The following is a 72,089-nucleotide window of genomic DNA, read 5'->3' on the forward strand; positions in this document are numbered from 1 at the left end:
GTGGATCCAAATCAGCCCCTTACGAAGCAACGCATAAACTAGGGTTTAAGCTTCTGTCACTCTAGCAACCCATCATCTACTTGTTACTTCCCAATGCCTTCCTCTAGGCCCAAATAATGGTGAAGTGTTATGTAGTCGACGTTCACATAACACCACTAGAGGCTAGACAACATACATCTTATCAAAATATCAAACAAATACCAAATTCACATGACTACTAATAGCAAGACTTCTCCCTTGTCCTCAGGAACAAACTTAATTACTCACAAAGCATATTCATGTTCATAATCAGAGGGGTAATAATATGCATATAGGATCTGAACATATGATCTTCCACCAAATAAACCAACTAGCATCAACTACAAGGAGTAATCAACACTACTAGCAACCTACTAGCACCAATCCCGGACTTTGGGACAAGAATTGGATACAAGAGATGAACTAGGGTTTGGAGATGAGATGGTGCTAGTGAAGATGTTGATGGAGATTGCCCTCTCCCGATAAGAGGAGCGTTGGTGATGACGATGGTGATGATTTTCCCCCTCCCGGAGGGAAGTATCCCCGGCAGAACAGCTCTGCCGAAACTCTAGATTGGTTCCGCCAAGGTTCCGCCTCGTGGCGGCGGAGTCTCGTCCCGAAAAGTTCCTTCTCGTTTTTTTCTCATTGAAAGACTTCATATAGGAGAAGATGGACGTCGAAGAGCCACCAGGGGGCCCACGAGGTAGGGGGCGCGCCCTAGGAGGGGGGGCGCGCCCCCCACCCTCGTGAGCAGGGTGTGGGCCCCCTGGCCTTCATCTTTGGCGAGGATTTTTCTTTATTTATTTTAAGATGTTCCGTGGAGTTTCAGGACTTTTGGAGTTGCGCAGAATAGGTCTCTAATATTTGCTCCTTTTCCAGCCCAGAATTCCAGTTGCCAGCATTCTCCCTTCTTATGTAAACCTTGTAAAATAAGATAGAATAGCCATAAGTATTGTGACATAAAGTGAAATAACAGTCCATAATGCAATAAATATCGATATAAAAGCATGATGCAAAATGGACGTATCACTGTTATTCCGTTGAATTTTAATGCTTTCCTTGAGAAAGCAAAGTTGAGAGATGATGGTAGCAATTACACGGACTGGGTCCGTAACTTGAGGATTATCCTCATTGCTGCACAAAAAAATTACGTCCTGGAAGCACCGCTAAGTGCCAAGCCTGCTGCACGAGCAACACCAGATGTTATGAACGTCTGGCAGAGCAAAGCTGATGACTACTTTATAGTTCAGTGTGCCATGCTTTACGGCTTAGAACCGGGTCTTCAACGACGTTTTGAACGTCATGGAGCATATGAGACGTTCCAGGAGTTGAAGTTAATATTTCAAGCAAATGCCCGGATTGAGAGATATGAAGTCTCCAATAAGTTCTATAGCTGCAAGATGGAGGAGAATAGTTCTGTCAGTGAACATATACTCAAAATGTCTGGGTATCATAATCACTTGACTCAACTGGGAGTTAATCTTCCTGTTGATAGTGTCATTGACAGAGTTCTTCAATCACTGCCACCAAGCTACAAAAGCTTCGTGATGAACTATAATATGCAAGGGATGAATAAGACAATTCCCGAGCTCTTCGCGATGCTAAAGGCCGCGGAGGTAGAAATCAAGAAGGAGCATCCAGTGTTGATGGCCAATAAGACCACCAGTTTCAAGAAAAAGGGCAAAGGGAAAACGAAGGGGGACTTCAAGAAGAACAGCAAACAAGTTGCTGCTCAGGAGAAGAAACCCAAGTCTGGACCTAAGCCTGAGACTGAGTGCTTCTACTGCAAGCAGACTGGTCACTGGAAGCGGAACTGCCCCAAGTATTTGGCGGATAAGAAGGATGGCAAAGTGAACAAAGGTATATGTGATATACATGTTATTGACGTGTACCTTACTAATGCTCGCAGTAGCACCTGGGTATTTGATACTGGTTCTGTTGCTAATATTTGCAACTCGAAACAGGGACTACGGATTAAGCGAACACTGGCAAAGGACGAGGTGACGATGCGCGTGGGAAATGGTTCCAAAGTCGATGTGATCGCGGTCGGCATGCTACCTCTACATCTACCTTCGGGATTAGTATTAGACCTAAATAATTGTTATTTGGTGCCAGCGTTGAGCATGAACATTATATCTGGATCTTGTTTAATGCGAGACGGTTATTCATTTAAATCAGAGAATAATGGTTGTTCTATTTATATGAGTAATATCTTTTATGGTCATGCACCCTTGAAGAGTGGTCTATTTTTGATGAATCTCGATAGTAGTGATACACATATTCATAATGTTGAAGCCAAAAGATGCAGAGTTGATAATGATAGTGCAACTTATTTGTGGCACTGTCGTTTAGGTCATATCGGTGTAAAGCGCATGAAGAAACTCCATACTGATGGACTTTTGGAACCACTTGATTATGAATCACCTGGTACTTGCGAACCGTGCCTCATGGGCAAGATGACTAAAATGCCGTTCTCCGGTACTATGGAGAGAGCAATAGATTTGTTGGAAATCATACATACAGATGTATGTGGTCCGATGAATGTTGAGGCTCATGGCGGATATCATTATTTTCTCACCTTCACAGATGATTTAAGCAGATATGGGTATATATACTTAATGAAGCATAAGTCTGAAACATTTGAAAAGTTCAAAGAATTACAGAGTGAAGTTGAAAATCATCGTAACAAGAAAATAAAGTTTCTACGATCTGATCGTGGAGGAGAATATTTGAGTTACGAGTTTGGTCTACATTTGAAACAATGCGGAATAGTTTCGCAGCTCACACCACCCGGAACACCACAGCGTAATGGTGTGTCTGAACGCCATAATCGTACTTCACTTGATATGGTGTGATCTATGATGTCTCTTACAGATTTACCGCTATCGTTTTGGGGTCATGCTTTAGAGACGGCTGCATTCACGTTAAATAGGGCACCATCAAAATCTGTTGAGACGACGCCTTATGAACTGTGGTTTGGCAAGAAACCAAAGTTGTCGTTTCTTAAAGTTTGGGGCTGTGATGCTTACGTGAAAAAGCTTCAACCTGATAAGCTCGAACCCAAATCGGAGAAATGTGTCTTCATAGGATACCCAAAGGAGACTGTTGGGTACACCTTCTATCACAGATCCGAAGGCAAGACATTCGTTGCTAAAACTGGATCCTTTCTAGAGAAGGAGTTTCTCTCGAAAGAAGTGAGTGGGAGGAAAGTAGAACTTGATGAGGTAACTGTACCTGCTCCCTTATTGGAAAGTAGTACATCACAGAAACCGGTTTATGTGACACCTAAACCAATTAGTGAGGAAGTTAATGATGATGATCATAGAACTTCAGATCAAATTGATACTGAACCTCCTAGATCAAACAGAGTAAGATCCGCACCAGAGTGGTATGGTAATCCTGTTCTGGAAGTCATGCTACTAGATCATGATGAACCTACGAACTATGAAGAAGCGATGGTGAGCCCAGATTCCGCGAAATGGCTTGAAGCCATGAAATCTGAGATGGGATCCATGTATGAGAACAAAGTGTGGACTTTGGTTGACTTGCCCGATGATCGGCAAGCAATTGAGAATAAATGGATCTTCAAGAAGAAGACTGACGCTGACGGTAATGTTACTGTCTACAAAGCTCGACTTGTTGCAAAAAGTTTTCGACAAGTTCAACGGGTTGACTACGATGAGACCTTCTCACCCGTAGCGATGCTTAAGTCTGTCCGAATCATGTTAGCAATTGCCGCATTTTATGATTCTGAAATTTGGCAAATGGATGTCAAAACTGCATTCCTGAATGGATTTCTGGAAGAAGAGTTGTATATGATGCAACCAGAAGGTTTTGTCGATCCAAAGGGAGCTAACAAAGTGTGCAAGCTCCAGCGATCCATTTATGGACTGGTGCAAGCCTCTCGGAGTTGGAATAAACGCTTTGATAGTGTGATCAAAGCATTTGGTTTTATACAGACTTTTGGAGAAGCCTGTATTTACAAGAAAGTGAGTGGGAGCTCTGTAGCATTTCTGATATTATATGTGGATGACATATTGCTGATTGGAATTGATATAGAATTTGTGGATAGCATAAAGGGATACTTGAATAAGAGTTTTTCTATGAAAGACCTCGGTGAAGCTGCTTACATATTGGGCATCAAGATCTATAGAGATAGATCAAGACGCTTAATTGGACTTTCACAAAGCACATACCTTGACAAAGTTTTGAAAAAGTTCAAAATGGATCAAGCAAAGAAAGGGTTCTTGCCTGTGTTACAAGGTGTGAAGTTGAGTAAGACTCAATGCCCGACCACTGCAGAAGATAGAGAGAAGATGAAAGATGTTCCCTATGCTTCAGCCATAGGCTCTATCATGTATGCAATGCTGTGTACCAGACCTGATGTGTGCCTTGCTATAAGTCTAGCAGGGAGGTACCAAAGTAATCCAGGAGTGGATCACTGGACAGCGGTCAAGAACATCCTGAAATACCTGAAAAGGACTAAGGATATGTTTCTCGTTTATGGAGATGACAAAGAGCTCATCGTAAATGGTTACGTTGACACAAGCTTTGACACTGATCCGGACGATTCTAAATCGCAAACCGGATACGTGTTTATATTAAACGGTGGAGCTGTCAATTGGTGCAGTTCTAAACAAAGCGTCGTGGCGGGATCTACGTGTGAAGCGGAGTACATAGCTGCTTCGAAAGCAGCAAATGAAGGAGTCTGGATGAAGGAGTTCATATCCGAACTAGGTGTCATACCTAGTGCATCGGGTCCAATGAAAATCTTTTGTGACAATACTGGTGCAATTGCCTTGGCGAAGGAATCCAGATTTCACAAGAGAACCAAGCACATCAAGAGACGCTTCAATTCCATCCGGGATTTAGTCCAGGTGGGAGACATAGAAATTTGCAAGATACATACGGATCTGAATGTTGCAGACCCGTTGACTAAGCCTCTTCCACGAGCAAAACATGATCAGCACCAAGACTCCATGGGTGTTAGAATCATTACTGTGTAATCTAGATTATTGACTCTAGTGCAAGTGGGAGACTGAAGGAAATATACCCTAGAGGCAATAATAAAGTTATTATTTATTTCCTTATATCATGATAAATGTTTATTATTCATGCTAGAATTGTATTAACCGGAAACATAATTCATGTGTGAATACATAGACAAACAGTGTGTCACTAGTATGCCTCTACTTGACTAGCTCGTTGATCAAAGATGGTTAAGTTTCCTAACAATTGACATGGGTTGTCATTTGATTAACGGGATCACATCATTAGGAGAATGATGTGATTGACTTGACCCATTCTGTTAGCTTAGCACTTGATCGTTTAGTTTGTTGCTATTGCTTTCTTCATGACTTATACATGTTCCTATGACTATGGGATTATGCAACTCCCGTTTACCAGAGGAACACTTTCTGTGCTACCAAACGTCACAACATAACTGGGTGATTATAAAGGTGCTCTACAGGTATCTCCAAAGGTACTTGTTGGGTTGGCGTATTTCGAGATTAGGATTTGTCACTCCGATTGTCGGGGAGTTATCTCTGGGCCCTCTCGGTAATGCACATCACTTAAGCCTTGCAAGCATTGCAACTAATGAGTTAGTTGTGGGATGATGTATTACGGAACGAGTAAAGAGACTTGCCAGTAACGAGATTGAACTAGGTATTGAGATACCGACGATCGAATCTTGGTCAAGTAACATACCGATGACAAAGGGAACAACGTATGTTGTTATGCGGTTTGACCGATAAAGATCTCCGTAGAATTGTAGGAGCCAATATGAGCATCCAGGTTCCGCTATTGGTTATTGACCGGAGACGTGTCTCGGTCATGTTTACATAGTTCTCGAACCCGTAGGGTCCGCACGCTTAACGTTTCGATGGCAGTTATATTATGAGTTTATGAGTTTTGATGTACTGAAGGTTGTTCGGAGTCCCGGATGTGATTACGGACATGACGAGGAGTCTCGAAATGATCGAGACATGAAGATTGATATATTGGACGACTATATTCAGACACCAGAATGGTTCCGGGGGTTATCGGATAAATACCGGGGGGGGGGGGGGTTATTGGGCCTCATGGGCCCAAAGTGGTGGAAGAGGAGAGGCAGCAGGAGGTGGCGCGCGGCCCCCTTGCCCCAATCCGAATTGGGAAAGGGGAGGGGGCGCGGCCCCCCTTCTCCTTCCTTCTCTCCACCTCCTCCTTCCCCCTTCTCCTAGTTGGAATAGGAAAGTGGGGCAAAACCTACTTGGAGTAGGATTGCCCCCCCCCCTGGGCGCGCCTCCTCCTCTTGGCCGGCCCCCTCCTCCTCCCCCCCTTTATATACGGAGGGGGGGGCACCCCATAGACACAACAATTGATCAAGTTGATCTTTTAGCCGTGTGCGGTGCCCCCCTCCACCATAGTCCACCTCGACAATACTATGGCAGTGCTTAGGCGAAGCCCTGCGTTGGTAGAACATCAACATCGTCATCACGCCGTCGTGCTGACGAAACTCTCCCTCAACACTTGGCTGGATCGGATTTCGAGGGACGTCATTGGGCTGAACGTGTGCTGAACTCGGAGGTGCCGTGCGTTCGGTATTTGATCGGTCGGGTCGTGAAGACGTACGACTACATCAACCGCGTTGTGCTAACGCTTCCGCTTTCAGTCTACGAGGGTACGTAGACAACACTCTCCCCTCTCGTTGCTATGCATCACCATGATCTTGCGTGTGCGTAGGAAATTTTTTGAAATTACTATGTTCCCCAACAGTGGCCGCCTCGAGGCTCCTCTGACTTGCACTCCAAGTCTCCTGGGTGTCTTCTGGTCCAAGAAAAATCATAGCGAAAGTTTTATTCCATTTGGACTCCGTTTGGTATTCCTTTTCTGTGAAACTCTAAAACAAGGGAAAAACAAAAACTAACACTGGGCTCTAGGTTAATAGGTTAGTCTCAAAAAACATATAAAATAGCATATTAATGCATATAAAACATCCAAAACAGATAATATAATAGCATGGAACAATCAAAAATTATAGATACGTTGGAGACGTATCAGAGACTCCTGACCTGAGTGACCGGAATACCCCGGGCGGAACCCCTAGAGCTGCCTACGCAGCTCGTCCTCGCGCCGTTGCACCGTCGGAGAGGGGACTCGGGTGTCCCGGCAGCGTCGAGGTTGTGCTTGGGCCGGCTGTCGTCGTCGCCCCATTCCCGAGGCATGGCCGGGGCGGGCGCCGAGGGGAGGCGGGCAGGTGGCGCGAGGTCTGGATAAGGACGCGGTCGTGCGAAAGGAGGGATTGTAGGAGGGGTGTGAGCGGAGGCGGCTCAGCCGAATCGAGGGAGTGGGAAACCCTTAGGCAGCCAGATGCTCCTGATCCTGAGGTGAGTGGTGGACCAATTGGGCCCCTCCAATGCCGATGCGAAGGCCACCGAGGGCCCATATGGTAGGCTAGGGGCCCGAGACATGGCCCAGCTAGAGGATGGCCGGAGCGGCCCCGGAGCAGTTATGTGGCCCGTTAGGGAGTGCCGAAGCCCATCCGAGCCACCCCGGTAACGACGGGGCCTAGGGTTGCAGGTGCTCCCTAGGATGGCGGTGTCGCAGCCGTCGTGTGGCGCCTATCAACGCGAGGGAAGGGAGTCGGAGGGGGCACGACGGCCGCACCGGGCAACGGGATGGGGCTAGGGCTTCGATGAACGGCCGGAACGGGGATCAATCCCAGGAACGACAGGCCGGGAGTCGAATCAGGGGCAAACAGATGGACGGAGGAAGTCGACGCGGGCGAGGAATCCGCGTGCCAGGAGATACGTGCAAGCTACATTATATACGCTTTCACCCTAAATGATACTTATTTGGAACTCAAGTACATTAGAGATAGGAAGCTAAGAAAATACAGTATATAACAACTTTAGACATACTACAATACATTCGTAAATAAATTCATCTTGTTTATCTTTCACTAATAATAATAATATAATAATAATAATTTAAAACGATTATCGCTTCTGCCCGCTCACCATCGCGGCGCTTTAGACTATCGCATCTGCTCGCTCACCATCGCGGCGCTTTTGCTAAAAAAAACCCTGTGTTTTTAGTTAGTAATACAACCCACGGTTCCTCTTTTACTGAGAACGGTTCGTTTTTTTTAAAAAACCTGCGTCTTATCACGCTCTCGCTTCCTTTCCGGACGCAGCAGAAAGGAGAAGGTGAGGTGCGGACGGCGGAGCAGCAGAAGTTCAGGGGCGGCGCGGCGGAGAGAAGTTGAGTGGCCGAGCCCTTGCCGCCGGACGGCTACAGCCGTCTCCTGCTTCCTTTCCAGCCGCGGCAGAGCAGGAGAAGTTGAGGGGCGGGCGGAGCAGGAGAGGTTCAGGCGCGGCGCGGCAGGCGGAGCAAGAGAGGTTCAGGCGCGGCGCGGCGGAGCAGGAGAGGTTCAGGGGCGGTGCCGACGGAGCAGCAGTGGTTCAGGGGCGGTGCCCTTGTCGACGGACGGCTACAGCCGTGGCGGAGCACAAGGCGGGAGAGGTTCAGGGGCGGGTCGGCACTGGCCTGGCCGGGAACGCGGGCTGCCTGGAGGTGCTCATCGCCTCGCCGTGGTCCTGAAGCCCCTCAAGCATCTCCTGCCCGCGTGGCCGCCATAGCACTGTTGTTGGATGTGAGTCTGCATCAAAATCGGAATCAGCATGCACGCTAATGTGGCATTTTCTCCCCTTTGCTATACTGTGATTCGACTGATGGTTGATGTTGCATTCTCATGATGTCTCAGGGGTGTGGCTTCTGCTGAATTTTCGTCACCCTGAGCTTCTGGCGAGTTTGCTCCCCTGAGCCATAACAGAGGGAGTGAGAAGGGAGAAGAGGAAAAAAGACCTTGCTGATCGAGACGATATTGACACCATTTTTTGTGTGTTGGAGCGATTTGAACCATGGCAACCAGAGTGATTTGTTAGGTGTGTATCTATATTGCATTCTGTACAACAAGAGATTTGGTTACTTCTCTTTTACAAAACTAGATTATGTGGGACGTTGCCATTTGCTGAAACAATTACGGTAGAGTATTACTGTACATCACTATCACTTTTAGTAACTTCATTCATGACACCTTTGAACCATTCAAATGAGCCTTGTTCCCTGGCTAATCCAATTGAAGTTTGGTCGGCTTGGCCCGTTGCTCTTGAAGGTGTTGCCAAACTCCTCTTCATGCATGCTTTACTGCTCCTGTTGAATCCAATTCATTTTGGACATTGTGCATCTATACTCATGTATGAGAAAGAGCTTTCAATGATTTAGTTACTTTATTGGACTTTATGTTGTTCAGGAGATCCTTCACTATGCTGATGAAAGAGTTGCACCAATTCCAAAGCTGATAAGCAAAAGGATGACATATTTTTTGCAATTTTGAGATGGTGCACTGAAAGGGCCATCAATAAAAATCTAGCAAATCTAAATGAAGACAGCCAAGTCACTTAGGTTAGTGAGGAGGTGCAACAGCATGAGTTCGGATTTTCTCCACTTGCATATGTTTTTCTATTGATTTATTGTATCAAAATTGTCAAGTAGTCAATTAGTGATGGCACATGTTTTCTGATTCTTGCATATTTGAGAGAGGCAAACTGCACGTGGGATTGATGATCAGGCATTAATTCAATGCCAGCCTCATTGCCATTAGTTTTGGGTAGAATTTTTATTAGCTGAACATTCCTTCTGATTAGGACCTGATGATGATCCAAGACGGTGTAACAAGATAATGTAGTACGAGAGTATTTCACAAATCACAATCTCTGAAGAAGACTATGCACTACTACACAGAATTATATAGACTGGCACTTGATCTATACAGTACTGAATAATTCATTCAGTTCAAGCTATGTATCTACGGAACAAGAATTATCTCGTAACAAAAAATAGTTGGTACAAAGTTGTCATCTTGGTTATTATTACCCTTAATGGCATTAACGATGTTAGTAGCTACAGCCTACATATGTGTGCCATAAGAGAGTGTAAGCCTCGTGGTGCGTTGATACTGTAGCTGCCACTCCAAAAGGTTCCATTGACCTTATACATCACTTCCATCTGTTTGATTCATTTTGGTTCATGACAACTGGCCTCTAAAGCTTGTGTCATGTAGTCCATCAACTAAATGTGCTGTATTAGGATGTCTAATTCTTAAGTGTAACCAGGGATCAGTTTTATTTGATTTGAATTAACAAGATGGCTTGTACATTATTTATAATGATTATAGATATTATGATCTCAGTCGCTTGATTTGAAGGCCGCAAATTTATTATCCCGTTGCAACGTACGGGCCATTTTGCTACTGTTTGCCGACGAGAATATGCCAGTCACAAGTTACATGTTGCTGCCGTCGGCTGGTGATTCTTTTGCTACTTCAGGGGCCACCAGCGGCACCTGCTGCGAACTATTGCATTGCTGGTTTGTGTCTCTGGGACTGTTTCGCAAATCATGTCAATGAGACTAGCAATTTGAAGAGACATGGTCTGAAGATATTTGCATATACAGTGCTGTAGATTCTCCCACTGAACATATCAAAATAGCAGGTTCCCTGATCTTATAAATAAACAATATTAGTTAATTGTTGATAATGTACTAATAACCTCATTTGCATGTGCCTAACGCCCTAATCTTTGATCCAGCAGCATTTTGGTAAGCATATCTTTGGCCCAAGTAAAAAAGAAGAGTTGAGCTTTCACTCTCTCTGGTTGGCTGAAGGTATCTGGAGTTTAGCCCTGCTGCAGTGTAAGGAAAGCCATGACCTCCAAATAGACTGTGCATATGAACCAAGGATAACAGAAACAAGCTATGCTTGCAACTCAGTTTTCAGGTATCTTCCCCAACGAATATTGCCCTGGTACTGACAGGTTGTCAGTACATATCTTGGTGTGGACTTCACCAGCCGTTCAACTTTTCACTCCATTATATATTCAGGTATGTTTTTTTCCTCCTGATTAATTACCTAGCGATTATAAAATTAAAATCCTCAAGGTATTGAATCCTCAAACTGGTCGCTCTACGCGCTGACGCTTCTTGCTTCGGTTATGGATTGCCTGAAGCTTCTGAACAATTTTCAGTTATTTCTCTCTTATATATTTCACTTTCAGCACTAATTCATTGCCTGAAGCTTGCAGAGTATTACTAATTACTTGCTATTCATTATTGCCTGAAGCTTCTGAATAATTTAGTTATTTCTCTGGTAATGGAAAGTTGTTATATATGTTCTTGTGTTTTCTTTACTGCAGAGACCACTGATTACTCACCCCAGCCAATATATGGTTCACTGGATCATTGATAGGTCACGATTGACAAAGATCAAACATTTTGTGGAGAACTAGGGAAGAGAGAAATGTTGCACTGTAGTTTGATTGACACAGGTTCGCACATATACAACTTCGCTTATAGCTTTGATACTACTCAAATATTCATGAATGATTTGCTTTCATTTATTTCTGTCGGGTTGAATGTGAGGAACTTGATTTATTGATAATTTGATGTATGTGTGTTTACATTGCAATGAAGGCCATGATAGGCATGTCATATGTTCAGGTATGCGTAATGAAAACTATTTTTGTAGCAAGTTTCTATGGATGATTACGAGCAATCTTATTCAAAATCAAATGTTCTCATGTATCATTTTTGTTGTTATGCATGTATATTGCAGAGTATGGCGGCCCCTATTTTCAAGAATTCATACCTGAGAGCAGATGTGTTAGTTACTACTGTAGTATTTAAATTCTTCAAATTTAAAGGTGGATATCTAGCGGAAGGACGAGACATTGCCGGTGGAGAGTATTGTCAGGCCAAAGACCCATATATCGTGGCATTAGTTGTCGATTAGGAAGTTTAGTATGCAGGTGGAGATGACATGATTTTTTTTCTTCTTTATATTGAAATCGTCTAGCGGCATTTTACATGTTAACCATGTTTTTTTGCTGAATCTGTTCAAATCTTCGATCAGAATTTTGTGGAAAGAAAAGGTGAACCATTATTCCATCTATATAGGATTGTAGAATGTTGTTCAGTTAATAATATTTCATTGTTGTTGTAGCAAGGCTGGTTAAACCTTCACTGATTTAGTTTCAAATTCTTCATATATTTTACATTTGGCATATGTGGTTGAGGATGGTAACTATAGCTGCACTGCATATACAGATGAAGATCATAATGCCAAGGTAATGTACATGTGTAATTTGACGTATCCCTCTTGCCTACGATAGATAGAATGTATATTCTTAGAGCCTGTTCGGTAATCCACCGGCTCCCCAAAATCCTACGCTTCGGCTCCTCCATCAATCGTGAGAGCGAGGAAACTGTTCGGCTTGATCACTCCACTCTGGTTCATGAGATGGGCCAAAAGCTCAATCTGGCCCGGGGCCCATACGGAGGGGAGGTGGTAGGATAGAAAAGGCACCAGAGACAGAATGCGACCGAATCAGTATGCCACTTATCGGTGGCAGTCTGCCATAAATTTGATGAACTCCTTCATTTTTAGGATATGCGGAGCACCTCATTCCTCGCTCTATGATTTTCATCCGCAGATCGCTCTGCTCCGCTCTCTTGACTCCACGGAGTTGCAGCGTTCGGGTCGGCTCCGCCCACTCCCGGAGCAGAGTTGTGGAGTGGAGTGGATCCGAACAGGCCCTTAGTTTGATTAAGAGCACATATAGAGGTGTCTTTTCCCATAATTTACTTGTGTGTAGAGTGCCTTTGAAGCTTACATGTAATTTTATTTTTTTTTGCTTACACGGTTCCCTTTCAGAAACTAAGCAACCACATTACATGTATCAAAAAGCATTGACAAATTCCCTCAGAAAAATAATCACTGACAAATTGCCTTTGGATCATTCCAAATTTTAGTGGCCATATCGCTTTTCACACTCTGGCTTTATTTCTTGGTATATTTTCATATTTCTCTTGCTTTGTCAGTGTCTTACATAAATTCATACAAATCATTGATCGTGATTTGCACCACTTATGTATGACATTCTCTATACGTCCTTTTCATTATATATTATAGTATTTCTGCATAAGAAAAGCTTACTTTATATTACTCAATATGTTTGACCCGGTCTTGATTGTTTGCATGAATAGAAATGAACATATCTATTAGTAATATTTTTGAAGACTACCCATTATAGATAGCTAGGAGTGACATTGATTGACGGGAAATTGTTAAAACTTGATATATTTGGAAATTAAAGACTATAGTTTCTTGATATTTCAGAATATAATAATGAAAATTATTGTGTCAATGTAAAGCCTCATGTTAAGAATATATATTTATTCTGTATAGTTCATGTTTCATGCTCCATGTTTGAAAGCAAAGTGACAACAGAGTTCTCAAAATACTTAATTTGGATATTTATTTTTAAAATTATTGAAACGCCTGCCCCATGTGGCATGTCGAGTTGGTCAACACAGGTCTATATAGTTTGTTTTTTAGGAAAAAACGTGAAGAAAAAAGCTGAATAGTACTAAATGGCTGCTTTGGTGATGTTATGCTTCACATCAGCAAAGAGAAGTGATACGACAGCACGTAAGCATTTGTTTCTTCCGTAGTAACGCAGGGGCACATTTGCTAGTTACATTAACTAACATAGGACAATCATGTGTCAACTACATTTGACACTTTTCAGATTCCTAATGACAAATAAAACCGATGCCCTTTTCCTAGGTATACCCACACCGGTTTCCAGATCTTGCTTCCACACACTTAATGATAACGACTGAATTAGAAAACCCAGCACACTGCACACACACGACACGCACACTTGTATTACAAGCACCACGAAATCTACAGTAAAGCAGTGTTGCAGAAATGGGAAAACTTCCACAGCAGCTGAGGCTCTCATCAGGGCAATGCCACCCGAGAGGCCTTGCAGTTCTCCACTATGGCCTTGGATTTGGTGTGCAGGGACGTCAGATGACCCTGCCTCTGTGAGAAGGCCTGGCTAAAGAGCCTGATATCCTGCTTGAGCTCCTCCATCTTGGACCTCTCGGTCTCCAGCTCCTTAATCAGTCCCTCTTTCTCATGATCTGTGTCGTGCTTCGACTTGGAGAGCTCTTGTCGCAAGGATGAGTTTTCCTCCTTGAGCAGCTCAAGCTCCTTCTCGAGAGTTGTGCATCTTGCTTTTGAATCCTCGAGCTGTTGCCTATCGGAGCTGCATGCAGTTTCTAGCCTAAGGCATCTCACGTCAATAGGCTCCTCTAATGGCACAACCTGTGCGGACAAGACAAGTGTTGGCAGCAACAAAAGTGTTACTCTGGTGGCCAAATTTAGCAGCTCAATGAAAAATTATCATTTGCAATCAAAAAACAAAAACTAGCAAAGGCCAATGGAGTTCATCAGTCTTCAGTTTGGACACTAGGGAAACCTGAGTCAATTTGATACTTGAGGATGATTTTAACACTTTTTTTGGAGAATTCAGAATATACCACCTGCTAGATGGAGAAATTACACCTTCTATAAATCAGGCACCTGCATTAGTACAATCAAATCTTTAAATGGCATCACCGAGTAACTTGCTCTGGAGTTGAACCTGTGCCTTGATTCAAACCTGTGGTTGGATGGTTAGGAAGGTGGTTGTACCCCAGCCCACCATGGATAAAACCCCAAGTTTGACACTTGTGTCTCATAAATGCAGAATATTCTTTGTGCGAGGCAACATTCCTGTCTATAGCAAGGTGCATGTGGTGACTTCGTCAATGTCAAGACCCGCCGGCTAAGTCTCTTGAAGGTGCTCATAGGGGAAGGGTGTCGGTGTGTGCCCTTCATAAGGGTGAATGTATGTGCGTGCATGTAAGCGTCTGCCTCTCTGTTGTGTTTCTCAAAGAAAAAAGGCAGTCTTTGGTTGTGTGAGTGCTACACATGTTGAGTAAGAAATTCTTAGAGCATGGAAAAAAATGGGCCCCGACCACTTTTTTATCGCCAGCTCAAAGAAAAATGGCCCAGTTAAGGCCGAAATTGGCGCCGGTGGACCTAGCGCGCTGGGGGCCGACCGGGGGCGCCGGGGGAAAGAAAAATGGTGCCAAAACTTCCCGCGCCAGATTCCCACCCCGTGGGCCCGCCGAGTCAGCGACTAGGCATCATCGTCCTCATCTCATTGCCTCGGCTCCCGTGCGAATCAATGCCAAGGCTGCCGCCGGTCGGCCTTCCATTGATCACAGGCGGCGTAGTGAAGGCGAGCCGTCGCGTGTCCTGCCCTTTCCCGCCACGCGTCCGCACTGCTGCCGCCCCCTCGCCGCTATAAAAGTCGCCTTCGTCGCCACTGGCCGCACACTCGCCACGCCACATCCATCTCCCTCTCTCGCTGCCGACCACCTTCTCTCCTTCGCCGTCCTTGCTCTCGCCCTCTCTCCTTCACCGTCAAGCCCGAGCCCATGGCGAAGAGGTTCCTCGGTGACGGAGCGGCGGCCAATGACTTCGGCTGCCGTCATCTGCAAGAGTGGGAGGCACGCGTTCTCCAGGAGGTCAACTACCCGGCGCCACCCAACATGCGCGTGTTGGACGCTTGGAGGCTCAGCGCCGGAGGCGTCCCCATGCCCCCACTGCCCTCCAACGCGGAACGCGCGGCGAGATCGCGCAGATCCGGGCGTCCTTGCCGGAGGAAGCGCGGCAGCATCCGAGTATGCTGCTGACAACCACCCTATGCGGACGGTGTATTTCCAGCGCCGCCACGCCGACCAGCTCGCTTCCACCAACGGCGCTCCGGCGCCAAGGGGGCGCCACAACTCCGACGGCCATCGTCAGTGGTGGGGCGTCCCCGGGCACACGCTCCGCGCCATCCTCGAGCACATCGAGGGCAGCAACGAGCCGCCGTTGAAGTACCCGGCGCGGTCGTTCTCGCACCGGAGCGGGAGCTCGTGGCTGTCGAGGTGCATCATGGGGTCGTCCTCCGACTCCCGCTCCCCCCGCACGACGCCGCTCGCCGCCGTCAAGCCCGAGCCCCAGGAGACGCCGGAGCGCCAACGCAGCCGCGGCGGCAACCTCGTCATAAACGAGGGCCGCCGCCAACCTTCACCTCCCCGCGGCCATCTTCGCTTGGTCAGGCCGAAGGAGCCGGTGACGCCCGTGGTCGTCAAACAAGAACACGTGGAGATGGCCGCCGACCTCGACACCAACCTGAAATGGTCACGCAACGACTATGTGCGGGAGAAGATGGAGCGATAGCGCCGCGCTTTGGAGGAGACCGCCGAGCGACGCCGCGGCCACGACGAGGATGGCGTCATCGTCCTCTACAGCGACGACGAGGCGCCGACACCGACCAACCCCGTCCGCAGCGGTGATCCAGGGCAGGGTTGTGGCAAGGATGGCAGCATGCAGGACGATGACGGCGGCGACTACACTGCCTTCTACAAACTCATCGGCATGAACTAGGCTCGGGGCGGCGGCGTAGTTTTTTTAAGTTTTTATGTATGTCTTTAAATTTGTACAAATATGAATGAAACCGCCTAAATTTTGTCCAAAATCGAGTCATTTTCTTTGAATTTGAGCCCAGTTTGCATTTGAAAAACGGTGTTTGGGTGCCAACTTGGGGCGGTGGTTGGGAATCTGAGCGCCCCCATGGCGAAAATATCGCCGGTTAGCCCCGATGAGGCGCTATTTCAGTGTCCCTTGGGGGACTGAACGGCTGGAGATGCGCAAACATCAAACAGCCAGTCCAATCAAGTATGTGTGCTAATAGTTCCCTAAAAAAAGTGTGTCAACAGCTGTAACTTACTTTACTATTGTTTCCCTTTTACTGTTTTCTGCAACAAAATCCAGAACATTTCTTTGTTAAGGAGTATCAGTATTGGTCTAAAAGTCAGTATTAGTCTATAATTCCTTTCTTGTACCTCATGTCTTGTGTAATATGCTCCTTGGGCTATATAATAGAGATATGTTGCACATTCCTAACATGGTATCATGAGCCCTTTGAAGTTGAGGAGGTGGGGACTAGCTACCCAGGATACTCCGCTGTGAGAGCAGAGGCTCAACGCGGTGATAGCGGTGATGCGTGCGGCAACCACAGGGCACGACGACAGACACACTTATGATTAGACATGTGGGGTCATGCAAAGTGCGAAGAAGGTGCTAAAGCAGTGCTGGCGAGTATTAGATTCATGTTAGTGTGGCGCATCAAATAGATTAGTGATGGAAAGTCTGAAATGTCAAAAAGCTAGAAGAGTACATGGTCGTATATTCTATGGTATTCGGTGCACATGGCAAAGTGTGGATGACAAGTACAGAAGGAGGTGGAGTGCTATAGCTATGGGGCATGTAAAAAGACTATCAGGTAAAGAAGGTGAGACAACTACGAGGTTGACCTACGGTGACAATGAAATTCCTTCCAGTGTCCGACAACAATAAAGAAAGAGCAACTATAGTGAGTTTAGGTAACTCTTAAATGTGGCGTCAAATATTGAGTTGTTCATTTTTACGCATATCAGGGAATAAGCTGCCAAGATGATAACAATACAACAATACTGTCAGATATGATGACTCAATGATCAACGAGTAATGGCATTAAAAGGATACTCCACAAATTGGGAGCACAACTAAAGTGAAGAACTTTATTTCGCTAGAGCATTGACTATGAAGAAGCAAGTACACTTGCAAGTGGACTCACGTGGAGTATGGTAGTAGTAGCGGTACTCCTAGTATAACCTCAAGTCCAAGGTAGGGTTTGTTATGTGTCGAATATTTCATACAAGGTAGGTTACAATTGCACTTGGAGTCACATGATGTGTAGACAGGTACGAAGTAGTGTTTGAGTAGGATACTTGTATCTCGGGCCTCCATATAGTGGGAGTTGACACATGATGTAATATATGCCAACATAATAGCACATGCACACAGGGAGAGCTGGCGACATGTTCCGATGCCCGAGTGGCCGGTGTGCAGTATTGTAGCGGTATCAAGGGGGGGGAGCGTCCGCAGTCATGTCTCCGGGATTAGCCAATGTTCGTTGAACATTGCTAGCAAATCTCGGTGCCATGCCTCGTGTGTTGCTTGGTCCTCCATAGATCGACTATGCGCCTTGGATTATTCTAACACCGACTATCAGATTTGATTCCGGTTTATGTCGCCATCGGCTTGGGTCCGCAACGCCAGCAGCAGTTCCCCACCCGCCACCAGTCCCAGCAACAGCCTATTACTATAGCTGTCTGCTCCCACGCAAGCTTGCAGGCCTGCTCATTGTGGCAGTTTGTGCGGCTTGCTTCCCCCCTTGCATGATGCCCCTGCTCTGTTGTTGCCTGCGGTTGCTGCTTACTCGCCCACGTTATTGTTGTTGTGCCACTACTCTACCTGGGTCTCGGTGTTGCGCGGGTGCTCCTGTTAACTTTTAACATGATGTGTGATGAATATCTACTAGCATGATGCTTGCCTCCTGCTGTTGCTAGTGCGCTACTCTCGGAGGTTCGCTTCTCTGGTTGCTGCTGTGAGCCACACAGTTCAGGGCCCTGTCAGCGCCTCATCTATCCATGTCATTGACTGTCTGTGTGTTCGGTTTATCGAGAGAAAAACAAATCAAAAAATACAGTGTCATCCGGTATCATTTCTCTTGTTGTCCGGTGATTTTGACGGGGTTCCCTCCGCCGACTCTGTCTTGCACATGCGCTTTCCATCAGTGTTGTCGATCAGCCGTTAGTTCCTATTCCTCGTTGCTCCTCGCTGGCATTCCACCTGCATGGCCTCCTCTGTGCTTCTCATGCGTACATGATGGCTCTTGCATCTTTGTCTTGTGTGCTTCTAGCATTATATTTTCCGTTGTGTCCACCAAATCTGTTGCTCTTTCATGTTTCTCATGCCATGTGAGTCCACCAAACCTTTATCCGCAGCATTGATAATTTCTATGCAGCTTTTGTGGCCTTTCTGGACCGTGTTGTTTTCTACAGGATATTGGTGACCTCCTTTTGCATTATCGTTCATCTACGTCCATTCTCTTATTCCCGAGCTTCTTTCACCTTTGTTTTCTTGGGCTACAATCTTTTGGGCAATGTCTCGTTCTCTTGATATGCCATCTTCTTTTGACAACCAATCTTCTCTACTTATCTTGTATCTTCTACTAATGTGGTGTCTTCCTCTGACGCGTCACAAGTTTTGAAGATTGTCCATGCTACGACGACACTCTCAAGATGCAGATTTTTTATCATTATTTTTTTCTCTAGTGTTACACTTCTTGAAATGCAATGTTATTGCATACACTTAGCATTTGAGGGGGCTGTTGAGGAGTATTATTATTGGTCTAGGAATCTGTATTAGTCTGTATTTCCTTTCTTATACCCCCAAGGCTTGTGTAAAATTCCCTTGGGCTATTCAATATAAAAATGTCACACATACCTAACATTCTAATCTTACAAGTTTTTAAGCTCCCTAAGGATAGAACCCCATGGCAGCTTTGATGTATTTTAAGCCTTATAATTGTTGGTTATTCCACACCAGTTCCAAAAAATCATATGGATCTTCACAAATTTACAAGAAAAATGATTTGGCGCAGCAAAGCGCACGTTTGCTTCTAGTCTATAAACATATACCACCTAAAATACCTGTAGACAAACATGTTTGCTGAATCATCAAAGAAAAATAATTGAAACTGGACTTACCGCTGTCGTATCTTCTGGGAACGGAGGACATTTAAAATCAGATGTCATTTCAAGCATATCAAGATCAGTGATGCATCCTTTATTCAATTGCATCCAGAGATCCTCATCAGCTACAGAACCTAAATTTTCAGGTATTGGGCTGAACTCTGCATCCTTCAAATAGCGTGAGCGGCTAGCAACAAATCCATCTGGTGTCCGCTTAGAATCTGGAGTTTTTAATACGTCTAGCTGCAAAAGGTCAACCGATAGTTGTGAATTTCACCAACATCTGGTCTTGAGTATTAACAAGCAGGTTGAAAGGAAGAATGTGATGTGGTTCCAGAGGACCAGGACGAAGATGTGCAAAAATTGAAAATATGAAACTTGAATTGACTACACGTTGAACTAACAAAAGTTTTACATGTTGCTGCCTCACCAAGCATACCTGGCTAGAATCAGCAAATTGCTCTACTGATATGTCAGTATCGTTGTGGTTCTGTGACATCTTTTGCTCAGCCAACCGGTGCTCTAATGTCTCCCTTAACCTCCTTTCCTCTTCAAGTTCCATTGCTAGACGATCACGCTCGAGTTCAGACTGCAAGAGATAATCAGCATAACTTTATATGTTAAAAACAGTTGTACAATGCATCCATAAGAGGAAGTTCATAATGAATAGGAAACACCTGTTCTACTGGAAATGTTAGTCTTTACATACCTTATGCATGTCATTGCGTTGCTTTAGGATAAGCTGCTCCAAGACTTCAGAATGGGAACCCTGAAATTTAAACAAAAAACTTGAAGTAACAGTAACACACGTCACATACGGAGAGCAACATCAAACAAGCAGGACAAACCTGCAGCTTTTTGCGAAGTTCCTCTATTTCCAGTTTTTGCCTCTTCAGCAGAGCAGCATCTGTTAGAATCTGAAATACCAACATTCATAATTAGGTTCTCAGATTGTCGCTACTTATAGACAAACTGAGCTCAAATAAATGATACTTATGCTGAAGATGCAAGTACATATAAACACCAGACCATTGTCATAGACATATTCTAGCAATTTGTGCCAAATATTTTCATGCATAAAGAAATAACAGAACATGAATGTTGTTGCCATAAAAACAATGAATCATTAAGGAGTGTCATTAGTAACGTGGTCAAGACAAAGCTTAGCGGGGGTGTGTGCCTTGTCCGACAAAAGTGACACAAAGATATATTTGTGAATAGGTCCAGTCACCTTAAGGAGCGCGACCCAGTCCTATGTTAGGAACGCATCAAAAGGGAGGTTTGGTCGCAGGCCCGAGTCGTTCACGTTTCCTGGGAACCCTCTCCAAACCTCTCCTTCTCGATACATGAGAGCCATCCGTAACTCCTCAGACTCAACACTAGAGCTCCTCGGTCTTTACCTAGGAGAGCAAGTGCCCTTCCTTTGAGTTTATTCAAATGAGAGCTAACGGAGTACATGGCCATGGGGGACTTATATAGGTGAGAGTCCTTACAAATGAGCAAGGTTAACCATGGTGGTGGTAGGTAGGTAGGAGGGGTAGGATGGTAAAACTTGGTCCAAGGGTCCATGGTCCATACTCGATAGCCACCATTCCTTCTCTGTTGGAATTATTGGCCTTTAGCCCATTTATTTTATCCAATAATTCCTAGGAAAATCACAGAGGTCCATATAGCCAATCCATGCATGACAAGGGATGTGGAAAGTTTAGTCCCACCATGCTAGTGGAGGGTGTGGGAGACCAACTTATAAGGTGAGTTGTTCCACACACCACTAAGAGCATCTCCAGCAGTTGGCCCCTCCAGGAGGCTTAAAAATCGCCGCCTGGGGGCGAGCCGGCGCTAGAATTGGCTCTGGGGGCGATTGGGTTCCCAGCCGCCGCCCCCAGGTCACCCCGAGGCACCGATATCGGCCCATTTTTGGCGCAAATGTGCCCGCTTTTCGGCCCACTTTCGGCCAAAAATCGGCCCGATATCGGCGCAAATCGGCCCATATTCGCCGTGGTTCGGCGCAAATTCAACAAAAGTAAAAAAAATTATCACATAGTTCATCACAGAAAATCAATAGAAATCAAAAGTTCAACAAATAGGTCAACAACAAATAGTTCAATACAAATTATATAGTTCAACAAATAAAAACTCATATTTCATCACACGTCAAGCTAGGCGTTGCCCTTGAGCCTCCATAGGTGCTCCACCAGATCCTGCTGCAGTTGTTGATGCACCTGTAGGTCTCAGATCTCCTGACGCATATTGAGAAAGGCAGTCCAGGTTGCCGGTAGCTGATGATCAACTTGCGCAAGAGGACCCTGCCTGTAATATGGTTCAGTGTCAAACACTGGCTCTTTTTGCTCGCTCTCAATGATCATGTTGTGCAAGATGACACAACAAGTCATGATCACCCACATTTGATCTTTCGACCAGGTCTGAGCAGGGTACCGGACAACATCAAATCGAGATTGGAGCACACCAAATGCCCGCTCGACATCCTTCCTGCAAGCCTCCTGAACCTTCGCAAAGTGGGAGTTCTTGCCTCCTGGCACAGGGTTTGAGATAGTCTTCACAAATGTAGACCATCTTAAATAGATGCCATCAGCTAGGTAGTACCCCTTGTTGTAGTGCCGCCCATTGACCTCAAAGTTCACCGGAGAATGACCTTCAACAAGCTTGGCAAAGACAGGGAGCATTGCAGCACGTTGATGTCATTGTGAGTTCCTGGCATACCAAAGGAGTGCCAAATCCAGAGGTCCTGTGTGGCCACTGCCTCAAGTACCACACTGCAACCGCCTTTGGCGCCTTTGTACATCCCCTGCCAAACAAATGGACAGTTCTTCCATTTCCAATGCATGCAGTCGATGCTTCCAAGCATCCCAGGAAATCCTCTTGCTGCATTTTGTGCTAGGATCCGAGCAGTGTCTTCAGCATTGGGTGATCGCAAGTATTGCGGTCCAAACACTGCCACCACTGCCCTGCAGAACTTATAGAAACACTCAATGGTCGTGGACTCGACCACGCGCCCATAGTCGTCGAGTGAATCACCGGGAGCTCCGTATGCAAGCATCCTTATAGCTGCCGTGCACTTCTGGATTGAGGTGAATCCAAGTTTGTCGGTGCAATCCTTCTTGCACTTGAAGTAGCTGTCGAACTCCCGGATGGAATTCACAATCCTGAGGAAAAGCTTTCGGCTCATCCGATAACGGCACCAAAATAATGTCGCCGTGCAATGGAGCGTCGGCGAAGTAGTCAGAGTAGAGCATGCAATAGCCTTCCAGACGATGCCGGTTCTTTGCTTTCAGCCGCCCCGGCGCCGAGCCACCTCGCCGCGGCTTTTCATTGCTCGCGAGCAAGCCGGCGAGGGCGGCGAGGACCATGAGATGCTCCTCGTCCTGGACGTAGACATCGGCTTCCTCCTCCAGCAACGCCCGAGCACCTCCTCGTCGTCCGAATCCATCGCCGCACAGACAAATCGCCGAACACCTGGCGGGCGCGGTGGGCGCAGAGCCATCGGTATACCGCCCTACACGGCGCCGGAAAACTTGCTCAGAAGGTGGTGGAGAGGTTGCCGCGGCGAAACCTTCTCTCTTTTCCGACGGGGAATGGCCTATCTAGCGGTGTTGGGCGGTGGGATCGGCCGGGTGGTGGCCGAGCGCGCGGGGGTGGGGGCGAATCTGGACGATTGCCTTGACTTTTCGCCTGACAATGTGGCCCAGGCATGTTTTCCCCTTCCGCCGGAGCCCCCGAGCGCCCCCCAGTGCGCTGGGTTCGGCCTGGGATCACCGGGCCCAAAAACAGGCCGAGCCGGCGGATTTTGGTGTCTTGGGGGTGCGACTGGGGGGGGGGGGGGGGGGGTTCGGTGCCGGCGCGAAAAAAGTCACCCTGGGGGGCCTGTTGGGGGCACGGCTGGAGATGCTCTAAGAGTTTGAGAAGAGAGCACTTCTCCCCGCCTCGCCACGCCTCACACGCGTGTCGTGTTTCGTGATCGAGCCAATCCAAGCCATGCTAGGACCTTTGAAACGTGTCTGCTCTACCTTAACTTTTTATTCCTCTCCCTAGTGGGTCAGTTCGAGACTTATATAAGAGGTCGCTCCTCTTCCACCAAACAAAATACACAACTCCCTCACCTTGTTCCAAAACCTTGCACCTCCTACTGCTGCCTCTTGCGATCCTATATGGAGAGAGGCAATCAGGTTTTTGGGGAGCACTCTAGCACGACTGTTGGATCTTCATCGTGGCTGACAACGACAACTTCTTCCCCGACGTTGACCACCTCCTCAATGACATGACAAACTTCGCACATGCATCTTCTTCCAGAGCACCGCACGTCTTCTCTCTTCTGTTAGGGTTTGCGTCCAGTCTACTGCTTTTACCTATCGATGTGGATATGATGTTTGTCTGTTATGTACCCAATTGCATGACAATTACATCACTTTGCTACTTGATTCATTATCATCTCTATTATGATTATCACGTTTTATCTACCATCTTTCTAGAATAAACTTAATGGAAAATTGCTCAAATATTCAACAGACCAAAAACCTGATATGTGTAGGCAATTTTCTCTAATTGCTTTTGGTACGACCCTCAAGCCTCCTCCGTTTGAGGATGTGTACTATAAGACGTGGCATGCAAGTTCTTTTGGTTGTGTCATGCTAAGGGCCAGTTCTTTTGGTTGCATGACGCGGCCAACAAATTTGAGTTTAATCCTGAAATTCACAATTGTCAAAGGTTCTAAGTGTGTGTGCAAGCAAAGCAACCTCGCAAGTCTCATACGACAGTTGAGTCGAGATATTTGGCACCATTAGAACTCATACATTCATATCTTTGTGAGATCAATGGTGTGTTGACAGAGGGTGGAAAAAGATATTTCATGACTTTGATCGATGACTACTAGATATTGCATGATACATCTGTTGAAAACAAAAGATGAGGCTTTGCACTACTTTAAAATATATAAAGCCGAAGCAGAGAATAAACTTGATCGAAAGATCAAGAGGCTTAGATCAGATCGTGGTGGAGAGTATTTTTTTCAACGAGTTCAATTTATTATGAGAGGAACATAGTATAATCCATGAGAGGACGCCTCCCTACTCGCCCCAGTCAAACGGGTTGCCGAACGGAAAAATCACACTAACTGATTTGGTTAACACCATGTTAGACACAATGGGATTTTCCAATGAATGATGGGGGTAGGCTTTGATGACTGCAAGTCATGTCCTAAACAGAGTTCCCACGATGAATAAAGAGATTAACACATTAGAGGAATACAAAAGGGAAAGGCTTGAACTCTCTTATTTATGAACTTGGGGTTGCTTGGCGAAAATCAACGTGCCAATTCCCAAGCGTCAACTTGGACCAAAGCCGTTGATTGTGTTTTTCTGGGCTATGCTTTCCATAGCATTGGCTACATATCTCTAGTGGTCAAATCTAAGGTTCCCTAACATGAATGTTGGTACAATTATGGAGTCGAATGATGCAAGCTTCTTTGAGGATATTTTCCTATGAAAATATGTGTAGCTCATCTAGTCGGAGGTTAGAGGCAACTCCTACACCTTTTGTTCCATTGGAACATTCTAAGCGGAAACACACTGAGATTCCTAAGGAGGATGACAATGAAGCTCCTAGAAAGAGCAACAGACAAAGGACGGCAAAGTCATTTGGTGAAGATTTCATTGTGTACCTCATGAATGACACTCCCATTTCTATTTCAAAAGCTTATGCATCTCTTGATGTTAAATACTGAAAAGAAGTTGTATGTAGCGAAAGGGATTCCGTCATGGCTAACAGGACATGGGAGGTCACTGATCGTCCTTATGGGTGTAAACCTGTAGGATGTAAGTGGGTGCTCAAGAATGTTAAGAGTATTATATATATAGCCATGTAACCTTTCGTATTTACCCTATTGTATAAGGGGTTTCCTGCATATATTCCACACTTTATATGTATATATACTGGCCTATGGCCTTTTGGAAATACAAGTTGCATATTTCCTAACATGGTATTAGAGCTAGGTCAATTTTTTGCACGCTGCAACTCGTGTTATTGATCTCCGTGGCCGTCACCGCTGCCTTTTTTTTCTCTCCATCATAGCAGCCGGTCAACCCAAGGCCGCTCCTCTCCTTCCCTGCTGCCGTTCAACTCCCTCCCGTCCAGATCACGCCAGCTCCAGGTCCTACCCGCGATCGATCCAAATCAAGTCAGCACAGGAGCCTCCGCCCGCGATCGATCTTCCGCAGCCGGCCTGGTTTTTCGCTGCCCCTCGTCGGATCCGGCCGCCAATCGCTGGTCTTCGTCACCCTCGTCCGGTCCGGCCGCCTCTCGCCGGAACCGGCCGCCAGTTGCCGATCTTCGTCGCCCGCGTCCGATCCGGCCGTCCCTTGCCGGATTTCGCCCCTGCTGCTGGCTCCCGTCCCATCCATCTGCTGCCGCCGCGAGCACTGACTGCGGCTGATCGTCAGGAGCCTCTGTCTGTACTGCTGTCTGCCCGGTGATTGCAAAAAAAAAATGTCTACACCGTCAGGCTATGTCGCAATTCCTCATTGTCTGGTGATCTTTGATGGCACTAACTATATCGAGTTTGTTGGCTTCATGCGCATTCATATGCGTGGCATTCGTCTTTGGGGCATTCTTTCTGGCGAGGTCTGTTGTCCGCCGTGTCCGGTTCCACCTGTGGCCCCTACTCCGTCGACGCCACCGGTTCTTGCTACTGATGCTGATCAAACTGCGAAGGATGTAGCTAAGCTTGCAGATGACATTGTCGTCCATGCTTATGATGCGCAAGTTTTGACTTATGAGGCTCTTCAGACTTATCATGAGGCTCTTTTTGCTTACACTCAGTGGCTTGATGAGGATGCCCGTGCATAGCTGTTCTCACTGCTAGTGTTCTGCCTCAATTTGCCTCTGAGTTCTTGGGGCTCCCTACCGTATCTGAGACGTGGACCCGTCTCCGTCAGCGCTATCAGCCCTCTAGTGATGCCTTATATCTGTTTGTGGTCCGGCAGGAACATGCTCTTCAGCAGGGTGACTCCAGTGTTGACGATTTCTATGCTCAGAGTTCTGCTATCTGGCGTCAGCTTGATTCTCTCCGCACTGCTGGTTGCCGTACTTGTCAGTGTTGCCAGGCTGTGCGGGCTGATTTGGAGTTTCATCGTGTCTATGAGTTCTTATCTCGACTCCGTAAGGAGTTTAGCCCCGGCGTGCTCAGTTGTTTGCTCGTGGTCGTATCTCCCTCATGGAGGCGCTTTCTGAGATTCGTGATGAGGAGACTCGCCTACGTGGTGCTTGTCTACTTGAGGTTCCCTCTGTGCTCGCTGCTCGAGTTCCTGTTATATCGCCTGCTGCACCAACTCCATCCCGCTCTAGTGCTCCTCCGCTCTTGCCTACTCCTACGGGCGGCCAGGGTCGGTCTCGTCCTCACTGCGGCTACTGCAATATGGATGGTCATGTTGAGTCTCAGTGCTTCCAGAAGAAGAAACACCTGCGTAAGGCGCAATCATCAGCTCCAGGGACTTCTTCTACTTCGACATCTTCAGCCACCGCCTTGATTGAGCAGGATATTCTGCGACTTAAGCGTCTGCTTGCCGCTTCAGGTTCTCCTTCGACGGGTACTGCAGGTTCTATGACTGATGCTTCCCGCACTGAGCAACCACCCTCTACACAGTCAGGTACATCCTCGTGGGTTCTGGACTCCGGAGCTTCTTTTCATATGTCTTCTCATTCTTCAAATTTGTCCTCTCTTAAATCGCTTGATTTTCCTGTTCACGTACTCACTGCCGATGGTACTCCTCTTTCTGTTGCTAGTCAAGGCAATCTTACCAGACCTTCTTACTCTGTTTCTGATGTTGCTCATGTTCCTCGACCTACCATGATCTTTTTTCTGTTGGTCAACTTACTGATTCTGGTTGTCGCGACATCCTTGACATTGACTCTTGTTTTGTTCAGGATCGTCGAACGCACACTTTGGTTGGGGCTGGCCCTCGCCGCCGTGACTCTCAGGGTCTTTGGGAGCTAGACTGGCTTCATGTTCCTTCCGCTACCACCACTATCGCCAGTCCATCCGCTTCTGTCGCTTCAGCTACCGGCTCCTTCCAGCAGTGGCATCATCAATTTGGTCATCTTTGTGGGTCTCGCTTGTCGTCATTAGTTCGTCGAGGTCTCCTGGGGTCTGTCTCAGGAGATGTCTCTTTAGAGTGTCAGGGTTGTAGACTAGGAAAACAGATTCAATTACCTTATCCTACTAGTGAGTCGGTGTCTCGGCGTCCTTTTGACTTAGTCCATTCTGATGTATGGGGTCCGGCTCTCTCGTTACACTTGGCTTTATTTTATGACTTCTCGCAGTGAGGTTCTTTCCATCTATAACTGTTTTGTTGCCATGGTTCACACTCAGTTCTCTTCGCCTATTCGTGTGTTCCGTGCTAACTCTGCTGGCGAGTATATTTCCAAGATGTTGCGTGGTGTTCTTGCTGAGCAGGGCACTCTTCCTCAGTTCTATTGTCCTGGTGCTCATGCTCAGAATGGCGTGGCTGAGCGAAAGCATCACCACCTTCTTGAGACGGCTCGTGCGTTGATGATCGCTGCTTCTCTTCCACCTCATTTTTTGGGCCGGGGCTATCTTCACCTCCACCTATCTCATCAACCTTCAGCCGTCCGCTGCTCTCCAGGGTGGTGTTCCTTTCGAGCGTCTTTTTTATCGTTCTCCTGATTATTCAACGCTTCGCTTGTTTGTGTTTGTTATGTTCTTCTTGCCCCTCGTGAACACACCAAACTTACCGCTCAGTCTGTTGAGTGTGTTTTCTTAGGCTATAGTGATGAGCATAAGGGCTATCGTTGTTGGGATCCTATCGGTCGTCGGATGCGTATTTCTCGGGATGTGACTTTTGATGAGTCTCGTCCCTTCTACCCGCGTCCATCTTCCTCGACCTTTTCAGTGGAGGATATCTCTTTCCTCACTTTTCCCGACACACCTATCACTCTAGTTGAACCCTTGTCTCTCTGTCCTGCTCACTCTACTTCTTCACCGCTTGCCGATTTGCCGCCACCATCTCCCACGGTTTCCTTACCTCGCATGTCACCGGATAGGCGGATACTGCACCTTCATCCCCGGTGATTTCTTCGTCTCCACCTCCTGGTTCTACCTCGGCTATTCCTCCTCGTATGCTTCCATATTTTCCTCAGTACTACACTCGTCGTTCACGTACTGTGGATGCGTCTGCTGATGTGCCATCCTCGTCTCAGCCTACCTATGGCTTGCGTCCTCGTCCGCTTCCGCTTGTTGATCGCCTTGGTTTTCCAACCGCTGGTGCTGCTGTTCTTGAGCCGACTTCTTATCATGAGGCTGGTGTTCATCCTGAATGGCAGTTTGCGATGGCAGAGGAGATTGCTGCTCTTGAACGCACTGGTACATGGGATCTTGTTTCTCTTCCTCCAAGTGTCTGTCCCATCACTTGTAAGTGGGTCTACAAGGTTAAGACTCACTCCGATGGTTCTCTTGAGCGTTACAAAGCTCGTCTTGTGGCTCATGGCTTTCAGCAGGAGCATGGTCGTGATTACAACGAGACTTTTGCTCCTGTGGCCCATATGACCACTATTAGTACACTTCTTGCCGTGGCCTCTGCACGCCACTGGTTTGTATCTCAGCTTGATGTTAAGAATGCCTTTCTTAATGGTGAGTTGCGTGAGGAGGTATACATGCAGCCACCACCTGGGTATTTGTTCCTGATGGCATGGTATGTCATCTTCGTCGCTCTCTCTATGGCCTTAAGCAAGCCCCCCACGCCTGGTTTGAGCGTTTTGCCTCTGTGGTGACTGTCGCTGGTTTTTCAACGAGTGCTCATGATCCAGCATTGTTTGTCCACCTTTCTCCTCGTGGTCGGACTCTTCTTCTTCTCTATGTTGATGACATGATCATCACCGGCGACAACCCCGAGTATATTGCCTTTGTAAAGGCCCGTCTTAGTGAGCAATTTCTTATGTCCGATCTTGGACCTCTTCGCTACTTTCTTGGGATTGAAGTCTCTTCTACCTCTGATGGCATTTTTATATCCGAGGAAAAGTATATACAGGATCTTGCTCGTGCTGCTCTTACTGATGAGCGCATTGTTGAGACTCCCATGGAGCTCAATGTTCACCTCCGTGATATTGATGGTGACCCCTTGCCTGACCCGACGCGTTATCATCATCTTGTTGGGAGTCTTGTCTATCTAGTTGTCACTCGTCCGGATATCTCTCATCCGGTTCATATTCTGAGTCAGTTTGTCTCCGCTCCCACTTCGGTTCATTATAGTCACCTCCTTCGTGTTCTCCGATCTTCGGGGCACGATCTCTCACCGTCTATTCTTTCCTCGCACCAGTTCTTTACAGCTTCAGGCCTATTCGGATGCTACGTGGGCTAGTGATCCCTCCGGTCGCCGTTCACTTTCTGCTTACTGTGTTTTTCTTGGTGGTTCTCTCATTGCCTGGAAGACAAAGAAACAGACTACAGTTTCCTGTTCGAGTGCAGAGGCCGAGTTACGAGCTATGGCTCTTTTGACGGCAGAGGAGACTTGGTTACGGTGGTTACTTCAGGATTTTGGTGTTTCTGTTACTACACCTACTCTGCTCTTATCTGACAGTACAGATGCTTTCTATGTGCGCGCTGGTGTGCAGGATCAAGTTATTGCTCTTCAGTATGTGCCTTTCGAGTTACAGTTGGCGGATTTTTTTATGAAGGCCCAGACTAGAGCGCAGCATGGCTTCTATCTCTCCAAACTCAGTGTTGTTAATCCACCATGAGTTTGAGGGGGGTGTTAGAGTATTATATATATAGCCATGTAACCTTTCGTATTTACCCTATTGTATAAGGGGTTTCCTGCATATATTCCACACCTGTATATATATATATACTGGACTATGGCCTCCTGGAAATACAAGTTGCATACTTCCTAACAAAGAAAAAGCTTAGGCCTGATGGTACAATTGAAAAGTACAAGGCACGACTTATAGCCAAGGGTTATACAAAAAAGAAGGTGAAGATTTCTTTGATACTTATGAGCATGTGGCCAAATTGACCACCATTCGAGTACTACTCTCATTGGCTGCCTCACACAATCTTCTCGTTCATCAAATGGACAAGACAGTTTTCCTAGATGGAGAGTTGGAAGAGGAAATATACATGGAACATCCTGATTGTTTGTAGTAGATGGTCATGAAGGAGAGGTGTGTAAGTTGGCGAAATCTTTGTATGGCTTGAAACAAGCACCTAAGCAATGGCACGAGAAGTTTGAAAGACCTTGGTGCAAATGAAGCCGACAAACGTGTGTACTATCGCCATGGTGGGGGCGAGGGAGTTATGTTGTGTTTGTATGTTGATGGCATACTTATATTGGACAAATTTCAAGGTCACTGAGGAAGTGAAATATTTTCTATCTCATAACTTTGAGATGAAAGACCTGGAGTAGTTGATGTTACATTGAACATCAAGCTTTTGAGAGGTGATGGTGGTGGGATCACTTTGTTACAGTCCCACTATGTGGAGAAGGTTCTGGGTCTCTTTGGATATTCAGATTGTAAACCTTCTGGAACACCTTAAGATTCAAGTTTGTTGATTCGAAAGAATGAAGGAGAAACCAAGGATCAATTGAGATATTCTCAAATCATCAGCTCGCTTATGTATCTAGCTAGCGCTATGAGGCTTGACATCTCGTTTGTTGTGAGCAACCTAAGCCGGTTTGTATCTAACCTGGGAGATGTTCATTGGCATGCTCAACAAAGGATAACGCGCCATCTAAAAGGTACTGTGATTAATGGACTTCACTTGATTGGCCGTTAGTGCAAGAGATAATCTTCAGAATGTGTTACAAGTTGGCTCTTTTAGCTTTGAGATTCCACCAACTAAACCGAAGAAAGATGAAGTTAAGCCAACCTTCAGAACTCCATGTGTTGACACGTTATGGTAGGAAATATACCAGTCAATTTTGATTCGGTTTGGCAACCTACTGTGAACATAGTATATCATGTTACATGAATCAAGTCTATTTCTTTTTGTCTAGTATACTAGTGAAGTTGTCAAATAGTTTCCTAGGTGATCAAGGTGGTTGGATATTTAATTAGGTAAATCTAGCTTAGTTTGAATAGGAGAGAGAGAGTCCGTACCAACTATGTTTGCTTGTGAGTCGGTTCCGATCGAATGTGGATACCTATATAAAAGGCTAACGACCGATCTAAGTCAGATTGGTTTGATCGTGACTTCAATAAAATTACAAAAGCGTCCCATGTCGGGAGACACCAAATATTGTCTTCGTTGCTGATCCATGGGGATTTAGTTGCAATTGCGCGTGGAGTCGATCTAATCTACTCGATGCAAGTTTTTGATTTTACATCTTGCACCTTTGCTAGATCGGAATTTCTTATTGCTACTGCTAGTACCATGAAAGATCGGACAGCAACTCGCGCAATTTATCATCTCACTATTTTGTGCCTCATCATCACTATATCGGGTACCCAAGGGTACTGGAGGGATATAACGATGCAAATTGGATATATGATCCTGATGGGCTTAAAGCCACAAGTGCTTATGTGTTTACACTTGGTGCTGGTGTTGTTTCCTAGAAGTCTTGCAAGCGGACCATCTTAACAAGACACAAGCACGATTGAAGTAGAGTGGCTTCCTGAGCTTTTGATGAACTTGTCGGTAGTTGAAAAAACAACACCGGCTATCCTATTGAACTGTGATAATCAAACAGTGATCATCAAGGTAAACAGTTCTAAGGATAATAAGAAGTCATCAAGACATGTGAGGAGACTGAAATCTATCAGATTTAAGGGAAACTCTAGAGTTATATCATTGGACTATATAAACACATCGAAGAATCTGGCTAATCCCTTCACAAAGGGTTTATCACGAAATGTGATAGACAATGCATCAAGGGAGATGGGATTGAGACCCACTACATAAGTTAGCCGTGGTGATCGGAGATCCCATTAATTAGAATTGGCAACACTATTGGGTAACTGAGAGGAGAATGTTTAATTTGTAAAGATCCACTCCGTTATGATGCAATTCCCTCCTAATCTATAAGGTAGGTTGATATTTATCTTAATGTGTTTTGAGTGGCTTGGGTAGGCAAAGATGTTGTCCTACAGAACATCTTGAAAGGACAGACCTATATAAGTTAGACTGTTAAACTTGCACTCTGTGAGAGTTGGGTGCTCTCTAGTAAACTCATGAAAAGGTCCCCGGAGTATGATATATACGCTTCTACCTGCGGGAAAGCTTTTCAGCGGTCCAGTATCGGTCAAGGCTTTACGTAAAACTTTTTTGCACAAAACTTGCAGTTCAAGGTCCACTGTCCAAGTTGTGAATGGGTGTAGCGTGGAGTTCTAGGTGGAAGTTCAACTTAACTGTTTCCAACTAAATACCGGTATATAAACAATGGTTTCGAACCATAGGCAAATTCTATGTGCCTCTGGGATCTAGTGGGATCTGGTGGGGGATTGTTGGAATTATTGGGCTTTAGCCCATTTATTTTATCCAATAATTCCTAGGAAAATCACATAGGCCCATATGACCCATTCATGCATGACAAGGGGTGTGGAAAGTTTAGCCCCACCACGCAAGTGAAGGGTGTGGGAGACCAACTTATAAGGTGAGTTGTTCCACACACCACTAAGAGCTTGAGAATAGAGCACATGCACGCGTGCTCCGCCCCGCCGCGCCATGCCTCACCTCACACGCGAGCGTGTTTCATGATCAAGCCGAGCCTCACTAGGATCTATGCAACGTGTGCTTGTTGCCTTAATTTTTGCCACGCAAGAAAAAGTTGAAACTTTTTGCCTCCAGTGGGAGACGAATCTCAACAGTCGCACGGACCGTTTCTCTTCCTCTCCCTAGTGGATCAATTTGAGGCTTATATAAGAGGTCGCTCTTCTTCCACCAAACAGAATACACAACTCCCTCACCTCTTCCAGAACCTTGTGCCACCTACTGCTTTTCCATCTCACTTCTCCGCGTGCACCGAGACATGAGACAGCAGGCCTCTGAAGCCCTGCATCTTGCAATCCTGTACGGGAGAGAGGCAATCAGGTTTTTGGTGAGCGCGACTGCTGGATCTTCCTCCATTGTGGCTACAACGACGACTTCTCGGACGACGACTTCTCGGACGATGACTTCTTTTCCTACATTGATCACCTGTCAGCGAAATGACGAACATCACACCTACATCTTCTTCCACCACACCGTATGTCTTCTTCTCTCTTTTGTTAGGGTTTGCGTCCGGTTTACATCTTTTATCTATCAGTGTGGATATGATGTCCGTCTGTTATGTACCCAATTGCATGACTACTTACATCACTTTGCTACTTGTTTCGATTATCATCTCTATGATGGTTATCATGTTTTATCTATCATCTTTCTAGATTAAACTTTATGGAAAATTGCTCAAATATTCACAACACTCATCACTCCACCATAATGGGCATTGGCTACTTGGGCCGTTGGGCCTCTTCTAGAGTTGGGCTGCTTTGTTGATTCCCTTCTGTGTTGACTTTATCTTTTAATTTTCTCTTCTCCTTTGACTTGTTGACCATGACAATTTGCTTGGATTTTTGTTGACTCCCTTAGACCTTGTTTACTGTCTTGGACTCTGTTGACCGCCTTGGACTTTTCGTTGACCACCTCAGACTTTCATTAGCCGTCCATGCAGTATTAGGTGGGTCCTCTGGGTATGATTATTTATTCCCAGTTTCCCACAACAGTAAATACAACAGAATAAGATAAAAATACATAGTTTCAGCTGCACTATTTCATATTTCTGCTTCCGAAATTAATGTGTCAGAGGTACTAACATCTGAAACTAAAACTCATCTGTTGCAATATAAAAGTTTCAATACTCACCTCATTTACTTGAGCACAATTGCTGACACATTTTGCTCTACTTGCAAATTGAAGAGTTCCTCTAGTTTCCTCAATATGAATCTGTAGTTAATTTTTTAGAAGATGTGATAGCAATGGTGGTAAGTGCATGAGAGTTTAAAACCATATAATTTACTTGGAAAACAATGTAAACATAACACACCTCTTCAGGTGCAGCCGTGCAAATGATTGATGTCTTTGCATTGCCTCCAAGTGCAGACTGGAGGATGCGAGTCAACTTACTATCACGATAAGGGATGTGCCCTCTGCATCAAAATAATTAACCACTTTAGTGCATCAACCAATCCTGGATCTTAGGAAACTTTTCACATAATTCAATAAGTAGGCCCAAGGAGTTCACAATAGATTTTATTTCCCTTGCATAAGGTTACCTTTTTATTAGGGATGAGCCCATGATTTTATAGGTTAAGGCTACAACATCTGTGGTGCCATAATCATTGGGCCTACCAAATTAGCCAAATAGGCAATAACAGGGCGATTCCATGATTGAATAAAATAAAATAATTTGGTTGTAGACTCAGATATTTCTTTCGCTCGAGTAAGTGTCTTTCTTTTCATTTGGTATATTACCATGACTTGGAACACTTGAAAGGATGGAAAGGGAAGCTCAAATAACTTCTGGGTGCCACATTCTTGGATAATAGATTAGCTATTACGTATAACCTAGTGATAGGATAAATGGTGATAAAGTATTAATAAAACCCATGTTTAATTTTCCATTAAAATTGGTGCTTGCAATTTGTTATCCATGTTCTAAACTAAATGAATAGCACTGCAAGCTGTTTATGATTGTTGGGCACTTGGGATAACTAACATATAATAATCAGCGCTATCGCATGCACCTATATTTTTGTTAGATTACTGTCATCTCGTGCTATATGTCAAAGCTTGCTACAGTTTAGTTAGAGAAAGTTACAGATTATTAAGTCAGGGTAATGCTCCATAGAAATACCTTTGCTTTCCATTCTCACTCAACTTATTGATGACATTACCGAGAATCATCAAGCTCTTATTAATATGCTTCCCTTCCTTAAGCCGCACACCATCAGCTCCTGTCTTGGCGATTCTTTCTGACCCAGCTAAATCGACCAAGTTCTACATGTAAAAAAGCAGTGTCAAAGCATTCTTTTTCTTGACACATTTACTTTATTTTGTAAGAGGGGGAGTCAAAAGCAGATACCAAAATAGACACACGGATTGCATCTTCAGAGTTCGTCTGGTGCTTAGCACTGCTTTCAATTACCTGAAACCAGCAGAACAACACAACTGAGTATTTTAGTTACCATGCCCATTCTATGTAAATGGACTGAAACCAGCTACAATCACTTGTGGCTTGCAATGTACCATCCGAAAAATAGTATGGGACCGGCTGCTCCGGACATTCATGTTTGTTTCTCCGAAATGTCTATTTGCTGAGAAAAAAGGAAGCTTATGAATTGGTGAAAATGAAAATATGCATTTGAACAAGTACGACGATAAATGGACAGAAATGGAACCTTCTCCAAGCTCAAGGAGTTGTAGCACTTGTTCAGCATTGTTAACAATTTCTTCCCGCAGACCCGACACATATACACCACGCTGTAGAAACAACACAAATCCTTACACAGTGTAACAGCAAGTAGAAGAAAGTTACTACAACCATTCCTAGCATTTACCTCGAGGCTCTCATGAATTGGCAGCTTCTCGCTCCCGAGTGTCAGGAGGTCATTGATCTCCTCATTATAAATCTCCATGTACGAGACCCTGATCAGGAACTCCCTGTCTGCAGCCTGTCCCAAAACAAGAATCAAACTGACAGCGCGTTTGGCAATATTTGGGAAGGGGATTGGGAGTTTAGTGTAGGGACTTGTATTGAGATTAGACATGTGATGAGTCGTTTTATTCCCTTGTTTGGTTCATGTGAATTGACGAGGGACTAGACCAGGGAAGTGAACATAAGTTATGATGAAGGGTTAAGATTGACTCACTAAAACAATTCCCTCCTAACTCCCACCCCCTCCCCTGCTAATAAAACCGTGGGAGTTGGAGTCTCACGTCTCATGCCTATTCCTTTATAAATTCCCAATCCCCCTAACCAAACAATAGATTTAAAGTCTTGTACCCCTTTAATTATCATTCCTTGACTCTAATTACTCCCAACCAAACACGCTGTGAGGACTCGACCAAATAAAAATCGTGTGCCCAAGTGGCTTGCCTCGGAAGTCAGAACACCTGATAAGGTACGGTCACCTTTGTGAATTTTTTCTACTAAAGCCTACTCCACCTAATGTACTAAACCTTGACATTTACTTGTAGCACGACCGGTCTTGATGTTCGAGTGTTTTTCCATGATGTTAACATACATAGTAAGGTGGGGAATTCAGACAACTGGCGCTCAAAAAGGAAATTGATCTAGTTGAGTAAGCAATTACCTCGGCCGCCGTGTCAAAGATGTCGCGAACAGCGAGCGGGATGATCCCAGGGTCAGCACCGGAGCCGTTCATGGTAAACGTCTTGCCACTGCTGGTCTGGCCGTAGGCGAAGGCAGTGCCGTTGAAGCCATCTACGGCACCACGGATGAGGGAGCGGACGAGCAGGCCGTAGATCCGCGCGTTGGTCACAGACTCGTTGAACACGTGGTCTTCGTGTGGGCAAGGAACCGACCAGCAAAACAGGAGAGCGCGCGCGAGTTAGAAATGGAGGGACAAAAGGTGGGAGGAGAGTGAGATAGAGGAAGGATCCTGGTACCGAAGACGAAGGAGGTGCCGGGGACGGGGACGGCGCGGTGGAGGAGGGAGATTCCGGAGTCGTCGATGCGCCACTCGCGGTTCCCGACAGCGCCGCCGCCCGAGAAGGAGGGCGAGTCGGCGTCGGCGTCGACCGAAGGCTTGGGCGGGCGGAAGCGGACGGCGACGGAGATCTTCTCCATGAGCGGATGGACGGCGAGTCGGCCGCTGCAATGGTTGGGGCAAAGAAGAGCGGATCTGAAATTTCGGCCTCAGGAGAGTTGTCTTCTTTCTTTTGAAATGAAATGCGGCCTCATGAGAGTTGGAGCCAAACCTGGCGGGCTCGGCCCCGCCGGGGTGGGGCACGCAAATTGGGGGGGAAGCATGATAAGTGCGACGCATGTGAGCATGTATCTGGAAACGTATCTGATGCATTAAGGTAATTGATGTTACCGGTGCACCGGATCTGATTGCATATTCAAAAATGTTCAAATAAATCTGAAAAAAAATCAATATATCTACACAACATCAATGTCGGTCAAACCACACGTCCTTTCAGCCACGAGGGAATTGCACAAACCACCACATATTTGAGCTAGTGTTGCACAAAACATCTATTCTACGGGTTTATTGCGGAGAACACCACATATTGATGTAATACATTACAGTTAGGTCTAATCTAGTGTTTGAATACATTGACATAATTTCGGACAAATGGTTCCCGCATGTAAATGCACATGTAACAATAAAAACCAGTCACATCAACCAACACATGTCAAAATTGGGCGCAAAACCTAAGTAATAACAATACAAACGCCCAAAAAATAGGATACTGAACAAAAATACGTTGATTGACGGCAAAATTTCTACCCCAAAGTGTATGGTTTCATGGGGAAAGAAGACCACAAAATTTCTGCCCCAGAGTGTACGGCAAAAATACGTCGATTGACGGCAAAATTTCTGTCCCGAAATGTATGGGAAAATTTCTGCCACAGAGTGTACCACAACAGTCAGAGGTAGGGGAGAGGAGAGAGCTTGGGTGGGCGAGGGGTGGGGCGCGCTTACCCGACAAAGGGAACGGCTGGCTCGACTCCATTGCTGGCGACCACTTCGCCAGTGATGACACGGTCGCTACCGCTTGCTCTTCCTATGTGGAGGCTCCGGTATGAGGCCTTACCTCTGCTCGATAGACTGAGATGGACTGTTTTTTTGGTGAGTCAGCTTTCAAGCCCACTTGTTCAACTATTTGTTTTTCACTCTGGTCCTCTTTTTCTCAGTCTAATATGTTGACTAATGTGGCCAATTTTATTGCCACGTCTTCACTTACAAGCGGGACACATATGTCTGGAATCATGTCAATAAACACTAAATTAGACCTAGTTGCAATTTATTACACCAATATGTGGTGTTTTTTTGGTGAGTCAGCTTTCAAGCCCACTTGTTCAACTATTTGTTTTTCACTCTGGTCCTCTTTTTCTCAGTCTAATATGTTGACTAATGTGGCCAATTTTATTGCCACGTCTTCACTTACAAGCGGGACACATATGTCTGGAATCATGTCAATAAACACTAAATTAGACCTAGTTGCAATTTATTACATCAATATGTGGTGTTTTTTGCAACAAACTTGTATTGTAGGTGTTTTGTGCAACACTAGCCCCAATAAGTGATGGTTTGTGCAATTCCCTCTTCTAGCCACCCATTATGACACGTTAACCTTTTTGTTTTCGGATTCTATCTAATGTTTCATGCCGAACGTTGTGTATGTCGTTTGATTAAATAGCACGAATCTTGACCCTAGTGTAGGTGGACTTCATCTTTCCATCTCATTTGGGATTTGCGCGACCGAAACGAACACTCGAGTCTTGTCCTTATCCTCTATCTCTCCCCTACTGCACCCCACTCTCCCCATGTATATGGCCAGGGGAACCAAACAAACCGGTTGATAAGAAGGTCGACCACACCCCATGGTACATGACTTAAACCATCGGAATTGGGGACTCCTGCTTCGAACAACTAAGGCGACTAAGAACCATACGGGCAGGTCATAGAACCCAAATTGTTGGGAAACATAGCATGCAATTTCAAAAAAAAAATCCTACGCTCACGCAAGATCTATCTAGGAGATGCATATCAACGAGAGGGGGAGAGTATGTCTACGTACCCTTGTAGACCGAAAGCGGAAGCGTTTGACAACGCGGTTGATGTAATTGAACTTCTTCTCGCCCTGACCGATCAAGCACCGAACGTACGGCACCTCCGAGTTCTGCACACGTTCAGCTCGATGACGTCCCTCGAACTCTTGATCCAGCAAAGTGTCGAGGAAGTAGTTGAGTTCCGTCAGCACGACGGCGTGGTGACGGTGATGGTGATGTGATCCATGCAGGACTTCGCCTAAGCACTACGAGAATGTGACCGAGGGTGTAATCTGTGGAGGGAGGCTCCGCACACAGCTAATAGAAGTTGATCCGTCTTCTAGGCACCTCCCCCCTCATATATATAGGTGGGAGGGAGAGGGGGCAGCCAAGGGGGCGCCCCAAGTAGGAAGAATCCTACTTGGGGGCCTTGTCCGGTTCGCCCCCCCCCCCCTTTCCTTTTTCACCGGAGGGGGGGAGGAAATAGGAGGGGGGAGGCCGAATCCTTCCCCTCCTTCTCTCTTTCCCCCTTTCCTTTCCCCTCTGGTGCGGCCCATATGAGGGGCGCAGCAGCCCCTGCTAGCTGTTGTGTTTCCCCGCTTGGCCCATTAGGCCCATATCTTTGTCGGGGGTGCCCGGAACCCCTTTCTGGTGACCTGATATATACCCGGTACCCCCGAAACACTTCCGGTGCCCGAATACCATCGTCCTATGTATCAATCTGTGTCTCTCGACCATTTCAAGACTCCTCGTCATGTCCGTGATCTCATCCTGGACTCCGAACAACATTCGGTCACCAAAACACATAACTCATATAATACAAAATTGTCATCGAACGTTAAGCGTGCGGACCCTACGGGTTCGAAAACTATGTGGACATGACCGAGACACCTCTCCGGTCAATAACCAATAGCGGAAACTGGATGCTCATATTGGCTCCTACATATTCTACGAAGATCTTTATCGGTCGAACCGTAATGACAACATACGTTATTCCCTTTGTCATCAGTACGTTATGATACATCTTCAACATATCTGTTATATTATCATTCTTGGATGTTTTAAAATCATTTTATAGTCATTTTATATCATTTTTTGGTACTAACTGCTACCTCTTGAGAATGCGTTGGTTTTTCCTTGAAGAGGAAAGGGTGATGCAGCAAAGTAGCGTAAGTATTTCCCTCAGTTTTTGAGAATCAAGGTATCAATCCAGTAGGAGACAACGCACAAGTCACCTAGTACCTGCACAAACAATCAAGAACCTCGCAACCAACGCGATAAAGGGGTTGTCAATCCCTTCACGGTCACTTGCAAAAGTGAGATCTGATAAAGATAGTAAAGTAAATATTTTTGGTATTTTTGTTGTATAGATTGGAAAGTAAAGATTGCAAAATAGTAAACAAGATGCGATGTAAATAAAAGAGATGCAATATGATAAGAAAGAGACCCAGGGGGGCATAGGTTTCACTAGTGGCTTCTCTCAAGATAGCATGTATTACGGTGGGTGAACAAATTACTGTCGAGCAATTGATAGAAAAGCGCATAGTTATGAGAATATCTAGGCAATGATCATGAATATAGGCATCACATCCGTGTCAAGTAGATCAAAACAATTCTGCATCTACTACTATTACTCCACACATCGACTACTATCCAGCATGCATCTAGATTATTAAGTCCATAAGAACAGAGTAACGCTTTAAGCAAAATGACATGATGTAGAGGGATAAACTCAAGCAATATGATATAAACCCCATCTTTTTATCCTCGATGGCAACAATACAATACGTGCCTTGCTGCCCCTACTATCACTGGGAAAGGACGCCGCAAGATTGAACCCAAAGCTAAGCACTTCTCCCATTGCAAGAAAGATCAATCTAGTAGGCCAAACTAAACCGATAATTCGAAGAGACTTGCAAAGATATCAAATCATGCATATAAGAATCCAAAGAAGAACCAAATAATATTCATAGATAATCTTGTTCATAAACCCACAATTCATCAGATCTCGGCAAACACACCGCAAAAAGAGTATTACATCGAATAGATCTCCAAGAACATCGAGGAGAACTTTGTATTGAGAATCAAAGAGAGAGAATAAGCCATCTTGCTAATAACTATGGACCCGAAGGTCTGTGGTAAACTACTCACGCTTCATCGGGGAGGCTATGGTGTTGATGTAGAAGCCCTACGTGATCGATTCCCCCTCCGGCAGATCGCTGGAAAAGGCCCCAAGATGGGATCTCAAGGGTACAGAAGGTTGCGGCGGTGAAAAGTGGTTTCGTGGCTCCATGTGATCGATCTAGGGTATAAGAGTATATATAGGCGAAATAAGTACGTCGATGGAGCTATGCGGGCCCACGAGGGTGGGGGCGTGCCTACCCCTCTGGGCACGCCCTCCTGCCTCGTGGCCGCCTCACGGAGTTCCAGACTTCCACTCCAAGTCTCCTGGTTTGCTTTCGGTCCAAGAAAGATCATCACAAAGGTTTCATTCCGTTTGGATTCCGTTTGGTATTCCTTTTCTGTGGAACTCTAAAATAGGCAAAAAAACAGAAACTGACACTGGATGTGACGCCCCCGATTCAATCATACACTAATCATACACGCAAACGTGTATGATCAAGATCAGGGACTCACGGGAAGATATCACAACACAACTCTATAAATAAAATAAGTCATACAAGCATCATATTACAAGCCAGGGGCCTCGAGGGCTCGAATACAAGAGCTCGACCATAGACAAGTCAGCGGAAGCATCAATATATGAGAACAGACATAAGTAACAAGTTTGCCTTAAGAAGGCTAGCACAAACTAGGATATAGATCGAAAGAGGCGCAGGCCTCCTACCTGGGATCCTCCTAAACTACTCCTGGTCGTCGTCAGCGGCCTGCATGTAGTAGTAGGCGCCTCCCGAGTAGTAGCAGTCGTCATCGACAGTGGCGTCTGGCTCCTGGACTCCAAGGTCTGGTCACAACAATCGGGTATAGGAAGGGGGAAAAGGGGGAGCAAAGCAACCGTGAGTACTCATCCAAAGTACTCGCAAGCAAGGAACTACACTACATATGTATGCATTGGTATCAAATGGAAAAGGGGTAACATATGTGGGCTGAACTGCAGAATGCCAGAATAAGAGGGGGATAGCTAGTCCTATCGAAGACTACGCTTCTGGTAACCTCCATCTTGCAACAGAAGAAAAGAGTAGATAGTAAGTTCACCAAGTATCATCGCATAGCATACTCCTACTCGGTGATCCTCCCCTCGTCGCCCTGTGAGCGAGCGATCACCGGTTGTACCTGTTGGAAATATGCCCTAGAGGCAATAATAAATTAGTTATTATTATATTTCCTTGTTCATGATAATCGTTTATTATCCATGCTAGAATTGTATTGATAGGAAACTCAGATACATGTGTGGATACATAGACAACACCATGTCCCTAGTAAGCCTCTAGTTGACTAGCTCGTTGATCAATAGATGGTTACGGTTTCCTGACCATGGACATTGGATGTCGTTGATGATGGGATCACATCATTAGGAGAATGATGTGATGGACAAGACCCAATCCTAAGCCTAGCACAAAGATCGTGTAGTTCGTATGCTAAAGCTTTTTCTAATGTCAAGTATCATTTCCTTAGACCATGAGATTGTGCAACTCCCGGATACCGTAGGAATACTTTGGGTGTGCCAAACGTCACAACGTAACTGGGTGGCTATAAAGGTACACTACAGGTATCTCCGAAAGCGTCTGTTGGGTTGGCACGAATCGAGACTGGGATTTGTCACTCCGTGTAGACGGAGAGGTATCTCTGGGCCCACTCGGTAGGACATCATCATAATGTGCACAATGTGATCAAGGAGTTGATCACGGTATGATGTGTTACGGAACGAGTAAAGAGACTTGCCGGTAACGAGATTGAATAAGGTATCAGGATACGGACGATCGAATCTCGGGCAAGTATCGTACCGATGGACAAAGGGAATTGAATACGGGATTGATTGAATCCTCGACATCGTGGTTCATCCGATGAAATCATCGTGGAACATGTGGGAGCCAACATGGGTATTCAGATCCCGCTGTTGGTTATTGACCGGAGAGTCATCTCGGTCATGTCTGCATGTCTCCCGAACCCGTAGGGTCTACACACTTAAGGTTCGATGACGCTAGGGTTATAGGGAAAGTATGTACGTGGTTACCGAATGTTGTTCGGAGTCCCGGATGAAATCTCGGACGTCACGAGGAGCTCCGGAATGGTCCGGAGGTAAAGATTGATATATAGGAAGTATGGTTTTGGCCACCGGAAGTGTTCCGGGCATCACCGGTAGTGTACCGGGACCACCGGAGGGGTCCGGGGGTCCACCGGGAGGGGCCACGGGCCCCGGAGGCATACATGGGCCAATAGTGGGAAGGGACCAGCCCCTAGGTGAGCTGGGGCGCCTCCCACCAAGGCCCAAGGCGCCTCCTAGAGGGGAGGGGGGCAAACCCTAGGGCAGATGGGCCTTAAGGCCCACCCTAGGTGCGCCCCCCCTCTCTCCCCCTTGGCCGCAACCCTAAATGGGTTTTGGGGCAGCCGCCACCCCTAGGGAGGCAACCCTAGATGGGGGCACAGCCCCTCCCCTTCTCCTATATATACTTGAGGTATTGGGGGCTGCAACAAACGCGAGATCATCTCCCTCTTGGCGCAGCCCTACCTCTCTCCCTCCTCGTCTCTCGTAGTGCTTGGCGAAGCCCTGCTGGAGTCCCGCACTCCTCCACCACCACCATGCCGTCGTGCTGCTGCTGGATGGAGTCTTCCTCAACCTCTCCCTCTCTCCTTGCTGGATCAAGGCATGGGAGACGTCGTCAGGCTGTATGTGTGTTGAACACGGAGGTGCCGTCCGTTCGGCACTAGGATCATCGGTGATTTGGATCACGACGAGTACGACTCCATCAACCCCGTTCACTTGAACGCTTCCGCTTAGCGATCTACAAGGGTATGTAGATGCACTCTCCTTCCCCTCGTTGCTGGTTTCTCCATAGATAGATCTTGGTGACACGTAGGAAAATTTTGAATTTTTGCTACGTTCCCCAACAGTGGTATCAGAGCTAGGTCTATTGTGTAGATTCTATGCATGAGTAGAACACAAAGTAGTTGTGGGCGTTGATTTTGTTCAATATGCTTACCGTTACTAGTCCAATCTTGATTCGGCGGCATTGTGGGATGAAGCGGCCCGGACCGACCTTACACGTACTCTTACGTGAGACTGGTTCCACCGACTGACATGCACTAGTTGCATAAGGTGGCTAGCGGGTGTCTGTCTCTCCCACTTTAGTCGGATCGGATTCGATGAAAAGGGTCCTTATGAAGGGTAAATAGCAATTGGCATATCACGTTGTGGTCTTTGCGTAGGTAAGAAACGTTCTTGCTAGAAACCCATAGCAGCCACGTAAAACATGCAAACAACAATTAGAGGACGTCTAACTTGTTTTTGCAGGGTATGCTATGTGATGTGATATGGCCAAGAAGAATGTGATGAATGATATGTGATGTATGAGATTGATCATGTTCTTGTAATAGGAATCACGACTTGCATGTCGATGAGTATGACAACCGGCAGGAGCCATAGGAGTTGTCTTTATTAATTGTATGACCTGCGTGTCATTGAACAACGCCATGTAATTACTTTACTTTATTGCTAACCGGTAGCTATAGTAGTAGAAGTAATAGTTGGCGAGCAACTTCATGGAGACACGATGATGGAGATCATGGTGTCATGCCGGTGACAAGATGATCATGGAGCCCCAAGATGGAGATCAAAGGAGCTATATGATATTGGCCATATCATGTCACTATTATTTGATTGCATGTTTATCATGTTTTTGCATCTTGTTTACTTAGAACGACGGTAGTAAATAAGATGATCCCTCATAATAATTTCAAGAAGGTGTTCCCCCTAACTGTGCACCGTTGCGACAGTTCGTTGTTTCGAAGCACCACGTGATGATCGGGTGTGATAGATTCTAACGTTCACATACAATGGGTGTAAGACAGATTTACACACGCGAAACACTTAGGTTGACTTGAAGAGCCTAGCATGTACAGACATGGCCTCGGAACACAAGAGACCGAAAGGTCGAGCATGAGTCGTATGGTAGATACGATCAACATGAAGATGTTCACCGATGATGAGTAGTCCGTCTCATGTGATGATCGGACACAGCCTAGTTGACTCGGATCATGTAATCACTTAGATGACTAGAGGGATGTCTATCTGAGTGGGAGTTCATAAGATGAACTTAATTATCCTGAACATAGTCAAAAAGGTCTTCGCAAATTATGTCGTAGCTCGCGCTTCAGTTCTACTGTTTAGATATGTTCCTAGAGAAAATTTAGTTGAAAGTTGATAGTAGCAATTATGCAGACAGTAGAAGGCTTATGTCCTTAATGCACCGCTCAGTGTGCTGAACCTCGAACGTCGTCTGTGGATGTTGCGAACATCTGACATACACATTTTGATAACTACGTGATAGTTCAGTTAAACGGTTTAGAGTTGAGGCACCGAAGACGTTTTGAAACGTCGCGAAACATACGAGATGTTTCGAGGGCTGAAATTGGGATTTCAGGCTCGTACCCACGTCAAGAGGTATAAGACCTCCGACGATTTTCTTAGCCTGCAAACTAAGGGAGAAAAGCTCAATTGTTGAGCTTGTGCTCAGATTGTCTGAGTACCACAATCACTTGAATCGAGTGGGAGTTAATCTTCCAGATGAGATAGTGATGTTTTTCCAAAGTCATTGCCACCGAGCTGCTAGAGCTTCGTGATGAACTATAATATATCAGGGACATATATGATGATCCTTGAGATATTCGCGATGTTTGACACCACAAAAGTAGAAATCAAGAAGGAGCATCAATTGTTGATGGTTGGTGAAACCACTAGTTTCAAGAAGGGCAAGGGCAAAAAGGGATAGTTCATGAAACAGTAAATCAGCTGCTGCTCTAGTGAAGAAACCCAAGGTTGAACCCAAACCCGAGACTAAGTGCTTCTGTAATAAGGGGAATAGCCACTGGAGCAGAATTACCCTAGATACTTGGTAGATGAGAAGGCTGGCAAGGTCGATAAAAGTATATTGGATATACATTGTGTTAATGTGTACTTTACTAGTACTCCTAGTAGCACCATGGTATTAGATACCGGTTCGGTTGCTAAATGTTAGTAAACTCGAAATAAAAGGCTGCGGAGTAAACGGAGACTAGCTAAAGGTGAGCTGGCAATATGTGTTGGAAGTTTTTCCAAGCTTGATGTGATCAAGCATCGCACGCTCCCTCTACCATCGAGATTGGTGTTTGCGTTGAGCATATACATGATTGGATAATGTCTATCGCAATACGGTTATTCATTTAAGGAGAATAATGGTTACTCTGTTTATTTGAATAATACCTTCAATGGTCTTGCACCTAAAATGAATAGTTTATTGAATCTCGATCGTAGTGATACACATGTTCATGCCAAAAGATATAAGATAGTAATGATAGTACCACCTACTTATGGCACTGCCACGTAAGTCATATCGGTATAAAACGCATGAAGAAGCTCCATGTTGATGGATCTTTGGGCTCACTCGTTTTTGAAAGGTTTGAGACATGCAAACCATGTCTATTGGTGTATATGCATGAAGAAACTCCATGCAAATGGACCGTTTGGACTCACTTGATTTTGAATCACTTGAGACATGCAAATCATACCACATGGGCAAGATGACTGAAAGCCTCGTTTTCAGTAAAATGGAACTAGAAAGCAACTTGTTGGAAGTAATACATTTTGATGTGTGCAGTCCAATGAGTGCTGAGGCATGTAGTGGATATTGTTATGTTCTTACTTCACAGATGATTTGAGTAGATGTTGAGTATATTTACTTGATGAATCACGAGTCTGAATTATTGAAAGGTTCAAGTAATTTCAGGGTGAAGTTGAAAGATCGTTGTGACAAGAGGATAAAAGATCTATGATATGATCATAGAGATGAATATCTGAATTACGAGTTTGGCACATAATTAAGACATTGTGGAAATTGTTTCACAACTAATACAGCCTGGAACACCATAGTGTGATGATGTGTCCGAACATCATAACTGCACCCTATTGGATATGATGCATACCATGATGTCTCTTATCGAATTACCATGATAGTTTATGGGTTAGGCATTAGAGACAACCACATTCACTTTAAATAGGGCACCACGTAATTCCGATGAGATGACACCGTATGAACTATGGTTTAGAGAAACCTAAGTTGTCATTTCTTAAAAGTTTGGGGCTGCGACGCTTATGTGAAAAGTTTCAGGCTTATAAGCTCAAACCCAAAGCGGATAAATGCATCTTCATAGGACACCCAAAAACAGTTGGGTATACCTCCTGTCTCAGATCCGAAAGCAATAAGGGATTGTTTCTAGAATTGGGTCCTTTCTCGAGGAAAAGTTTCTCTTGAAAGAATTGAGTGGGAGGATGGTGGAGACTTGATAAGGTTGTTGAACCGTCTCTTCAACTAGTGTGTGGCAGGGCACAGGAAGTTGTTCCTGTGGCACCTACACCAATTGAAGTGGAATCTTATGATAGTGATCATGAAACTTCAGATCAAGTCACTCCCAAACCTCGTGGGATGACAAGGATGCGTACTACTTCAGAGTGGTACGTAATCCTGTCTTGGAAGTCATGTTGCTAGACAACAATGAACCTACGAGCCATGGAGAAGCGATGGTGGGCCCAGATTCCGATAAATGGCTCGAGGCCATAAAATCCGAGATAGGATCCATGTATGAAAACAAAGTGTAGACTTTGGAAGAACTACTTGATGGTCATAAGGCTGTTAGGTACATATGGATTTTAAAAGGAAGACGGGCAATGATGGTAAGTATCACCATTAAGAAAGCTCGACTTGTGGTTAAGATGTTTTCCGACAAGTTCAAGGAGTTGACTACGATGAGACTTTCTCACTCGTAGCGATGCTAAGAGTCTGTTGGAATTATATTAGCGATTACTGCATTATTTATGAAATCTTGCAGATAGGATGTCAAAACATTGTTTCCTCGACGATTTTCTTGAGGAAAGGTTGTATGTGATACAACCGGAAAGTTTTGTCAATCCTGAAAGATGCTAATAAGTATGCAAAGCTCCAGCAATCCTTCTAAGGACTGGAGTAAGCATCTCGGAGTTGGAATGTATGCTTTGATGAGATGATCAAAGATTTTGGGTGTATACAAAGTTTATGAGAAACTTGTATTTCCAAAGAAGTGAGTGGGAGCACTATAGAATTTCTAATGAGTATATGTTGTTGACATATTGTGGATCAGAAATGACGTAGAATTTCTGGAAAGCATATAGGGTCATTTGAAAGGTGTTTTTCAATGGAAAACCTAGATTAAGCTACTTGAACATTAAGCATCAAGATCTATAAGGATAGATCAAAACGCTTAATGGTACTTTCAAATGAGCACATACCTTGACATGATCTTGAAGGTGTTCAAGATGGATCAGCCAAAGAAGGAGTTCTTGCCTGAGTTGTAAGGTATGAAGTTAAGACTTAAAGCTCGACCACGGCAGAAGAAAGAGGAAGGATGAAGGTCGTCCCCTATGCTTTTGTCATAGGCTCTATACGGTATGCCATGCTAAGTACCGCACCTGATGTGTGCCTTGCCACATGTCTGGCAAGAGGGTACAAAGGTGATCCAGGAGTGGATCACTAGATAGCGGTCAAAAATTGTCCTTGGAGTAATAAGGACATGTTTCTCGATTATGGAGGTGATAAAGAGTTCGGCGTAAAAGGTTACATCGATGCAAGCTTTAACACCTATCCGAATGACTCTGAGTAGCAAACCGGATACGTATAGTGGAGCAACCATTTGGAATAGCTCCAAGTGGAGCGTGGAAGTAGCATTTATAATATGACCTAGAGATTTGCAAAGTACATACGGATCTGATTGTTGCAGACCCGTTGACTAAAACCTCTCTCACAAGCAAAACATGATCAAACCCCAGAACTCATTGAGTCTTAATCACATGATGATGTTGTTGGAAATATGCCCTAGAGGCAATAATAAATTGATTATTATTATATTTCCTTGTTCGTGATAATCGTTTATTATCCATACTATAATTGTATTGATAGGAAACTCAGATACATGTGTGGATACATAGACAACACCATGTCCCTAGTAAGCCTCTAGTTGACTAGCTCGTTGATCAATAGATGGTTACGGTTTCCTGACCATGGACATTGGATGTCATTGATAACGGGATCACATCATTAGGAGAATGATGTGATGGACAAAGACCCAATCCTAATCCTAGCACAAGATCATGTAGTTCGTATGCTAAAGCTTTTCTAATGTCAAGTATTATTTCCTTAGACCATGAGATTATGCAACTCCCGGATATCGTAGGAGTGCTTTGGGTGTGCCAAACGTCACAACATAACTGGGTGGCTATAAAGGTACACTACAGGTTCTCCGAAAGTGTCTATTGGGTTGGCATGAATCGAGACTGGGATTTGTCACTCCGTGTAAACGGAGAGGTATCTCTGGGCCCACTCGGTAGGACATCATCATAATGTGCACAATGTGATCAAGGAGTTTATCACGGGATGATGTGTTACGGAACGAGTAAAGAGACTTGCCGGTAACAAGATTGAACAAGGTATCGGGATACCGATGATCGAATCTCGGGCAAGTGTCGTACCGATAGACAAAGGGAATTGTATACGGGATCGAGTAAGTCCTTGACATCGTGGTTCATCCGATGAGATCATCGTGGAACATGTGGGAGCCAACATGGGTATCCAGATCCCGCTGTTGGTTATTGACCGGAGAGTCATCTCGGTCATGTCTGCATGTCTCCCGAACCCGTAGGGTCTACACACTTAAGGTTCGGTGACGCTAGGGTTGTAGGGATATGTATATGCAGTAACCCGAATGTTGTTCGGAGTCCCGGATGAGATCCCGGACGTCACGAGGAGTTACGGAATGGTTCGGAGATAAAGAATTATATATAGGAAGTGCTATTTCGGGCATCGGGACAAGTTTCGGGGTCACCGGTATTGTACCGGGACCACCGGAAGGGTCCCGGGGGTCCACCGGGTGGGGCCACCTGCCCTGGGGGGCCACATGGGCTGTAGGGGGTGCGCCTTGGCCTATATGGGCCAAGGGCACCAGCCCCAAGAGGCCCATGCGCCTAGAAATAAGGAAGAGAAGAGTCCCAAAGGGGGAAGGCACCTCCTAGGTGCCTTGGGGAGGAGGGATTCCTCCCTTGGCCGCCGCCCCCCTAGGAGATTGCATCTCCTAGGGCCGGTGCCCCCCCCCTAGGCTCCCTATATATAGTGGGGGAAGGAGGGCCTCTCAACCTACGCCTTTGGTGCCTCCCTCTCCCTCTCCAACACATCCTCCTCCTCCATAGTGCTTGGCGAAGCCCTGCCGGAGTACTGCAGCTCCACCACCACCACGCCGTCGTGCTGCTGTTGGAGCCATCTTCTTCAACCTCTCCTTCCCCCTTGCTGGATCAAGAAGAAGGAGACGTTACGCTGACCGTACGTGTGTTGAACGCAGAGGTGCCGTCCGTTCGGCGCTAGGATCATCGGTGATTTGGATCACGACGAGTACGACTCCATCAACCCCGTTCTCTTGAACGCTTCCGTGCGCGATCTACAAGGGTATGTAGATCCACTCCTCCCTCGTTGCTAGATGACTCCATAGATAGATCTTGGTGACACGTAGGAAAATTTTGAATTTATGCTACGTTCCCCAACAGATGTGAACTAGTTTAGCGACACTAGTAAACTCTTTGGATGTTGTGAAGGAAATATGCCCTAGAGGCAATAATAAAGTTATTATTTATTTCCTTATAATCATGATAAATGTTTATTATTCATGCTAGAATTGTATTAACCGGAAACATAATACATGTGTGAATACATAGACAAACAAAGTGTCACTAGTATGCCTCTACTTGACTAGCTCGTTAATCAAAGATGGTTATGTTTCCTAACCATGAAGAATAAGTTGTTATTTGATTAACAAGGTCACATCATTAGTTGAATGATCTGATTGACATGACCCATTCCATTAGCTTAGCACCCGATCGTTTAGTATGTTGCTATTGCTTTCTTCATGACTTATACATGTTCCTATGACTATGAGATTATGCAACTCCCGTTTACCGGAGGAACACTTTGGGTGCTACCAAACGTCACAACGTAACTGGGTGATTATAAAGGAGCATTACAGGTGTCTCCAAAGGTAGATGTTGGGTTGGCGTATTTCGAGATTAGGATTTGTCACTCCGATTGTCGGAGAGGTATCTCTGGGCCCTCTCGGTAATACACATCACATAAGCCTTGCAAGCATTACAACTAATATGTTAGTTGTGAGATGATGTATTACGGAACGAGTAAAGAGACTTGCCGGTAACGAGATTGAACTAGGTATTGGATACCGACGATCGAATCTCGGGCAAGTAACATACCGATGACAAAGGGAACAACGTATGTTGTTATGCGGTCTGACCAATAAAGATCTTCATAGAATATGTAGGAGCCAATATGGGCATCCAGGTCCCGCTATTGGTTATTGACCGGAGACGTGTCTCGGTCATGTCTACATTGTTCTCGAACCCGTAGGGTCCGCACGCTTAAGGTTACGATGACAGTTACATTATGAGTTTATGCATTTTGATGTACCGAAGGTTGTTCGGAGTCCCGGATATGATCACGGACATGACGAGGAGTCTCGAAATGGTCGAGACGTAAAGATTGATATATTGGAAGCCTATGTTTGGACATCGGAAGTATTCCGGGTGAAATCGGGATTTTACCGGAGTACCGGGAGGGTTACCGGAACCCCCCGGGAGCTATATGGGCCATGGTGGGCCTTAGTGGAAAAGAGAAGGGGCTGCCCTAGATGGGCTGCGCGCCTCCCCCTTCCCCTAGTCCTATTAGGACTAGGAGAGGTGGCCGGCCCCCTCCTCCTCTTTTCCCCTCCGAGGAATCCTAGTTGGACTAGGATTGGAGGGGGAATCCTACTCCCAGAGGGAGTAGGACTCTCCTGCGCCTCCCTCCTTGGCCGGCCAGCCTCCCCTCCTCTACTCCTTTATATACGGAGGCAGGGGACACCTCTAGACACACAAGTTGATCCACGTGATCTATTCCTTAGCCGTGTGCGGTGCCCCCTGCCACCATATACCTCGATAATACTGTAGCGGAGTTTAGGCGAAGCCCTGTTGCTGTAGTTCATCAAGATCGTCACCACGCCGTCGTGCTGACGGAACTCTTCCCCGACACTTTGCTGGATCGGAGTCCGGGGATCGTCATCGAGCTGAACGTGTGCTCGAACTCGGAGGTGCCGTAGTTTCGGTACTTGATCGGTTGGATCGTGAAGACGTACGACTACTTCCTCTACGTCGTGTCATCGCTTCCGCAGTCGGTCTGCGTTGGGTACGTAGACAACACTCTCCCCCTCGTTGCTATGCATCACATCATCTTGCGTGTGCGTAGGAAAATTTTGAAATTACTACGAAACCTAACAGTGGCATCCGAGCCTAGGTTATTTATGTTGATGCTATATGCACGAGTAGAACACAAGTGAGTTGTGGACGATACAAGTCATACTGCCTACCAGCATGTCATACTTTGGTTCGGCGGTATTGTTGGACGAGACGACCCGGACCAACCTTACGCGTACGCTTACGCGAGACCGGTTCCCTCGACGTGCTTTGCACAGAGATGGCTTGCGGGCGACTGTCTCTCCAACTTTAGTTGAACCAAGTATGGCTACGCCCGGTCCTTGCGAAGGTTAAAACGGAGTCTATTTGACAAACTATCGTTGTGGTTTTGATGCGTAGGTGAGATTGGTTCTTACTTAAGCCCGTAGCAGCCACGTAAAACATGCAACAACAAAGTAGAGGACGTCTAACTTGTTTTTGCAGGGCATGTTGTGATGTGATATGGTCAAGGCATGATGCTGAATTTTATTGTATGAGATGATCATGTTTTGTAACCGAGTTATCGGCAACTGGCAGGAGCCATATGGTTGTCGCTTTATTGTATGCAATGCAATCGCGATGTAATGCTTTAATTTATTACTAAACGGTAGTGATAGTCGTGGAAGCATAAGATTGGCGAGACGACAACGATGCTACGATGGAGATCAAGGTGTCACGCCGGTGACGATGGTGATCATGACGGTGCTTCGGAGATGGAGATCACAAGCACAAGATGATGATGGCCATATCATATCACTTATATTGATTGCATGTGATGTTTATCCTTTTATGCATCTTATCTTGCTTTGATTGACGGTAGCATTATAAGATGATCTCTCACTAAATTATCAAGAAGTGTTCTCCCTGAGTATGCACCGTTGCCAAAGTTCGTCGTGCCCAGACACCACGTGATGATCGGGTGTGATAAGCTATACGTCCATCTACAACGGGTGCAAGCCAGTTTTGCACACGCAGAATACTCAGGTTAAACTTGACGAGCCTAGCATATGCAGATATGGCCTCGGAACACGGAGACCGAAAGGTCGAGCGTGAATCATATAGTAGATATGATTAACATAAACGATGTTCACCATTGAAAGCTACTCCATCTCACGTGATGATCGGTTATGGTTTAGTTGATTTGGATCACGTAATCACTTAGAAGATTAGAGGGATGTCTATCTAAGTGGGAGTTCTTAAGTAATATGATTAATTGAACTTAAATTTATCATGAACTTAGTACCTGATAGTATCTTGCTTGTTTATGTTGATTGTAGATAGATGGCTCGTGCTGTTGTTCCGTTGAATTTTAATGCGTTCCTTGAGAAAGCAAAGTTGAAAGATGATGGTAGCAATTACACGGACTGGGTCCGTAACTTGAGGATTATCCTCATTGCTGCACAGAAGAATTACGTCCTGGAAGCGCCGCTGGGTGCCAGGCCTGCTGCTGGAGCAACACCAGATGTTATGAACGTCTGGCAGAGCAAAGCTGATGACTACTCGATAGTTCAGTGTGCCATGCTTTACGGCTTAGAATCGGGACTTCAACGACGTTTTGAACGTCATGGAGCATATGAGATGTTCCAGGAGTTGAAGTTAATATTTCAAGCAAATGCCCGAATTGAGAGATATGAAGTCTCCAATAAGTTCTATAGCTGCAAGATGGAGGAGAACAGTTCTGTCAGTGAGCATATACTCAAAATGTCTGGGTATAATAATCACTTGATTCAATTGGGAGTTAATCTTCCGGATGATTGCGTCATTGACAGAATTCTCCAATCACTGCCACCAAGCTACAAGAGCTTCGTGATGAACTATAATATGCAAGGGATGAACAAGACTATTCCCGAGCTCTTCGCAATGCTGAAAGCTGCGGAGGTAGAAATCAAAAAGGAGCATCAAGTGTTGATGGTTAACAAAACCACTAGTTTCAAGAAAAAGGGCAAAGGGAAGAAGAAGGGGAACTTCAAGGAGAACGGCAAGCAAGTTGCTGCTCAGGAGAAGAAACCCAAGTCTGGACCTAAGCCTGAAACTGAGTGCTTCTACTGCAAGCAGACTGGTCATTGGAAGCGGAACTGCCCCAAGTATTTGGCGGATAAGAAGGATGGCAAGGTGAACAAAGGTATATGTGATATACATGTTATTGATGTGTACCTTACTAGAGCTCGCAGTAGCACCTGGGTATTTGATACTGGTTCTGTTGCTAATATTTGCAACTCGAAACAGGGACTACGGAATAAGCGGGCACTGGCAAAGGACGAGGTGACGATGCGCGTGGGAAACGGTTCCAAAGTTGATGTGATCACGGTCGGCACGCTACCTCTACATCTACCTTCGGGATTAATATTAGACCTAAATAATTGTTATTTGGTGCCAGCGTTGAGCATGAACATTATATCTGGATCTTGTTTAATGCGAGACGGTTATTCATTTAAATTAGAGAATAATGGTTGTTCTATTTATATGAGTAATATCTTTTATGGTCATGCACCCTTGAAGAGTGGTCTATTCTTATTGAATCTCGATAGTAGTAATACACATATTCATAATGTTGAAGCCAAAAGATGCAGAGTTGATAATGAAAGTGCAACTTATTTGTGGCACTGTCGTTTAGGTCATATCGGTATAAAGCGCATGAAGAAACTCCATACCGATGGACTTTTGGAACCACTTGATTATGAATCACTTGGTACTTGCGAACCGTGCCTCATGGGCAAGATGACTAAAACACCGTTCTCCGGTACTATGGAGAGAGCAATAGATTTGTTGGAGATCATACATACCGATGTATGTGGTCCGATGAATATTGAGGCTCGTGGCGGATATCGTTATTTTCTCACCTTCACAGATGATTTAAGCAGATATGGGTATATCTACTTAATGAAACATAAATCTGAAACATTTGAAAAGTTCAAAGAATTTCAGAGTGAAGTTGAAAATCATCGTAACAAGAAAGTAAAGTTTCTACGATCTGATCGTGGAGGAGAATATTTGAGTTACGAGTTTGGTGTACATTTGAAAAACTGTGGAATAGTTTCGCAACTCACGCCACCCGGAACACCACAGCGTAATGGTGTGTCCGAACGTCGTAATCGTACTTTATTGGACATGGTGCGATCTATGATGTCTCTTACTGATTTACCGCTATCGTTTTGGGGTTATGCTCTAGAGACGGCCGCATTCACGTTAAATAGGGCACCATCAAAATCCGTTGAGACGACGCCTTATGAACTGTGGTTTGGCAAGAAACCAAAGTTGTCGTTTCTTAAAGTTTGGGGCTGCGATGCTTATGTGAAAAAGCTTCAACCTGATAAGCTCGAACCCAAATCGGAGAAATGTGTCTTCATAGGATACCCAAAGGAAACTGTTGGGTACACCTTCTATCACAGATCCGAAGGCAAGACATTCGTTGCTAAGAATGGATCCTTTCCAGAGAAGGAGTTTCTCTCGAAAGAAGTGAGTGGGAGGAAAGTAGAACTTGACGAGGTAACCGTACCTGCTCCCTTACTGGAAAGTGGTTCATCACAGAAAACTGTTTCAGTGACACCTACACCAGTTAGTGAGGAAGCCAATGATAATGATCATGAAACTTCAGATCAAGATACTACTGAACCTCGTAGATCAACCAGAGTAAGATCCGCACCAGAGTGGTACGGTAATCCTGTTCTGGAAGTCATGATACTAGATCATGATGAACCTACGAACTATGAAGAAGCGATGGTGAGCCCAGATTCCGCAAAGTGGCTTGAAGCCATGAAATCTGAGATGGGATCCATGTATGAGAACAAAGTATGGACTTTGGTTGACTTGCCCGATGATCGGCAAGCAATTGAAAATAAATGGATCTTTAAGAAGAAGACTGACGCTGATGGTAATGTTACTGTCTACAAAGCTCGACTTGTCGCAAAAGGTTTTCGGCAAGTTCAAGGGATTGACTACGATGAGACCTTCTCACCCGTAGCGATGCTTAAGTCCGTCCGAATCATGTTAGCGATTGCCGCATTTTATGATTATGAAATTTGGCAGATGGATGTCAAAACTGCATTCCTGAATGGATTTCTGGAAGAAGAGTTGTATATGATGCAACCGGAAGGTTTTGTCGATCCAAAGGGAGCTAACAAAGTATGCAAGCTCCAGCGATCCATTTATGGACTGGTGCAAGCCTCTCGGAGTTGGAATAAACGTTTTGATAGTGTGATCAAAGCATTTGGTTTTATACAGACTTTCGGAGAAGCCTGTATTTACAAGAAAGTGAGTGGGAGCTCTGTAGCATTTCTGATATTATATGTGGATGACATATTGCTAATTGGAAATGATATAGAATTTCTGGATAGCATAAAGGGATACTTGAATAAAAGTTTTTCAATGAAAGACCTCGGTGAAGCTGCTTACATATTAGGCATTAAGATCTATAGAGATAGATCAAGACGCTTAATTGGACTTTCACAAAGCACATACCTTGACAAAATTTTGAAGAAATTCAATATAGATCAAGCAAAGAAAGGGTTCTTGCCTGTGTTACAAGGTGTGAAGTTGAGTAAGACTCAATGCCCGACCACTGCAGAAGGTAGAGAGAATATGAAAGATGTTCCCTATGCATCAGCCATAGGATCTATCATGTATGCAACGCTGTGTACCAGACCTGATGTGTGCCTTGCTATAAGTTTAGCAGGGAGGTACCAAAGTAATCCAGGAGTGGATCACTGGACAGCGGTCAAGAACATCCTGAAATACCTGAAAAGGACTAAGGATATGTTTCTCGTATATGGAGGTGACAAAGAGCTCACCGCAAAAGGTTACGTTGATGCAAGCTTTGACACTGATCCGGACGATTCTAAATCGCAAACCGGATACGTGTTTACATTAAACGGTGGAGCTGTCAGTTGGTGCAGTTCTAAACCAAGTGTCGTAGCGGGATCTACATGTGAAGCGGAGTACATAGCTGCTTCGGAAGCAGCAAACGAAGGAGTCTGGATGAAGGAGTTCATATCCGATCTAGGTGTCATACCTAATGCATCGGGTCCAATGAAAATCTTTTGTGACAATACTGGTGCAATTGCCTTGGCAAAGGAATCCAGATTTCACAAAAGGACCAAACACATCAAGAGACGCTTCAACTCCATCCGGGATCTAGTCCAGGTGGGAGACATAGAGATTTGCAAGATACATACGGATCTGAATGTTGCAGACCCGTTGACTAAGCCTCTTCCACGAGCAAAACATGACCAGCACCAAAGCTCCATGGGTGTTAGAATCATTACAGTGTAATCTAGATTATTGACTCTAGTGCAAGTGGGAGACTGAAGGAAATATGCCCTAGAGGCAATAATAAAGTTATTATTTATTTCCTTATAATCATGATAAATGTTTATTATTCATGCTAGAATTGTATTAACCGGAAACATAATACATGTGTGAATACATAGACAAACAAAGTGTCACTAGTATGCCTCTACTTGACTAGCTCGTTAATCAAAGATGGTTATGTTTCCTAACCATGAACAATAAGTTGTTATTTGATTAACGAGGTCACATCATTAGTTGAATGATCTGATTGACATGACCCATTCCATTAGCTTAGCACCCGATCGTTTAGTATGTTGCTATTGCTTTCTTCATGACTTATACATGTTCCTATGACTATGAGATTATGCAACTCCCGTTTACCAGAGGAACACTTTGGGTGCTACCAAACGTCACAACGTAACTGGGTGATTATAAAGGAGCATTACAGGTGTCTCCAAAGGTAGATGTTGGGTTGGCGTATTTCGAGATTAGGATTTGTCACTCCGATTGTCGGAGAGGTATCTCTGGGCCCTCTCGGTAATACACATCACATAAGCCTTGCAAGCATTACAACTAATATGTTAGTTGTGAGATGATGTATTACGGAACGAATAAAGAGACTTGCCGGTAACGAGATTGAACTAGGTATTGGATACCGACGATCGAATCTCGGGCAAGTAACATACCGATGACAAAGGGAACAACGTATGTTGTTATGCGGTCTGACCGATAAAGATCTTCGTAGAATATGTAGGAGCCAATATGGGCATCCAGGTCCCGCTATTGGTTATTGACCGGAGACGTGTCTCGGTCATGTCTACATTGTTCTCGAACCCGTAGGGTCCGCACGCTTAAGGTTACGATGACAGTTACATTATGAGTTTATGCATTTTGATGTACCGAAGGTTGTTCGGAGTCCCGGATATGATCACGGACATGACGAGGAGTCTCGAAATGGTCGAGACGTAAAGATTGATATATTGGAAGCCTATGTTTGGACATCGGAAGTATTCCGGGTGAAATCGGGATTTTACCGGAGTACCGGGAGGGTTACCGGAACCCCCCGGGAGCTATATGGGCCATGGTGGGCCTTAGTGGAAAAGAGAAGGGGCTGCCCTAGATGGGCTACACGCCTCCCCCTTCCCCTAGTCCTATTAGGACTAGGAGAGGTGGCCGGCCCCCTCCTCCTCTTTTCCCCTCCGAGGAATCCTAGTTGGACTAGGATTGGAGGGGGAATCCTACTCCCAGAGGGAGTAGGACTCTCCTGCGCCTCCCTCCTTGGCCGGCCAGCCTCCCCTCCTCTACTCCTTTATATACGGAGGCAGGGGACACCTCTAGACACACAAGTTGATCCACGTGATCTATTCCTTAGCCGTGTGCGGTGCCCCCTGCCACCATATACCTCGATAATACTGTAGCGGAGTTTAGGCGAAGCCCTGCTGCTGTAGTTCATCAAGATCGTCACCACGCCGTCGTGCTGACGGAACTCTTCCCCGACACTTTGCTGGATCGGAGTCCGGGGATCGTCATCGAGCTGAACGTGTGCTCGAACTCGGAGGTGCCGTAGTTTCGGTACTTGATCGGTTGGATCGTGAAGACGTACGACTACTTCCTCTACGTCGTGTCATCGCTTCCGCAGTCGGTCTGCGTTGGGTACGTAGACAACACTCTCCCCCTCGTTGCTATGCATCACATCATATTGCGTGTGCGTAGGAAAATTTTGAAATTACTACGAAACCCAACATGTTGGTCACATGGCGATGTGACCTGTGAGTGTTAATCACATGACGATGTGAACTAGATTATTGACTTTAGTGCAAGTGGGAGACTGTTGGAAATATGCCCTAGAGGCAATAATAAATTAATTATTATTATATTTCCTTGTTCATGATAATCGTTTATTATCCATGCTAGAATTGTATTGATAGGAAACTCAGATACATGTGTGGATACATAGACAACACCATGTCCCTAGTAAGCCTCTAGTTGACTAGCTCGTTGATCAATAGATGGTTATGGTTTCCTGACCATGGACATTGGATGTCATTGATGACAGGATCACATCATTAGGAGAATGATGTGATGGACAAGACCCAATCCTAAGCCTAGCACAAAGATCGTGTAGTTCGTATGCTAAAGCTTTTTCTAATGTCAAGTATCATTTCCTTAGACCATGAGATTGTGCAACTCCCGGATACCGTAGGAATACTTTGGGTGTGCCAAACGTCACAACGTAACTGGGTGGCTATAAAGGTACACTACAGGTATCTCCGAAAGTGTCTGTTGGGTTGGCACGAATCGAGACTGGGATTTGTCACTCCGTGTAGACGGAGAGGTATCTCTGGGCCCACTCGGTAGGACATCATCATAATGTGCACAATGTGATCAAGGAGTTGATCACGGGATGATGTGTTACGGAACGAGTAAAGAGACTTGCCGGTAACGAGATTGAATAAGGTATCAGGATACGGACGATCGAATCCCGGGCAAGTATCGTACCGATGGACAAAGGGAATTGAATACGGGATTGATTGAATCCTCGACATCGTGGTTCATCCGATGAAATCATCGTGGAACATGTGGGAGCCAACATGGGTATCCAGATCCCGCTGTTGGTTATTGACCGGAGAGTCATCTCGGTCATGTCTGCATGTCTCCCGAACCCGTAGGGTCTACACACTTAAGGTTCGATGATGCTAGGGTTATAGGGAAAGTATGTACGTGGTTACCGAATGTTGTTCGGAGTCCCGGATGAAATCCCGGACGTCACGAGGAGCTCCGGAATGGTCCGGAGGTAAAGATTGATATATAGGAAGTATGGTTTTGGCCACCGGAAGTGTTCCGGGCATCACCGGTAGTGTACCGGGACCACCGGAGGGGTCCGGGGGTCCACCGGGAGGGGCCACGGGCCCCGGAGGCATACATGGGCCAATAGTGGGAAGGGACCAGCCCCTAGGTGAGCTGGGGCGCCTCCCACCAAGGCCCAAGGCGCCTCCTAGAGGGGAGGGGGCCAAACCCTAGGGCAGATGGGCCTTAAGGCCCACCCTAGGTGCGCCCCCCCTCTTCCCCCCTTGGCCGCAACCCTAAATGGGTTTTGGGGCAGCCGCCACCCCTAGGGAGGCAACCCTAGATGGGGGCACAGCCCCTCCCCTTCTCCTATATATACTTGAGGTATTGGGGGCTGCAACAAACGCGAGATCATCTCCCTCTTGGCGCAGCCCTACCTCTCTCCCTCCTCGTCTCTCGTAGTGCTTGGCGAAGCCCTGCTGGAGTCCCGCGCTCCTCCACCACCACCACGCCGTCGTGCTGCTGCTGGATGGAGTCTTCCTCAACCTCTCCCTCTCTCCTTGCTGGATCAAGGCATGGGAGACGTCGTCGGGCTGTACGTGTGTTGAACACGGAGGTGCCGTCCGTTCGGCACTAGGATCATCGGTGATTTGGATCACGACGAGTACGACTCCATCAACCCCGTTCACTTGAACGCTTCCTCTTAGCGATCTACAAGGGTATGTAGATGCACTCTCCTTCCCCTCGTTGCTGGTTTCTCCATAGATAGATCTTGGTGACACGTAGGAAAATTTTGAATTTCTGCTACGTTCCCCAACAGTATCTGGCACTTGGAAGGGTGGGTTTTATTAAGTATCCGGTTCTAGTTGTCATAAGGTCAAGGTAAAACTCCGGGTCGTCCTTTTACCGAGGGACACGACTATTCGAATAGATCAACTTCCTTGTAGGGGTGCACCACATTTCCCAACACGCTCGATCCCCTTTGTCCGGACACACTTTCCTGGGTCATGCCCGGCCTCGGAAGATCAACACGTCGCAACCCTACCTAGGCACAACAGAGAGGTCAGCACGCCGGTCTAAATCCTATGGCGCAGGGGTCCGGGCCCATCGCCCATTGCACACCTGCACGTTGCGTACGCGGCCGGCGAGCAGACCTAGCCTCCCTTATCCAAGAGCAGGCGTTCAAGTCCAACCCGGCGCGCGCCGCTCAGTCGCTGACGTCACGAAGGCTTCGGCTGATACCACGACGTCGAGTGCCCATAACTGTTCCCGCGTAGTTGGTTAGTGCGTATAGGCCAGTGGCCAGACTCAGACCAAATACCCAGATCTCATTAAGCGTGTTAATTGAATTAACCGCGGACGCCGACCAGGGCCAGGCCCACCTCTCTCCTAGGTGGTCTCAACCTACCATGTCGCTCTGCCACAAAGATCCACTCAGAGGGCCGTCGGGACAAATGTCCTTTCGGACCCAATCCGTGAATCACTCACGGGTACTCTACGAGCCGACCCGACTTTAGTCACCACAAGTATCATATAATAAGTATATAAGTATATACCTATGATCACCTCCCGAGTGATCACGGCCCGATAGTATAGCATGGCAGATAGACAAGAATGTAGGGCCTCTGATGATAAACTAGTATCCTATACTAAGCATTTAGGATTGCAGGTAAGGTATCAATGACTGTAGCAACAAAGACAGGCTATGCATCAGAATAGATAAACGAAAAGCAGCAACATGCTACACTACTCTAATGCAAGCAGTAGAAAGAAGAATAGGCGATATCTGGTGATCAAGGGGGGGTGCTTGCCTGGTTGCTCTGGCAAGGAGGGGTCATCAACACCATAGTCGATCGGGGGTATCGGCAGCGGCCACAGGGTCTACCGGAAAGAAGTAACGGAGGGGGAACACAATAAATAACAGAGCAAACAAAGCAACACAAAGCATAACATGGCAATGCGCGGTGCTAGGGGTGACCTAACGCAGTATGAGGTGATACCGGTGAAGGGGGGAAACATCCAGGAAAATATCCCAGGTGTTTTGCATTTTTGGACAGATGAACCGGAGGGGGAAAGTTGCGTGTCCGCTATTTTGGATGTGTGGCGGATGAACGGGCTGCGTATCCGGATTTGTCTCGTCGTTCTGAGCAACTTTCATGTACAAAGTATTTTCATCTGGGTTACAAATTATTTTATATAAATTTTCAAAGTTTTAAACATTTTTTGTATTTAAATTTAATTCAGAAATCAAATGTGAAGTTGCTAGGTGCACCCGGTGCACTGCACCCAGCTGTGCACACATGGGCTGACCAGTGGGTCCATTCAGCAGCAGTTGACCAGACTGCTTTGACTAGTCAACAGGGTCATCGGTCCCACATGTAATAGACACAAGTGCTAATTGAAATTAACTAAACTAGTAAAAAACAACTAAACTGGGGGGGGGGGGCACTAGTCATAGGGCATCTACTACTCTACAACTAAAACAATAGGGCTAATCCCAAAAGAACAGGGTCGGCCCCTTCATGCCGTGGCTCAAGGCCGTGGCTGGGACACACACGCGCGGCCGCTCACAGCGAGCGTCGGCGGCCAGTGTCCAGCTCACGCAGGGCCGGCCAAAGCAGCGAGCAAGCGCGGGAGTAGAGCGTCGGCGAGCGCGCGGGGGTGGGGGTAGCGCCGGAGGCCGCGATGGTGGCAGCAGGTGGTAGTCGCGGGCGGTGGCGGTGGTTGTGGCGAGGTCAGGGCGGAGCGGAGCAGGGGCAAATGGTGCGGGGCGGCTGCCAGCGGCAGCAGAAGCGGGCTGGTGCATGGCTAAGGGCGCGACGCCGGAGTTCGGGCGAGCCACGGGTAGCGGCGGCGCAGCACGACAGTAGCCGGAGGCGAGAGCAAGGCAAAGTAGCAGCGGCAAGGAGCGGCGGTTTAGCAATGGCTGCCGTAGCAAGGGAGCAGGAGCACAGCTAGCAGACACAGCTCTAAGCAGCAACAATGTCATAGCACAAGCAGCAACAGCAGTAGCGCGGCACACACGTATGTGTACGCGTACGTGGGAGCTCGGTTGTGCTCGGGGAAGGCAAACGACGACCGGATCAAGACAGAGGAAGGGGGAATCCGGAGGAGTTGCTCACAGGGGAGGTCGCGGAGGGGTCGACGGAGCGGGGGGCTATCAGAGATGCGTGGATCGACGCATCAAACGGCGGCGACTAGAGGTTGAAGATGGGCTCGATCCGGGCGATGCGGGGCGGCTCGACTTCGATCCGATAGCGAGGAAGATGAAGAGGACGTGGTGAAGCTCATGGACACATTTTTGGCGCGCGGGGAGCACCGTGGCCACGACGATGGCGACGTCCATGGCGAGCGCAAACTCGGGTCCGTTCGGGCCGACAAACATGAGCGAGGGAGAGGGGAAACAGGTCTAGGGTTTGCCTGGGTCGTCGGGGGTCAGGGGCACCTTGTAGGACGTCGAGGAGTCACGGGATGGCCGCCACGTGGCTATCTGCGGTCACGGACGTGTGCGCGGCATCCAGCACGCTCGATGAACAGGAGGTTGAAGGAGAGTGTGGTTGGGCTGGGCTAGATACTATTCATAATGGGCCAAAGTGCACAGGAGACTTTCCCCTCTCATTTTTTGTAATAAAAAAATGCTATTGTTCCTATTTAGTTTTAGATAGAAATTGATTTTTGTTGGAGCTCAAACTTTGCACGAAAATGCTATGCAATATTCTAGGGCCGCATAAAAAGTTTTGGGGCATTTGGAATTGTATAAGTATTTGTTTATTTTTAAAAGACTATTTTTATTTATTGTTGGACCACTTTATAACTTCCTAGGTGTTAATTGGTGAGTCAGATGATGTTGATTTTAACGTGACAAACGACCAGAAGAATTTTTAGAATAATGCAAATATTTTAGTTTTACTGTTTCAAGAAATATTTTATTTGAAATTATTTTAAATTTGAAATTGAAGTGGGTTTGGATCGAAATGAATTTTAGCAAAATTAATTGTGATGATGTGGCAACATTAGTGGGAGATTCACTGTAGCTTAATTATCCGGGCGTCACACTGGACCTCCGGTTAATAGGTTAGTCCCAAAAATAATATAAAAGAGCATATTAAAGCCCATTAAACATCCAAAACAGATAATATAATAGCATGAAACAATCAAAAATTATAGATACGTTGGAGACGTATCAAGCATCCCCAAGCTTAATTCATGGTCGTCCTCGAGTAGGTAAATGATAAAAATAGAACTTTTGATGTGCAATGCTACCTAACATAATTATCAATGTAATTTTCTTTATTGTGGCATGAATGCTCAGATACGAAAGATTCAAGACAAAAGTTTAATATTGACATGAAAATAATAATACTTCAAGCATACTAACAAAGTAATCATGTCTTCTCAAAATAACATGGCCAAAGAAGTTATCCCTACAAAATTATATGGTATGGCTATGCTCTATCTTCATCACACAAAATATTTAAATCATGCACAACCCCGATGACAAGCCAAGCAATTGTTTCATACTTTTGATGTTCTCAAAAAATTTCAATCTTCACGCAATACATGAGCATGAGCCATGGACATAACACGGTAGGTGGAATAGAACGGTGGTTGTGGAGAAGACAAAAAGGAGAAGATAGTCTCACATCAACTAGGCGTATCAATGGGCTATGGAGATGCCCATCAATAGATATCAATGTGAGTGAGTAGGGATTGCCATGCAACGGATGCACTAGAGCTATAAGTGTATGAAAGCTCGAAAAGAAACTAAGTGGGTGTGCATCCAACTTGCTTGCTCACGAAGACCTAGGGCATTTTGAGGAAGCCCATCATTGGAATATACAAGACAAGTTCTATAATGAAAAATTCCCACTAGTATATGAAAGTGACAAAATAGGAGACTCCCTATCATGAAGATCATGGTGCTACTTTAAAGCACAAGTGTGGAAAAAGGATAGTAGCATTGTCCCTTCTCTCTTTTTCTCTCATTTCATTTTTTATTTGGGCCTTTCTTCATTTTTTATGGCCTCTTTTTTTATTTTTTTCGTCCAGAGTCTCATCCCAACTTGATGGGGAATCATAGTCTCCGTCATCCTTTCCTCACATGGGACAATGCTCTAATAATGATGATCATCACACTTTTATTTACTTACAACTCAAGAATTACAACTCGATACTTAGAACAAAATATGACTCTATGTGAATGCCTCTGGCGGTCTACCGGGATGTGCAATGATTCTAGAGTGACATGCATGAAAAATTATGAACGGTGGCTTTGCCACAAATACGATGTCAACTACATGATCATGCAAAGCAATATGACAATAATGGAGCGTGCCATAATAAACGGAACGGTGGAAAGTTGCATGGCAATATATCTCGAAATGGTTATGGAAATGCCATAATAGGTAGGTATGGTGGCTGTTTTAAGGAAGGTAAATGGTGGGTTTATGGTGCCGGCGAAAGTTGCGCGGTACTAGAGAGGCTAGCAATGGCGGAAAGGTGAGAGTGCGTATAATCCATGGACTCAACATTAGTCATAAAGAACTCACATACTTATTGCAAAAATATATTAGTTATTGAAACGAATTATTACGCGCATGCTCCTTGGGGGATAGATTGGTAGGAAAAGACCATCGCTCATCCCCGACCGCCACTCATAAGGAGGACAATCAAAAAATAAATCATGTTGTGACTTCATCACATAACGATTCACCATACGTGCATGCTACGGGAATCACAAACTTTAACACAAGTATCTCTCAATTTCACAACTACTCAACTAGCATGACTCTAATATCACCATATTCACATCTCAAAACAATCATAAGGAATCAAACTTCTCATAGTATTGAATGCACTTTATATTGAAGTTTTTATTATACCCGTCTTGGATGCCCATCATATTAGGACTAGTTTTATAGACAAAGCAAATTACCATGCTGTTCTAAAATACTCTCAAAATAATATAAGTGAAGCATGAGAGATCAATAATTTTTATAAAAATAAAACCACCGCCATGCTCTAAAGAGATATAAGTGAAGCACTAGAGCAAAATTATCTAGCTCAAAAGATATAAGTGAAGCACATAGAGTATTCTAATAAATTCTGATTCATGCGTGTCTCTCCCAAAAGGTGTGCACAGCAAGGATGATTGTGGTAAACTAAAAAGCAAATACTCATATCATACAAGACGCTCCAAGCAAAACACATATCATGTGGTGAATAAAAATATAGCCTCAAGTAAAGTTACCGATAGACGAAGACGAAAGAAGGGATGCCTTCCGGGGCATCCCCAAGCTTATGCTTTTGGTTGTCCTTGAATTTTACCTTGGGGTTCCTTGGGCATCCCCAAAATTAGGCTCTTGCCACTCCTTGTTCCAAAATCCATCAAATCTTTAACCAAAAACTTGAAAACTTCACAACACAAAACTCAACAGAAAATCTCATGAGCTCCGTTAGTATAAGAAAATAAACCACCACTTTAAGGTACTGCAATTAAATTATTATTTATTTATATTGGTGTTAAACCTACTGTATTCCAACTTCTCTATGGTTCCATACCCCCCGATACTAGCCATAGATGCATCAAAATAAGCAAACAACACGCGAAAAACGAAATCTGTCAAAAACAGAATAGTCTGTAGAAATCTGGAGTTTTCAAATACTTCTGTAACTCCAAAAATTCTGAAAAATTAGGAAGACCAGGAAAATTTGCATATTTATCTACTGCATTTGGAATTGGTATTTTATCTCTCTCTGGTAAAAAACTAAAATTATTTTCGTGAGCGCATACTTTCTGTTTTTATCAGCAAGATCAAACAACAATCACCCAAGAAGATCCTAAAGGCTTTACTTGGCACAAACACTAATTAAAACATAAAAACACAATCATAAAAGCGGCTAGATGGATTATTTAATACTAAACAGGAAAAAAATCAAAGAAAAAAATAAAATTGGGTTGCCTCCCAACAAGCGCTATCGTTTAACGACCCTAGCTAGGCATAAAAACAAGAATAGATCTAGGTATTATCATCTTTGGTATGCAATCCAGAAGTGTCCCTCATAATATAATTCATAAGGCAATTTAAATTTCTTCATAGGAAAGTGTTCATGTCTTTCCTTAACGGAAATTGGAATCTAATATTTCGTCTTTCATGTCAATAATTGCACCAATCGTTTTAAGGAAAGGTCTACCGAGAATAATAGGACATGTAGGATTGCAATCTATATCAAGAACAATGAAATCTACGGGCACATAATTCCTATTTGCAACAATAATAACATCATTAATTCTTCCCATAGGTTTCTTCATGGTGGAATCCGCAAGATGCAAATTTAAAGAACAATCATCAAATTCACAGAAACCTAGCACATCACACAAAGTTTTTGAAATCGTGGAAACACTAGCACCCAACTCACACAAAGCATAGCATTCATAATCTTTAATCTTAATTTTAATAGTAGGTTCCCACTCATCATAAAGTTTTCTAGGGATAGAAACTTCTAGTTCAAGCTTTTCTTCATGGGATTGCATTAAAGCATCAACGATATGTTTAGTAAAAGCTCTATTTTGATCATAAGCATGAGGAGAATTTAAAACGGATTGCAATAAGGAAATACAATATATCAAAGAGCAATTATCATAATTAAATTCCTTGAAATCCAAAATAGTGGGTTCATTCCTATGTAAAGTTTTGACCTCTTCAATCCCACTTTTATTAATTTTTGCATCAAGATCTAAAAACTCTGAATCATTGGGACGTCTTTTAACTAAAGTTGACTCATCTCCAGTCCCATCTTCATCAAGATTCATATAGGAAAACAAAGATTTAATAGGAGTCACATCAATCACTTTTAGATCTTCATCATTATTATCATGAAAACTAGAAGAACACGCTTTCACAAAGCAATCTTTTTTAGCAAGCAACCTAGAGGTTCTTTCTTTGCATTCATCAATGGAAATTCTCATGGCTTTGAGAGACTCATTGATGTCATGCTTAGGTGGAATAGATCTAAGTTTCAAAGAATCAACATCAAGAAAAATTCTATCCACGTTCTTATCCAACTCATCAATCTTAAGCATTTTTTCTTCAAGCAAAGCATTGGAATTCTTTTGCGTACTCATAAATTCTTTAACACTAATCTCAAAATCAGAGGGCATATTATTAAAATTTCCATAAGAGTTGTTGTAGGAATTACCATAATTATTAGAGGAATTACCAGGAAATGGCCTAGAATTAAAATTTCCTCTATACGCGTTGTTACCAAAATTGTCCCTACCAACAAAATTCACATCCATAGATTCATTGTTATTCTCAATCAAAGTGGACTAAGGCATATCATTAGGATTGGAAGAAACACTTTTATTAGCAAACAATTTCATAAGTTCATCCATCTTTCCACTCAAAACATTAATCTCTTCAATCGCATGAACTTTTTTACTAGTAGATCTTTCGGTGTGCCATTGAGAATCATTAACCATAATATTGTCTAGGAGTTTACTAGCTTCTCCTAAAGTGATTTCCATAAAAGTGCCTCCCGCCGCCGAATCTAAAAGATTTCTAGAAGCAAAATTCAATACGGCATAAAAAATTTGTATAATCATCCACAAATTCAAACCATGTGTAGGGCAATTACGTATCATTAATTTCATCCTCTCCCAAGCTTGTGCAACATGCTCATGATCAAGTTGTTTAAAATTCATAATATCGTTCCTAAGAGAGATGATCTTAGCGAGAGGAAAATACTTAGAGATGAAAGCATTTTTGCACTTATTCCATGGACCAATACTATTTTTAGGCAAAGAAGAGAACCAAGTTTTAGCACGATCTCTAAGCGAAAACGGAAATAGCTTCAATTTAACAATATCATTATCCACATATTTCTTCTTTTTCATATCACAGAAATCAATAAAGTTGTTTAGATGGGTAGCTGTATCTTCACTAGGAAGGCCAGAAAATTGTTCTTTCATGACAAGATTCAACAAAGCGATATTAATTTCACAATATTCAGCATCGGTAGTAGGAGCAATCGGAGTGCTAATAAAATCGTTGTTGTTGGTATTGGAAAAGTCACACAATTTGGTATTATCTTGAGCCATCGTGACAAATAATCATTCCAACACACAAGCACACAAGAAGCAAGCAAAAAGAGACGAACGGAAAAGGGGTGAAGAAAAGGCAAAGGTTTTCGAAAATTGTTTTAGAAGTGGGGGAGAGGAAAATGAGAGGCGAATGGAAAATAATGTAATGCGAGGGAGAAGAGTTTATGATGGGTACTTGGTATGTCTTGACTTGGCGTAGATCTACCCGGCAACGGCGCCAAAAATCCTTCTTGCTACCTCTTGAGCATGCGTTGGTTTTCCCTTGAAGAGGAAAGGGTGATGCAGCAAAGTAGCGTAAGTATTTACCATAGTTTTTGAGAATCAAGGTATCAATCCAGTAGGAGACAACGCACAAGTTACCTAGTACCTGCACAAACAATCAAGAACCTCGCAACCAACGCGATAAAGGGGTTGTCAATCCCTTCACGGTCACTTGCAAAAGTGAGATCTGATAAAGATAGTAAAGTAAATATTCTTGGTATTTTTGTTGTATATATTGGAAAGTAAATATTGCAAAATAGTAAACGAGATGCGATGTAAATAAAAGAGATGCAATATAATAAGAAAGAGACCCGGGGGCCATAGGTTTCACTAGTGGCTTCTCTCAAGATAGCATGTATTACGGTGGGCGAACAAATTACTGCCATGCAATTGATAGAAAAGCGCATAGTTATGAGAATATCTAGGCAATGATCATGAATATAGGCATCACGTCCTTTCAAGTAGATCGAAACGATTTTGTATCTACTACTATTACTCCACACATCGACTGCTATCCAACATGCATCTAGAGTATTAAGTTCATAAGAACAGAGTAACGCTTTAAGCAAAATGACATGATGTAGAGGGATAAACTCAAGCAATATGATATAAACCCCATCTTTTTATCCTCGATGGCAACAATACAATACGTGCCTTGCTGCCCCTACTATCACTAGGAAAGGATGCCACAAGATTGAACCCAAAGCTAAGCACTTCTCCCATTGCAAGAAAGATCAATCTAGTAGGCCAAACTAAACCGATAATTCGAAGAGACTTGCAAAGATATCAAATCATGCATATAAGAATTCAGAGAAGAACCAAATAATATTCATAGATAATCTTGTTCATAAACCCACAATTCATAGGATCTCGGCAAACACACCGCAAAAGAGTATTACATCGAATAGATCTCCAAGAACATCGAGGAGAACTTTGTATTGAGAATCAAAGAGAGAGAAGAAGCCATCTAGATAATAACTATGGACCCGAAGGTCTGTGGTAAACCACTCACGCTTCATCGGAGAGGCTATGGTGTTGATGTAGAAGCCCTCCATGATCGATTCCCCCTCTGGCAGATCGTCGGAAAAGGCCCCAAGATGGGATCTCACGGGTATAGAAGGTTGTGGTGGTGGAAAAGTGGTTTCGTGGCTCCATGTGATCGATCTAGGGTATAAGAGTATATATAGGCGAAAGAAGTACGTTGATGGAGCTACGTGGGGCCCACGAGGGTGGGGGGCGCGCCTATCCCCTGGGTGCGCCCTCCTGCCTCGTGTCCGCCTCACGGAGTTCCAGACTTCCACTCCAAGTCTCCTGGTTTGCTTTCGGTCCAAGAAAGATCATCGCGAAGGTTTCATTCCGTTTGGTATTCCTTTTCCGCGAAACTCTAAAATAGGCAAAAAACAGAAACTAGCACTGGGCCTCCAGTTAATAGGTTAGTCCCAAAAATAATATAAAAGAGCATATTAAAGCCCATTAAACATCCAAAACAGATAATATAATAGCATGGAACAATAAAAAATTATAGGTACGTTGGATACGTATCTCTAAGCTATTGACATAGTGCCAAGTGCTAGTTGTTATTTTCTGCATGTTTTTTTACATCGCAGGAAATCAATATCAAACGGAGTCCAAATGCAGCGAAACTTTTTGTGAAATTTTTTGGACCAGAAGACATCCAGTGGGCCAAAGAAGTACCAAAGAGGGAGCTCGAGGTGAGCACAAGACACCAGAGCCCTGGTGGGTTGTGCCCACCTCGCTGGCCTCCCGAACCGCCTCTTTGCTCTATAAATACCCCAATATTCCAGAAACCCTAGGGGAG

At 45.1% G+C, this 72,089-nt stretch overlaps 1 protein-coding gene and 1 long non-coding RNA gene across 5 annotated transcripts; one reads left to right on the plus strand and one right to left on the minus strand.

Moving 5' to 3' along the window:
- Nucleotides 1-7,584: 7,584 nt before the first annotated feature.
- On the plus strand, nucleotides 7,585-12,060 carry LOC125514678 (uncharacterized). Of its 4 annotated transcripts, none has more exons than XR_015603347.1 (7): nucleotides 7,585-8,656; nucleotides 8,768-8,948; nucleotides 9,317-10,556; nucleotides 10,656-10,944; nucleotides 11,256-11,387; nucleotides 11,533-11,559; nucleotides 11,675-12,060. It is a non-coding gene; the product is annotated as an uncharacterized LOC125514678 (long non-coding RNA). The 4 variants fall into 4 exon arrangements; XR_015603349.1 differs by having other exon boundaries at nucleotides 9,317-9,468; nucleotides 10,256-10,944; XR_015603346.1 differs by having other exon boundaries at nucleotides 9,317-10,944.
- Nucleotides 12,061-13,535: 1,475 nt separating this feature from the next.
- On the minus strand, nucleotides 13,536-37,547 carry LOC125514668 (kinesin-like protein KIN-7L). The gene is made up of 14 exons (XM_048680012.2): nucleotides 37,214-37,547; nucleotides 36,898-37,106; nucleotides 36,142-36,255; nucleotides 35,983-36,064; nucleotides 35,831-35,898; nucleotides 35,667-35,729; nucleotides 35,439-35,581; nucleotides 34,629-34,731; nucleotides 34,448-34,528; nucleotides 20,433-20,501; nucleotides 20,294-20,353; nucleotides 20,024-20,173; nucleotides 19,600-19,827; nucleotides 13,536-14,233 (listed from the first exon to the last, which is right to left on the minus strand). Exons 1-14 carry the CDS (start codon nucleotides 37,392-37,394, stop codon nucleotides 13,865-13,867), a joined length of 1,920 nt encoding a protein of 639 aa, XP_048535969.1. The 5' UTR covers nucleotides 37,395-37,547; the 3' UTR covers nucleotides 13,536-13,864.
- Nucleotides 37,548-72,089: the final 34,542 nt, after the last annotated feature.

The sequence above is a fragment of the Triticum urartu genome, chromosome 1A (genome assembly GCF_056163025.1).
Source record: "Triticum urartu cultivar PI428250 chromosome 1A, HENAU_Tu73, whole genome shotgun sequence".
NCBI lineage: Eukaryota > Viridiplantae > Streptophyta > Magnoliopsida > Poales > Poaceae > Triticum > Triticum urartu.

Coding starts and splice junctions, on each gene's coding strand:
- LOC125514668 (XM_048680012.2), bottom strand. CDS start 37,394: ATGGAGAAGATCTCCGTCGCCGTCCGCTTCCGCCCGCCCAAGCCTTCG. Junction 36,065..36,141: donor CAATTCATGAGAGCCTCGAG/GTAAATGCTAGG, acceptor TTGTTTCTACAG/CGTGGTGTATATGTGTCGGG. Junction 20,174..20,293: donor AACGCAATGACATGCATAAG/GTATGTAAAGAC, acceptor TATCTCTTGCAG/TCTGAACTCGAGCGTGATCG.